The sequence below is a fragment of the Fistularia commersonii genome, chromosome 36 (assembly GCF_037954325.1).
Source record: "Fistularia commersonii isolate RoL2024-O1a breed Wild chromosome 36, RoL_Fcom_v1.0, whole genome shotgun sequence".
Lineage (NCBI taxonomy): Eukaryota > Metazoa > Chordata > Actinopteri > Syngnathiformes > Fistulariidae > Fistularia > Fistularia commersonii.
The window spans coordinates 6,831,794-6,890,829 of record NC_141319.1 but is presented as its reverse complement, the minus strand read 5'-3'; the positions used below and the strand labels follow the sequence as shown (position 1 = coordinate 6,890,829).

Sequence of the window (59,036 nt, the reverse complement as noted above, 5' to 3'; positions counted from 1 at the left end):
GTATTGAGCTCAATGGATCGAAAAGAATATCATTCATAAAAAGGTATATTTTTTGTTTTTTTTTTCCATGAGAGTTAAACATTTTTTATATATTTCAAAATAGTTTTTAAAGAAGTTAAAATCGGGGGGACATTTTTTGCATTCTTTGTTTTTGTGTATGAAGAACATTATACTTCCGGAACGCAGTTCGGCGCGTGGCCGGGCCTTGACCAATCAAAAGCGCGCAGAGGACGGCGTACGTCATGACGCAAGTGCGCGCGGGAACTTCAGTTCCCAAACATCCGTTCGTCGGGAAGCTAGAAGGTAAGACGCGACCGAAGGCGTTGTCAAGACACAAAATCGTCGGTATTTGGTTAGAAATGTTTTAAGTACGTGTCAGAGATAAAGATTATATGTTTTATGGAGTTCCTCCCTTGTCGCAGAGATGGTGTTAGCCGCAGGTTAATGTCCGTCAGAATGCGATGGTCGAAGGAGTAAGCTAGCTAGCTCGCTCGCAACTCCTGCTTCCCGGCATGGCTTCTTTAGCGCATTGATACTTAATATACATAAAATATATTTAATATAAACCCTTGCGAACAATTTATTGAGTCGTTATATGATGGATTCGACCGCAACTGACGACTTCAAACTTCACAACTGTTGGTAATTTACTGGCAACGTCTCAGTCGTGGTGCGTTCACGGACCGGAACGCAGTAACGGCCAAGACTTTTTCAAAGAAATATGACCATTTTAGCAATTAAATGTTTTCATTCTTATTTTTTTTCGCCTAACCTTACACCGATCACATTTGTGCTCTTAGATAAACGTTTTGTCGTAAATTCAGGGCGTGAATGTCTCTCAAATTACAGTAGGAGCGAATTCCAACATTGCACCGCCCGTTTAAAATTGTGCTAAATCAAGTAAAAATTAGAAATAAAGTTGGCTTGAGATCATGATTTGATGCCATAGATGTTAGAAAACATATTTTTAAATTTTTTTTTTTTTTTTAATTTTTTTTATTTTTGTTCCAGGCAGCTGAATTGCCGAACAGGCCGTCGAGGTAAATTTGGATTCAAAGATTCAAGACTTTTATTGTCATTAATGTCATCACAATAATGCAATGAAATTTAGAGATAGCAGCTCTTCTGTTCAGTGGAGGCAAAAACAGAAAAAAAATAATAAGAAGAAGAAGCAGGACATTGCACAATAGCAGCATCTCTGGGTTAGAGATATTAGACAGAAAAAAAATATTTAAAAAGATATCAATAGAAAAATATGTAGGAAGAAAACAGTAAAAAGTCAAAAGTGGATCAAAACTATGGACTGAACAAAAGTTTTGAAAAAAAATCAATAAAATGATATGCATACCAAGAATGCACCAAAAATTATAATAATTCATTGTTAGATCATTTATTTTTGCATGATGTGTCGAGCAACAATCCGCTCTTCTTCAGATGCTGAACAAATATATTCAACATGTTCCTCAAAATGTCATGCTAAAGTTCGATCTCTACTCTTATGTGAAATAATATCTGATAATTAATTATTATAAATTTGTGGGAGCAGTTTTGGCGTGCAGATTTTTTTCTAAACTTTTGTTCAGCTTTTATGAGATTTTCCAAACACACACACACCCTCCCAACGGTGTGTGTGTGTGTGTGTGTGTGTTCCCTGCCTTCCTCATCCTCTTTTTTCCCCCCTGGGTGTCAAACACAGATCATGGCAATGAGGAGCGAGGCCAGGGCGGAGGTGGAGGTGGAGGAGGAGGAGAACTTCGGGCCCCAGCCCCTGAGCAGACTGGAGGTCTGTATCCTGGTGAAAATTTCAATTTATTTTAATGCGGATTGTCAGTTTTTTGTAAGGGTGTGTTGAAGGGTGAGAAAGCGGAGGTTCAGGCCGGGACGAGTGAGTTCAGTGCCGATGCTTGGACGTCTCTGCCCGCAGCAATGTGGCGTCGGCGCCGGCGATATCAAGAAGCTGGAGGATGCGGGTTTCCACACCATCGAGGCGGTGGCCTACGCCCCCAAGAAGGAGCTGCTCGGCATCAAGGGCATCAGCGAGGCCAAAGCCGACAAGATCCTGGTGAGGACCTCTCTGCCGTTCGCTCGGAACACACAAGTATGGGGTTCCAGGTTGACGGACAGAAATGATGTGCCACGGATTAGGAGATTATTTCAGGTAACATTGTCCCAAAATGTGAGCTATTTGGCCGACCCAGCCTGCTCCGAGAGCTGGAAAATGTACCTTTTACCGTGGAGGGACGCGTCCTGGTCCCTCTCATGATCCCCGGCAGTCTGTGAACCGGCGACAGCGCCACCTACTGGCCACCCACGCTGTGGAAAAACAAAAGTAGCTCACTCTCTGTCAAGACTTTGAATCATCAAGAACGTTTTAGCGTTTTTAGAGACCAAGCATTCGTGTCCGTTTAAATCTTGAGGAAATGCGAGCTAACTCACCGCAGAGACAAAACAACGGACCTCCAATGTCTCCTCCCTCAGACGGAAGCCGCCAAGCTGGTGCCCATGGGCTTCACCACGGCGACCGAGTTCCACCAGCGGAGGGCTGAAATCATCCAGGTCTCCACGGGCTCCAAGGAGCTGGACAAGCTGCTGCAGGGTCGGTCCGGGTCGGTCCGGGTCGGTCCGGGGGGGTCCGGGTCGGTCCGGGGGGGTCCGCCGTCCGAGCGCCGCCGACGAAGGCGAATGCTAGCGGGGTGTTTCTGTGACGCTGCAGGCGGGATCGAGACGGGCTCCATCACAGAGATGTTCGGGGAGTTTCGGACGGGGAAGACTCAGCTCTGCCACACGCTGGCCGTCACCTGCCAGGTAAGAGATGTGTGAGAGTGTGTGTGTGTTGGTCAGATCTGAACGGGCGTGAGGTTTCACAACACACTCCGACTGTTAACCCCTCCGCTTCGGAGGAGGGACTGAACTCATCCCATAAGTCTGAGCGGTAAAACTTGACTCCGGAGTTGAATTCGTTCCGCGACTGAGCTCGTAGCTCAATGTCGCTCGTTCGTCAAATTAAATTTCCCCGTTTAAACGAACCGAAACGTTCCAGGGCCCGTTTGTTGCCTGTTGCCATAACGGGGTCCGACGCTCAGAAGTCAAGGCTCCACGGTATTGATAAACAATCACACGGTGGATTCTCTTTGTGGCTGACGGACTCCCCGCTCTTCATCCAGCCACCCTCTTCTGGATGAGCACCTTGTGACGTCACGTTCTCCCGTGTTGTCCTCTCACAGCTGCCCATCGACCAGGGGGGCGGGGAAGGCAAAGCCATGTACATCGACACGGAGGGGACCTTCAGGCCGGAGCGGCTGCTGGCTGTGGCTGAGAGGTGGGCGGATCGTCCGTCTTTGAATTCGCCCTTGGCTAAGCTCCGCCCCCTCTTTGTTCACCGTGGCTAAGTCCGACAAGCCGCCTGAGCCGTCACGCTTTCACCGCCTGTCATGGAAATCCGAGGGGATTACATCAAATTAGATTAAACATTAAATCTGACCTCGCAATCCAGACCCTGGCCACGTTAGCTCCGCTGGCTACCATCGCCGCTAATGCTAGCAGTAGCCAGAGAGACAAACGATAGCCCTCTAGCCACAGCGTCACGTTTCTTGACGGTTAAAGTCCCAATTCGCTCCGGAGGCGGCGTGTTGAAGTGTGTCTGCGTGTCACCAGGTACGGGCTGGTGGGCAGCGACGTCCTGGATAACGTGGCCTACGCCCGCGCCTTCAACACCGACCACCAGACGCAGCTGCTCTACCAGGCCTCCGCCATGATGGCCGAGTCCAGGTCGGTTTGCCAACCGGCGCGGCCGCACGGCTCCTTGTACCGTTTCTATTCTTGTTTAACGACTTCCCCTGCTCGTGTGTGTGTGTGTGTGTGTGTGTGTGTGTGTGTCAGGTACGCCCTCTTGATCGTGGACAGCGCCACCGCCCTCTACAGGACCGACTACTCCGGGCGAGGGGAGCTGTCGGCCCGGCAGGGACACTTGGGCCGCTTCCTGCGGATGCTGCTGCGCCTGGCGGACGAGGTGGCCGTCTTAACTCGGGTCGTTTCCTCTTCGCGTTGATGTGAAACTGATAATGCAGAACCTCCCCATCTCCCCCCCTGAACAGTTTGGCGTCGCCGTGGTGATCACCAACCAGGTCGTGGCGCAGGTGGACGGGGCGGCCATGTTTTCCGCAGATCCCAAGAAGCCGATCGGCGGCAACATCCTGGCTCACGCCTCCACCACGCGGTGAGTGATCGGGGGTCGGTCTTTGCGCCCGGGCCGCGTTTCTTCCTCCAGGGTTTGGTTTTAAGCGCCGACTCCATGCAGGCTCTACCTGAGGAAAGGCCGGGGAGAAACCCGGATCTGCAAGATCTACGACTCGCCCTGCCTCCCCGAGGCCGAGGCCATGTTCGCCATCAACGCCGACGGTGTCGGCGACGCCAAAGACTAAAGCGACGGCGGGCGGCGCTCCTGACGACCATCGCGGCCGCCGTCTTTTTCCCCCGGCCGCGGACCACCTGGGTGCGGTTTGCGGGTCCGACCCTCAGATCCACCGGTACACGGAGAAACTGACCGCGCTCACACCCGACCGCCCGATGAAGGTCTCATGCGGAGGAGATCTGGGACTGAACCAGAACCAGGGGACGGTCTTGGGTGAGCAGAACATCCCGGCGGCTCCGTGTCCCTCTGACTGTGGATTCATTTCAATCCTCGAAGCTCTTTTTCTCTTCCCGAATCCCCCGGGATTACGTTTTTCTCCTTCACTTAAAATGCCGTCGTCGGACTTTTGGAAGCCGAGAACATCCGGATCCTTCCAGGCGGACGGTCGTGATTTGCTTCGCCGTCGCTGGAAGGAGGGACCGCATCGTCTCCAGCTCCAACCAGAGAGAGATATGTATTAGTACTAGAATATTTGAATTGTTAGTAAAATAGATAACTCCCCTCCCCCTCCCCTCTTGAAGAGTTGACTAATCTGAACAGTCTTTTATTTTGGAGTGAAAGCCTTCAGAAGGAGCTTCTTTTGAAAAGATCCTCTGGTTTCCCGTCGCCATGTTTTGACCACGATCATGTCGCCCGGGTCGCCGCCGACCTCCACGTCTGCGTCCGAAGCTCGGAGCAACCCGGGTTCTCTCAGCTTCTTCTCACCACCCTTCACTTTTCTGTTGCGCCGTCTGGGAGTGTGAGACTTATTCATTAAATTTATTTTATTGTTAAGCAGATTGTGTGTGCGCTTTGAATCCTGAAGAGGTGTGTGTTTCGGAGCAGCCGGTCGGACTCGGAAACACGCACGGAGCCGATCGCAGAGCGGCGACCGGCCGTGACGGCGGTTTTCAAACGACCTTGAAGGCGCCGCGCTTTCTCAGAACCTGCAGACTCGGCGGGAATTCCGCCGGCAACCATCTTCAGGTTCCGCAGGGAAGGTGGAGGTCTGCAGGTCCGAGGTGGGAGGAAACCCTGAAGACAGCGGTGAGTCTACATCCACATTTGGCTTTTTGTAGGTTTCCTTCAATTCAAAAGAAAGTCAACAATGAAGGATTTTATCAGGTTTTAATGCATCTTGTCAAAGTCAACATTAAACTGCATCAATAGAATGATATCTTTGTCCATTAACATGAGCAATGACCAGTGAAATTAAACATTTATATATATTAAAAAATAATAATTTACGGTTACTGTCCTCCATGGATGCTGGACTTGAATATTTACACACACACAAAAAAAAACCCTGTAAATTCATAAAGTTAAAGAGCAGCAAAGGGGGGGGTGAAATCAAGTGTAACGGTTTCAGTGACACACAATAGAAAGATAAAATCCACCAAACTCTCAAAAGTCAACAAAAGTACAGATAGATGGGCTTCTGCGAGCTTCTGGGGCCGAACGTCCGTCCACGTCTGCTTTCAGACCAGGAACTGTCAGCTCACAGTGAAGGGCGACTGAGTGACTGGCGGCCTGAACGGCCAATCAGCAGAGAGTCAGAGGCTCCGGGAGGCGAGGAGGCGGAGCTCGGCCTCCAGATCGGCGTCCTCTTCGTCCTGGGAGGAAACAAAAGGGAGATTTTTAGATTTAAACACAAAAAGAACCCGGAGACGCTTTGTTTTCCTCTGAAGTCTCACGTCGTCGCTCGGCATCTTCAGCGCCAGCTCCGCCCAGTTGGTCGCCTCGGAGACGTTCCCCAGCTCCATGTGACACTGACACACACACACACACACACAGAGGTCAGAATGCAGGTGTGTGTTGGTTGTTTTAGTCAAGTCAGGATTGTATGATTCGCAGTAAATGCACGGCAAGATATTTTTTCACATTTCAGGAGGCAGGTCCTGAGGATGTCCACTTATGGCTTTGCTTTGGGAGCGTTCGCACCTTTGCGATGTAGAGTCTGACGGTCCTGGACGAGCCTCCGCTCAGCTCCTCCGCCTGGAGAGAAGACACACGTTTTTAAATCCCTTTTTTTTTTTTTTTTTTTTGTATCTGAGAGACGGTCGGCAGGAGCGAAGCTCTCCACCTTCAGGAAGTTGTCCAGGGCGTCGTGCAGCGTGGAGTTGGGTGGGGTCTGATAGAGAGCCGCCGCGGTCTTCTTCTCCAGCCAGTCCAGGGTGGCTACCTACACACACACACACACACACACACATTGATGTCCAAGTCATACATCCCATCATTTATCTTCTCCTTTGGGCTTTTCCCTTCAGCAGTCTCCATCTAACCCTATTCTGTGCATCCTCTCAGGACGTCTGTCCATCTTCTCTCCGGTCTTCCTCTAGACTTCCAATTCCAGCATCCGTCTTGAAAAATAATCACCCTTCCTCCTCCGTCCATGACCCAACCATCTCTGACCTTCTCTCCAAAACATCTCACATGTGGCGTCCCTCTTCTACACTCTAAGCTGTCTTGGAATCCTCCACCTTCTTGATGTGGCCTCACTGTTCTTGCTGCCACTGACCTTCATCCCTCCTTTCCAGAGCAAACCTCCACCTCTCTAGATGTTCCTCCACCTGTTCCCTGCTCTCACGACCGATGTACATCCCATCATTTGTACGCTCTGTATGGCGGTCGCCGTGGTCCTCACCTGGTAGCACCACCTGCCCAGCAGGTAGAAGCAGGTGGAGTCTCCGTCCTGGAGGGCGAGGGCTCGGTCCAGGTGCTCCTGCGGGGAGAGCGGAGGCACTTCCTGTCAAGGAGCCGGACGCGACCTTCTGAAATGGCAAGCCCCGCCCCCTTCAGGTACCTTCAGGACTTGGCTGCTCTTCACCTTGCCGTGGGTGCTGTCGTGCTGCGAGGACAGTCCTGACAGCAAGGCGAACCTGCGCACGGAGAGCACGGGTTAGTCCCGCGGCGGAGGGATACGGAGGCCGGCGATCCGCGGCGCCTCACCATTTGTGACACTCTGCGCTCAGGCCGTTCTTCCTCAAGGCGAGCTCCGCCTCCTCGCGACCTGAAGCACACACACAAACACACACACACACACACACGGAGACGTTTAGCCGAAGCTAAGCAGAAGAAGCAGAAACTCCTGGACGTTCGCCGCCGTCACCCTGCTGCGCCAGACTCCTCCTCTTCTGCCGGTCGTCCGTCGACTTGTACGCGTCGCTGAACGCCCGAGCCAGTCGCCATAGAAACTCCCTCCTGTCTCCGTACTGGGGAAACACCGGGAGTCAGTCGTCCCTCCTCGCCCTCGGTTGGAAACCCCGATAGCAAACAGCGAGTGTGTGTCGTCCTCACCTCTGCTCTGTTCTCCAGCAGCAGCTGCAGACCTTCTTCCTTCAGCTGGCCGTTCCCGTGGTGGAGGATGTCGCTCTGGGCCAGGAGCAGGGCCAGCTCCCCGCTGGGAACCTCCATCACCATCTCCGTCACCCCTCTTCCTCCCACCTCCGGCCTCCTGTCCTCCTCCTCCTCCTCCGCCTCCCCCTCGTCCTGGGAGTCGTCCTGGCGCAGGGTGAGGACGGTCGCGCAGCTCTTGTCCTCGTCCTCCTCCGACTCCTGCCCGGCTTCGCCCGCCGCCTCCCGCTCCCCCTCCTCGCGGTCGGTGTCGCGGTCGGTGTAGTCCGACTCGGCGTAGGCGGTGGAGTACCTGTTCGAGTTCCCCAACAGAAGGTCAGCGACCTCCGGGTGGCACAGATGATGCTAATTGATGATTCACTTCAGATGTCTGACCCACCCCCCCTCGCTGGTCTCCTCGAAGGTGCTGGCCGCGCCCTGGCTGGCGGTGAAGTAGACGGAGCTGGAGCAGGTGGAGTCCGTCCGCTCCCTGGGGGCAACGTGGCGCCGCCGACGCACACGCTGGCTGTCCTCCACGCCCTTCCTGATGGAGACAGGACACACACACACACAGGTTGGGGTGTGTGTGAAATATGTGGCTGGCAGAACCATGTAAAATATTGATATGAAATATGTGTGTGTTTCCTTCCGGCGGCATCTCACTTGACGTCCTGGATGATCTGCACGGCGATGTCCTTCAGCCCCCCCCTGAGCTCGGCCACCTCGGAGCGCAGCGAGTCCACGCAGCTCAGCACCTGGTCCAGCTGGTTCCGGAGTTCGCGCTGTTGCTCCGGCGACAGGCCCTGCACCGCCGCCTCCACCGCCGCCAGGGCCTGCTGCTGGGCCTCCACCTCTGCAGGAGCACAGAGGGCGTGAGACTGGATGTTATCAATGAATTGATGAACCGGTTTTCCATTTTGCATCCTAATTCATCGTGTTTAACGGTGTCTGAAATCCACTGCAGAGATGAATCGAATTATCTCTGCAATTCAATAGGTTAAAAAAAGCATGAAAATACGACATTTGCAGCACCAGCGTGGCAAGAATGGAAATGCAGATTTAATTTTACTGCCATGTAGTGGTGAGGAAATGGGAGCAGAATTCGAGTTATGCAATGCACGAAAACAAAAACCACTTTCACTTTCTGTTTCCTGCAACGTGAGAGGGAACCAGGCTCATTCCTGGAATCCCCTCGTTCTCTGGTTCCTGTGGAGATACGGAGAAAGGCCAGACATCTCCCAGCGGGATAAATAATCGATCGCGTTAATGATTTATTAACGAACAGCGGTGTCTTATTTATTCTAAAAAGCTGACGTTGAATACACCGTGACGTCACCCCCCAGCTACTGCGCCTGCGCAATGGGGGTTCGACCCACCTCGGTCCTCCGGCGTCTCCCGCGGCAGCGACGCTCCGTCGGGTCCGTCGAAGAGCCGCCGTGCGGGCCGGGCTTCCAGCGGCGGCCCGCGGGCTCTTCTCCGTGTCAGCTCCCGGTAGATGATGAGCGCGATCAAACCCAGACCGGCCGTGGCGCCGACGGCGAGCCCGATCAGCCCGCCGCGGCCGAGCGGCGCGCTCATGTCTCCGGCTGGGTGTGTGTGTGTCAACGCCGCCCGGCGGGCATCACCGGGCGGATGCTAGCGCGTTAGCACGATGCTACCTAGCTAACGAATCACACCGGATGGGAGCTTGCTGTTTTTGTCGTTGATTTAAAATCGTCAGTCCGTCCTCGCCGCGGTGTACCGGCCGTTGGTTCTCGGTGGGAGCTCCGGTCCGGTCACGGAAGGGCAGCTGTCAGGGATCCCCGGCGCCGCGGATGAAGGACGGGAGGCTCGGCAGCTTCACCGCCGCCGCCGCCGTCGTCATGGGGAGGGGAGGGGCGGGGCGACGAGCGCGTGGGCGCTGCGGCTTCCGGTGTTGGGTTTCAAAACAAACCTTTCTTTTTTTTTAGTTTTAAAAACCTTTAATGAATTTAAGTTTATTTAAGTTTTTTTAAGAATTTAAGTTTAAACAAGCAAGGCTAAATTTAATCGTACATTAATGACATTTGACAAGCATGAGGAAACATAAATCACAATCAGTTAACTATGAGAAAACGAGTAGATACGTTTGAGAAAACAAAAAAAGGAATCGCAATGGGGATACAATGGGTATTAAACGCAATGAATATCATTCATAAAACTGTATATATAGTTTTTTTTCCATAAGTTTCATTTTTTTTATATAATTCAAAAATCGTTTTTAAGGAAGGTTAAACCGTGGGTTTCAAAATAAAACGCGCGAGGCAGCTCGGGCGGCGACCATTGGTTGGCTGTTACCGTCATCTGCTGGTCGCGTGTGGTACAAAAAAAAGAATGCGGAAGTGAATTTTCTTTTGTAGTTTTTTTTAAAACATAAACAAACACCCCGTGCGGTTTTCTGTGCAAATATTTCAAAACCTCTATTTCCAAACACATTCAGATTTTTTAAAATATTTTAATGTGTCAATCAAAGAATTTGTTGAAAACACTTTCTATTCTAATCTTTTAATGTCAACACATGATAATCTGCTTTATTTTTATTTTTTCTAAATATCATCACTGCAGAATTGCTGGAGAGGTTTTCGTTGGAAACAAAGAAAACACTGTGTTTTCCCCTGAACAAACAGACCATTCTCTCAAAATGCAGAGAAGGCGCTGAAAAGGGGGGGAGGGATGATTCCGGGAACAGATAGAAGGATAAAAAGGAGACAATGTTTATTGAAGTGTTCTTTTTTAAAATGTTATTCTTTTCCTTACTGAGATAATCGGTGATATTTTAGATTTTTTTTTCTTGGGGAACCTCTGATGGTCTTGATCGGTCTTTAAGCAGGAAAATATTTCATCCTCATTTTAGATGTTAATTGTGTCAAGCTTGGCAAAAGTGTAATAAGTTGTTATTTAATATATAACTTGCTAGTTTTCTGTATGGAAACCAAACATCCACTCACTTTGCCTGTAACTCTAGCTTCGACCGCCAGGCGCCGTCATCGAACCGCCTGTGATGAAAGTCCTCCAAACCAACTTTTCTTTCTTCAAAAGATTTTCAAGTGTAAACCTCTGCATCGTCGAGAAGCACCTTAATCCCACCAATTCAGGTCTCCTCGTGTTTAGATGGGCTTTCTTGAGGTCTTTGAAAAGGTGTGCTGACAGTGGTAAAGCAAACGAACACACACTTTTGGAAATATTTACACCAGAAATGTGACACTGATCTGATTTCCTGGGGATCGTTTGAACCATTTTCTGTATTTTCTTAATCAAATAACAGAGAACTGCTCTTTCACATTTAGTCAGCTGAGCTATTTAAGGCCTTTTTTATGGGGGTGGGTCACATGTTTTCATTTATTTCAGAGGAGCTGTGGCTTATTTCTAGAATTGATTCTTGACTGTTGTGCTAAATGTACGTCGGCCAGGCGGCTAATTTCGTTTAATTCCTCTTTCAGCGAGTAGAATACACCAGGAACAGGTGTTCCCCTGGTTGTCCCCTGGACGCCCTGATCCCCACCACCACCGTGCCCCAGATTCAGCTGGGTGTGGCCTCCTGCAAGAGAAACCTGCCGCTCCATGTTCCCTCTAAGCGTTGCCAAGAAACTCTGTTCACAGCGGCAGTTCTCAGGCTGGCAGAACCATGTAAACACATATGAAGTTGAGATAGTATGTAACTGTGTGTGTGTGTGTGTGTGTTTGAATAAATATAGGTTATTGCCAGGTTCTCCTGCCATTGAATGAGTGGCCCCTGTGATTGACAGCTGACCCCTGGGTTAAGCCCCGCCTCCTGCACCCGGTTTATGAACTGGCCCCCTCCTCGCCTGACGCCCTGGAGACACATGAGTTTCCGTGACGACAGGAGGACAACCCATTTTACACTTTATGCATCTGCAATTTCATGCCGTTTACTCCCAAAAGGTACTCTAATTGTGCAGATCTTTCTTTTTTCTTGAAGCGAACGGTGGAGGATCATCTCCTGCACCTCGGGAGAATCACCTGGGTGAACCCGGGTTGAAAGTTAACTCGAGGCATGCCGACCGACCGGTCCGCCGTTTGAACGAAGCTCAGGAACCGCCGGAGGACACGAGCAGCTCGACCCCTGGGGCGCGGTCTACTTTTCTTTGTTTGCTTAAAACCGCACACCGGTTTCCTGCTCATGAAACAAAGGTGTGGAAAAAAAATCAGCACAACAAGAGTGCTCCAACATTAAAGATAGTTTATTTTACATGGAGTTAAGAAAATTTATTACGGCGTGACGTTTCGAGCAAAAATCCGCTCTTCTTCAGATGTTTACCAAATGATAACAATTTTTTTGAATCAGTTTTCTGCTCACTCACATGCACTTCCGAATCCTTACTGATCTATATTTTTATACTGGATTCTGTTACATTATTGTTTACGTCTCGGTCTGATGACCTGGACAGTAAGCCTTATTTTAATATAAATTTTATTTATTTTCTTCTTTCATTTCAAAGTATTCACACACTGACAAAGGATTCTGATGAACTGATAAATTTAAATTGATAAAATAATGATGATATAAATGATTGATTTTATTTTTATTCATTTAATTAAACGTTTGTTTTGTGTTAAGGTTCTTTTCACTTCCGGGGGTCACGCACGCGAGCTCCAGTTCGAGGCGGGTTCTAGTTCCGGTCCCGGTCCCGGTCCCGGTCCCGGTCCTGGTCCTGGCCCCGCCCCCGGGGTTTTCCCCGCCCCCTTCTCCCTCCCGGTGCTTATAAAGAAGCGAGCAGCGTCGCGGCCGCCGCAGGAGCGAGTCTGCCGCGCCATGGAGGAGGAGGGTCGTGAAGGACGATTTGGACCGACTGAGTCTGCGCAGGCCGGACGGAACCGGAACCGGAAATGAGTCGGGACGCGACAGGTAGGTGACAAAACTGCACCGCGTGCGCGTCTGGTTACCTGTGGAAACTTTTCTTTTCGTCCTTCCAAGCCTCGGAAGGGCTGGAGGGAAGTTCTTCTCCTCCTTCTTCTTCTTCTTCCTCTTCACCTTCTTGTTCTTCACCTCCATCACCCGCAGAGCTCAGGGAGTCTGCGCAGGAGCGCGCGCCCGCCCCCGCCCCGGCGTTGCCCGCGGGTCACGTGCTCAGCTCCGGAGCCGTCCTGTTCCCCGGTAACACGCGCGCACACCCGCACCCTAACTTCCGGCGAAGAACCGGAAGCGGAAGTCACTTTAATTAAGTCGTCTAATTGACAAGTTGCATTTATTGTTGTTGTGTTTTTTGTTTTGTTTTTTTTATCAATTCAAGATGAAGCATTTATTTATTATTTTTACATTTTTATTTATTTCATGTCCCCCCATCACACACACACACACACACACACACACACACACACACACACACGCCGTCCAGGTGCCTTCGACCAGCATGGCTGCCCTCTGGTTGTGTTCCCGGCGGACGCTCAGGCTCGTCTCCCCGAGGAGCTCAGCAAGGCCGAGGTGGTGGACTTCATCAGCTACTTCCTGTACCTGCACAGGTGTGTGTGTGTGTGTGAGAAGGATGTAACAGGTGTGTGTACATGAAGACATTACAGACTGACGTGTGCATAATTTAGATGCAATGGTGTGTGTGTGTGTGTGCAAGAGAGGAAAAGAGTGTTATTGGGTCCTGTGAGGACAATGTAACAGGCAGGTGTGTGTGAGTTGGAGAAAGCTTATGTAATGGGGTCGTGTGTGTGTGTGTGTGTGTGTGTGTGTGTGTGTGTGTGTGTGTGTGTGTGTGTGTGTGTGTGTGTGTGTGTGTGTGAAGAAAAGTATATGTAATGGGATTGTGTGTGTGGGCGGTGTAAGAGGAAAGTGTGTGTGTGAATGCGTGTGAAGACGATGTAACAGGCAGGTGTGTGTGTGTGTGTGTTCGTGAGAGGGTATTACAAGGGTCGGTGTGTATGTGTGAGAAATTTGTAACATTTGTGTGTGTGTGTGTAACGATATTACACGTGTGTGTGAAGAGTACGTAACTGGGCGGACGTGTGTGTGTGTGTCAGGATATAACAGGGGCTTGTGTGTGTGTTTCCAGGAAGAAGCAGGGGACGGAGGCCCTGGTTTCATTGGTTGCTGATCTCAGACAGGCTCCGCCCCAAACGGCGCGCTTTATCGGCGAGACTCTGGTCCAGCTGGAGGTACCTCCACCCACGTCCTGCAGAACCTGCTTCTTCTGCTTTTAGGGGTGGCTAAGGGACCCCCCTCTCTATCATTTGGTTTGGTCCATGTGCAGAACCCCCCCCCCCCCCACCTGGTGGAGATGGGTGGTGCTTCTGGTGCTCCAGGCAGTTTTTTATTATTATTTTTTAATTTTAATACCCAGCTCTGGCTGCACGCCTGTTGATGTTCTAGGCAGGAAATGAGAAGGGAGGCTGAAGGAGGCGACCCAGGTGACCTTCTGCGCCGGCGTCAGACCTGGACTTTTTTTTTTTCTCCATCGTCACCCTGGACAGATCATCGACCATCTGCGTTCCAGGATGGAAAACTTTCCCGCGGTGGTTTTCGGGGAAATGTGCAGATACGGGAGTTTTCTATAAACTGCAAAGCGTTCGCGCAAACTAGCCGCTAATCGCTAGCTGAGAAGCATCTGTGAGGCTGTTGGTGTTTCATTCGTGCAAACTAGCCGCTAATCGCTAGCTGAGAAGCATCTGTGAGGCTGTTGGTGTTTCATTCGTGCAAACTAGCCGCTAATCACTAGCTGAGAAGCATCTGTGAGGCTGTTGGTGTTTTAAATGTGGAGAAGAAAGAACGGAGGTGAAAGCGATCGTAGCATTCGCGTGCTGCGTATTTACAGTCCGGAAAGCTTTTATTTGGATGCGACAGGAGCGGATTCATCCATTTTATTTACATTTTTGTCTTGTTGTGAAAACACACACACTTATTGGTGTGTGTTTTTTTTTTTTTTTTTTTTTTTTTTTTTTAAGAATTCATTCCTTTTGAAGCTGAACAACTTAATTGAATTCCTGAAGTATTTCTGAGCGGGTTAATATTTATCCTCACGTGTTCACCGAGGTGTCTGCTCCCCATCCAGAAGAGCTGAAATGTAATTTGGACCCGGTGAAGAGAGCGCCACTTTCTTCCCAAACTCCTCCAAAGATTTGATTTGACAACCATCCGAAGCTCCTAATTGTCCTCCTCGGCCTCAAAGGGAGACCGGAGTTGCGCAACGTTTTGTTTTTAAACGTGGCTGCTTTGATTGGAGCACAATGTCATGTAGCATTCCTCAGCCGGTGTTTGGAGGGTGGAGGCGGTCACATGAATGGCTGGTCACATGCTTGGGTTTTTAATAGAACCTCTATGTAGCGCCGACGCTAGCTGTAAACCAGCCGGCTCACGCTAGGTTTAGCCTAGCTTGCGTTGTCTTCTGCATCCCTAGCGTAATGCCTGTAGTACAAACCTCTCTAGCTTTATGCTACGTAGCATACGTGCATCAAGCACCTTTTCATTTCCTTTTTTAATTCTTTCTGCCCCCCCATCTTTAGCTCCACATGAGAACCGTGCACTCTGTTTACATCATCCAGCCCCAGAAGAAGGAGGTTGCCAAGCTTCTGTTGAAGGTCCTGACCCCCTCCAAGTCCCACGTGGCGTCCTACAAGGTACGACGGCGCGTTTGTCTGAGTGTTTTCCTCCCGGGTTGTGGATCTCGATGTTTCCTCTCTTGTAGAAAGTGCTCCTGAAGGAAGCGTCCGAGCTCTGCAACTACATCGACCGCAGCCAGCTAACGGCGCCGCTGGGCGGCTACTTGCTCTACTGTCACCACAGCTGGGTCGCCTTTGTGAAGGTAAGCCACATTGTCATTAGCGGGCGTTAGCTGCTTAGGCTAGTGTGTGGCTGCTAATGCTAGTGGCTATTTCTGGGCGCCAGCAAGCTGGACAGCTAAGCTAACCTCTCCGGATTGCGATGTTACGAGCTAATGTGATCTAATATATTGTGATCTCCAGAGCGACACGCTGACCCTGACAGCTCGGCCTTAGCAACGGTAACTAAGGGAGGGCGGGGCTTAGCAAAGAGCTAACGCTCAGCTGTTAATCCCCAGCTGTTTAACAATTAATTTCAAAGAGGATTGAAGAAACTGATCAATGTAGTGACGAGTGACTGACAGACGCAGAGTTTTATACAAATATCCTGTTTTCAGAAAATAAATAATGACCTCACGCGTGTTTATTAATAAAGAAACAGCAGGTTAGAAGTAAACATGACTGTCCTGTGGAACTGGGATCTGAGGCCCAAAGTTGGATCGTGGTCTTATGATCAGTCATAAGCTGCAGAGTCATAACATCTGAGGTGTGTGTGTGCGAGGGTGTGTGTGTGTGTGTGTGTGTGTGTGTGTGTGTGTGCTTTTGTCGTCACAAGTTTCCTTATGTCGGCAGCAGAACATAAACACAGTGTTAGCCTGATGCAAATACGCGTCCCGCTAAATATGTAGCGCTTTTTTTTTTCCCCTTTGCTCCGACGAACGCGGCCTCCTTTTTCTTCTGCATCCATTCATGAGCGGCGGCCGGCGCCTTTTGTGCGTTGCCGTGGTGACGACGCCGTTAAAGGGCCGGCGTGATCCGCTGACCTTATTAGCAAATGAAAGGAGCGCCTCTTTTTCCATTCGATGATACACTCGGTGATGATCGAGTGGGGAATTTGGCACGGGTGTGTGTGTGTGTGTGTGTTGGCCTATAGCAGACCTGTGTTTGGACAATAGATGCACATCTAGGGCAAGTATGGGGGTCGAGCAACAGTAATGACAGGCCCGGCCTCCCCCTCAGGTGTGTGTGTGTGTGTGTGTGGTCACGCCTTGTATTGATTCCATGCTATTGAATCTCACCACTGTTTTTTTTTTTTTTAAATTTGGTCTGCATGCAAATGAAGCCCCTTGTGTGTGTGTGTGTGTGTTTGTGTGTGTGTGTGTGTGGATATCACAGGGGTTGGTGTATATGTGTGAGGAACTTGTAAAGTGTGTGTGTGAGGATATTACAGGGGCCGGTGTGTGTGTGTGGATATTACAGGGGCTGGTGTGTATGTCAAAGGAACTTGTAATGTGTGTGTGTGTGTGTGTGTGAGAGAGGATACCACAGGGGTTGGTGTTTATGTGTGAAGAACTTATAACATTTGTGTGTGTGTGTGTGTTGCATCTTTTTCTAACAGTTCTGGTCCTGCTTAGCGAGCTGCTGCTGCTGCAAGAACGATTCTCCTTGTCGCCTTCTGTTTGTGTGTGTGTGTTTGTTTCCACCCTAGAAGATGCTAGCTTAGCATCTGAGGAGGTCCTGAATGTAACATGCTTATGTGTGTGTGTGTGTGTGTGTGTGTGTGTGATGGCGCAGGAGATCGACGCCTTCGTCCAGGACTTCCTGTCGGTGGTCCAGAGGCTGCCGTCCTGCATCTCCACCCTGCAGGCTCTGTCCCGGCTGCCGCCGCCCTCCACTCTGGACAAGCTCATGAACTTCTGTGCCACCAACGAGGCCAAGTTCCTGCAGCTCAGGAGGTCAGAACATCTGCCGCGCCTCCACCGCCGCCTCGCTCTGTCCTCTCCTCTGATTGGCCGGGTCACCTTATACCCCGAGGATCAACCGCACCCTTTTGTTTTTAAACCAATGCATGAGAAGTTCCTCCGGCCGTGGAGGCCACGGCTCGTGATGAAGCTCTGCTCTGCTGGAGGCGTCTCTTTGACAGATCAGTATCTTCTCCCCGGATCTCCGAGCCGTAACTCTAGAAGGTTCTTTGTTTCGGGAACCGAACCCCGCCGAGCCAGACCTGAACCGGAAACACTGGTTATCCGTTTCCGCCGCCGCCGGCTGACCTTCTGGACGACCTTGCAGGGAGCTTGGCCTGGACGAGCTGCTCAGGCACTGCGAGAACGTGGTGGAGAAGCTGCGCCGCCCGGACTCGGACCCGTGCTACCAGGCCATGGCTGGGACGCCGCTCTTCACACACACCTCCTTCGACATGCTGCAGAACCACAGCAGGTACTTCTGTCGGCTTTGGCTCGTAATCCTGTGACGTTGCGATGATCCGCCTCGCTCAAGAACGAGCTCAACACTGGAGCTTTTGACAGCTGATGGCGTTAATACTTACGAGTGCTTGTACAGAATTAAATACTTATATTCGTCCAGTGATCGTGCACAGCCGGCTCGGTTTAATGCAGCGACCGTTGGCGGCCATGATGTGACATCTGGATGCACTTTGACTCATATGAAGGCTTCAAATAGGCCTTGTTGGAGCCAGAGAAGCTCATGGAGTTTACTCGCTAAGTTTACTGGTGACATTTCATTAAGAGGAGGGTGGTGGGGCTTGGTTTCATCGCACCTGATTGTCCGGAACGTGTTTGCACTCAAGAAGAGCGACTTCGCGGAAAAACCGGCACGACACCGTTGGCGTGTTGTGGTCATACCGCTGCCAGTTGCCCTAAAGACGCCATGCTAACGGTCCACAAGTGAGACGGCGCGAAGGTCGCAATGTTTGTGCAAGCTCGCTTTGCACCCAAGAAGAGTGACTTTGCAGAAAAAGTAATGCTACACCATTAGCGCGCCATGTTCATACCGCTACCAGTTGCCCTTAAGACAGCATGTTAATGGTCCACAAGTGAGAAGGTGCGAAGGTAGCAATTTTTGTACAAGCTCGCTTGGCACTCAAGAGGAGTGACTTTGCAGAAAAAAAAATGCTACACTGTTAGCGTGCTATGGTCCTACCGCTGCCAGTAGCCATACGGACGGCATGCTAATGGTCTACAAGTGAGAGGGTGTGGAGGCAATGATGTTTGGGCAAGTTCCGTTTGTACTCAAAAAGAGAGACTTTGTGGAAAAACCAACGCTCCGCTGTTAGCGTGCTATGGTCATGCCGCTGCCAGTAGACATACAGACAGCATGCTAGCGGTCTACAAGTTAGAGGGCATGAAGTTAACAACGTTTGCGCAAGCTTGGTTTGCACCCGAGAAGGGCGAATTTGCAGAAAAACCAAACCGTACACAGTTAGCACGCTGCAGTCATACCGCTGCCAGTTGCCATTCAGACGGCATGCTAACGGTCCGCAAGTGAGAGGGTGTGAAGGTAGCGACGTTTGCGCAAGCTCACTAAAATGCTGACCATTCTGTTTCGACAAATCAGAAAGCAAGTTTTGAAGTAGCTGGTCAGAAGCTGGTGCCCCTCCTGCGGGTGTAGTTGCAACCAGACATCTTCAGGTCCTAATGGGGCAACGCAGAAGAAAAATTGGAGCGGTGACTGTAAGCAAACTTTCGGCCTAATTTCAAGGTTTTAAGGCTCTTCTTTGTGGCGCAGGATTACCGCAGCGGTAGAGAAGGTGGAGCAGCTTTGGCACCAGGCCTTTTCCAAGGCCCGGCTGCAGCTGCAGGTGCTCCAGCTGCGGGAGGACGCGATGCAGGTGAGGAGGACAAACAGGCTTCTGGTCCTACAAGTCAATTGCTTACCCGCTGACGTACATCTTGTCTTCTGTTCGCAGATCACAGAGCAGATTGACGGCCTCTTCCAGAAGCAGCTACAGTCCTACAAAATAGAGATCGCCAGGGAGGCTGCGGAGGCGCTGAAGATGCAAGCGGAGTTCGAGGCCTGCGTTCATGGCCCTGCCATGGTACGGCATCTTCCGAACCTTGTGTCCCGGCCCACTTTCTTTGGACGAGTCATCGATTTGAGTGTCTCGCTGTTTCCGTTCCTGACCAGAGTTTCTGCTTTCCCTTCAGGTCCTGGTCAGCCATGCCGAAGACGTGGTCAGTGCCGCCTCCGAGATCCTGTCGCTAGACGGGCAGGCCAGGGAGCGCTGGGTCCTGGACTTGGAGAGGCTGAAGGAGAGACTCCACTCTGCTGTGCATCTCATCCTCCAGACCCTGAAGGCCACCTCAAACTACTATCACTACTACAACAAGGTGAACGGTCACTGCCTGGATTCCCATCATGTGCCCCATCTTCGTCCCTCCCACGATCCCAAAACAGTCAGAAGGTTCATTGAAGGCCCAGTGACTGACAGATGACCTTCCCCTTCCAGGCGCGCAACTGGTACGGCGCAGTTCTGTGTGAGAACTTCCTCCAGGAGCTCCTGTCGGGGGTCAGCAGGGACGAGGCTTCCAGGCGGCTCCAGAAGAGGCACTGGAAGACCCTCCCCGTGTGGAGGCAGAAGCTGTCCTCCTTCCTGAAGAAGCACCCCCCGCCGCACCTGGAGGAGCTGGTCCACCTGGCTCACCTGGCAAACGCCATCCCGGACGACGAGGTCCAGCAGGCAGATGTCCCAGCGGTGAGCTTGGCAGAACAACATCCCGATTCCACGAGTTTGAGATACTCTGGACTTGTTCGGACACAGAGTGTCAGTAGCAAACTTTTCTTCCTTCTTCAGGTGCGTGATCTTGAGGAAGCTTCTCATTTCTTCAAGCCCGGTTGCCGTGGCCGACCTGCAGCTGGCCCTGCAGTGGCAGTACGAACTTCTGCGAAGCAGCCACGTTGGCCCCCCACTAGCCGGCAGCATCGCTACCGTAGCGGACAAGGACACGGGGGCCGTTTCAGCTCCTGACCCCTCTAGATGTAGAGATGCCCAGGAGTTCCAGGCTGCATCTCCTGGGACGGTGTCAGCCGAGGGCAAACCCACCTCCGTCAGCTCCTTCGATTCCGGATTTGACGGCGTCGGGAGCAGTCCCTTGGAAGCGTGGGGAGGCAGGGACGGTGCAGCGGGGCCTCCAAGGTTAGTCGTGATGACCGACTCTGGAGTGAACCGGCCTGTCGTGCAGACCCTTTCGGGCGTTTCGGACTCTGAGGAACTCCTGGAGGACTTTGACCTGGGCTCTCTGGGAAATTCCTCCATGGCGAGTCTCCAGATAATCCCCAAGGTGACCGCGGATTCGCTCAACTTGGAGATAAAAGTTAAGCGAGCGTCTGCCAAGCCCAGTAACCCGTGGCTCAGCCTGCCGGTGGACGATCTGGAGAATTCCTACACGGTCACCATCACGCAGAACGCCACGCCGCCGGAGAGAGATCCTTTCGACGCCACCTCTCCCACGGCTCGCTCCCCCGGGTCCCGAGATCAGCCCACCCAGACGGAGTCTGCGGGCGGGGAGTCGCGTTCCCAGGCCGCCCTGGAGGATCTCGAGCTGAGCCCCATTTCCAAAGTCCTCTCCAGCACCATCACGGACCTAAAGGACCAGTCGGGCTGCGCCACAGAAGGGAATCCAACGCTGCTGTGGGACTCGTATGACCTACACGACCTCAACCAGGACTCCGTCGGCAGGTTGTCTTGCAAGTTTGCCGTACGTTTTCATAAATCTGACCCTGAAAAGGTGTTTGTGACGGTCGGTATGCTTCGCTTCCAGCGAGGCTGACGTGCCTTTGAAGGACTGGGAGGTGAGGGAGCAGGAGGAGCTCTTGGAGGTGGAGAAGATCCTGGACAAGGCTGGGGAAATCCTGGCGGTGAGAGCTCACTTTGCTTCAGAAAAACAAATCCAGGAGGTGCAAAGCCAGGAGAATACTCAGCATCCTGGCAGATGGTTCATTATTTTGTTTTGTGTTTACAGGAAGAAGAGAGTGTTCTGGCTCAGGAGGTGCTGCTGGACGCCCTGTTGAGGTCGGAGGTCAGACATGCCCAGTGGCCGGCTTGGGACAGTGAGGACCATCCAGAGGCGGTTTGTCACATGACTCTTGATGTTGATTCATTTACGGCTTTACGAGCCTCTCAGCTGTCATTGGACAACGGGCGGGGTTCACCCTGGACCAATCACAGGGTCACATATCGAGAACGTACATTTGAGGTCTTCAATGAACCTCCTGGAGGTTTTTGGACTGTGGGAGGAATGAATCTCAAGACAAGGGGAGAACATGGAGACTCCTGCTCGAGAAGGTACCAACAATTCGTGGGACTTACCCAGACAAGGATTGTCCGAGTCTACGGTCTCCTACCTGGTTCCCTCCAGGTTCTCAAACTTCCTCCTGCAGTCCAAAACTGGTCTGCAGGTTCACTGAAGACTCAGGTTTTCTGCAGATGTGAGCAAGAGGGTGAATGGTCAGACGTCCCCGTGATTGACAGCTGACCCGTCCAGGCTAAGCTCCGCCTCTAACGGCGGATTGGCTCCTCCCCCTGTGAACCCTCAGGAGAAGCGGTGTAGATGAAGGATGAGCAAATGCTGCACCTTTATCTGTCCAAAACTGATAGTTTCCTTATGAACTTCTTTTTCAAGATGTCCACCCACGAGTTGGCTGAAGCTGGCGTTCTTGTCCTGGACGACTCGACGGATGTAGATGGGCTCCACTCCTCTGCGCTCAGCGGCGCCCCCAACCTGCTGAGGGAGGTCCGTGTCCTGGACGAGCTGATCCTGGAGGAGAGCTTGAAGATCCAGGAGCTCAGATGCTCCCGGGACGATCCCCCGGAGAAAGAGTCGCCGAGCAGCGACCGGAGGGGGGCGTTCCGGGAACTGCTGGAGAAGGAGAAGCAGGAGGTGGAGAGGCTGGAGGAGACCTTGGACCAGGAGTCCGGGGTGGAGGGGGGAAGCAGAGCCAGAAAGGTTGTCAGATGTTCCATAATGAAGGTACGCCTGGACAGCGAGGAAGACCAGGCGCTCTGCGAGGAGCTCCTGGCAGCTCATTCCGACCAATTGCAGGCAGCACCAACATCTGCACTGGGTTCAAGTCCTGAGGTGGAGAGCACAGGGGACAGGACTGCATCCCCTGTGGAGGGTGGAGGTGATCTCTGCAGTGAGGAACCTTTTGAAGTCACCAGCAGGGACATACCTGGATCTTCTGGGAGCCTCCAAACCAGCCCAGGTGATAGGGACCCTCAACTCCAGCCATCACCTGAAGAAGTTCCCCTCCCTGCAAATGTCGATCCCCCAGACAACCGGAGCCAGAACTCCTCCGGAGGGTTGGATTCCAACCCGCCCCTGGTGGAAGATGGACCAGTTGCCCTCTATCTGACAGCGATAGAGCACAGCAATACCAACAATAATAATAGCGTGCTGCCAAAAAGGGGCGGAGCCTGGTTAGAACAATGTTCAATCAGCTGTGAAGAGAAGGAAGAGGTACCGCTTGTGGACGAGCCTCCACCAGAGGTGCCTCTGGAGTTCGACCCGGGAGGAACCGAGGAACAGGACACGGTGGAGGACGCCCTCATGATCTCGGAGGTCACGAGGGCGTCCCCAGGGTTCAAGCCGCCTGCCGACTCCCGAACCAGAGAGGTAAATATGCCGAGTCGCAGATCTGGCCTCCGTGGCTCGCCATGCTTGGATGCTAAACACCTCCTCCCGCAGGTGACCGACTTCCTGACCCCGCTGGTCCTGGACACGGGGTCCGGCTTGATGAAGGCCGGCTTCTCCGACCAGGACCTGCCCAGCGTCCTCTTCCCCACCGTCGTCGGGCGGCCGAAGTACGAGGTGAGCCGGGGCTCCGCCTCCCTCGCCGTGGGGCGTCCACTGACCCGTGTCCTCGTCGTTTTTTTTTTTTTATCTTCTTCCAGGAAGTCATGAACGGCGGCTTGGAACGGGAAACCTACGTCGGGCACGAGGCCCAGCACATGAGAGGGGTGCTGACCCTGACGCACCCCATGAGGAACGGGATCATCTGCAACTGGGACGACATGGAGAGGGTGAGACCTGAACCTTCAACCGTTATCCGCCGCCAGATGATCGGAGAACATGCGTGCGTGATGTCACCGATTCTCTTGAACGCAATGTACCCGCAGATATGGAGACATACCTTCCAGCAGTTGCGCGTGGACCCTGAGGACCACCCGGTCCTGCTGACGGAGGCGCCCATGAACCCCTCGCGGAACCGCCAGCGCGCGATGGAGGTCATGTTCGAGGGCTTCGCCGTCCCCTTCGCCTATGTGGCCATGCAGGCGGCGCTGGCGCTCTACGCCACCGGGCGAACCAGCGGTAACCGCCGCCGCCGCTTGCAAATCCATGGATTCTATTGGCTGTTGAGGCTGACTTTGGCTCCGCCCCCTTCCTTCCAGGGGTGGTGTTGGACTCCGGGGACGGCGTGAGCCACAGCGTGCCCGTGTTCGACGGTTACTGCCTTTCCCACGCCGTGCAGCGCTTCCCGCTGGCGGGCGGAGACGTCACGCTGCACCTGAGGCAGGTGAGTTACCATGGCAACAACGTCTGCATCAGCGCTAAGACGGTGGAACCGTGACTTTTGAGATACAAGACGTTTCTCGGTGTGTTTTTTTTGTTTTTGATCTGATTTTTAATGTTCTTGGGGACGCCAAAGTGGAGTTTAAAAACAATAGGAGCCGCCGCCGCTAACCAGAGCTAGCTAACCCAGAGAAAAACACACGTGTGTGTGTGTGTGTGTGTGTGTGTTAAAAACAGTAGGAGCCGCCGCTAACCAGAGCTAGCTAACCCAGAGGAAAAAAAAACGTGTGTGTGTGTGTGTGTGTGTGTGTGTGTGTGTGTGTGTGTGTGTGTGTGTGTGTGTGTGTGTGTGTGTGTGTGTGTGTGTGTGTGTGTGTGTGTGTGTGTGTGTGTGTGTGTGTGTGTGTGTGTGTGTGTGTGTGTGTGTGTGTGTGTGTGTGTGTGTGTGTGTGTGTGTGTGTGTGTGTGTGTGTGTGTGTGTGTGTGTGTGTGTGTGTTAAAAATAGTAGGAGCCGCCGCCGCTAACCAGAGCTAGCTAACCCAGAGAAAAACGTGTGTGTGCGCGCAGTATTGTTAGAGGTGGATTAGAAATTAAGAAAGTTTCTGTTTTTTTTTTTTTAATTAATTTGTGATTGGGAGAGGTGCTGGAGAAGTGTGTGTGTGTGTGTCGTGGACTCGGACGCGAAGAGATGTGTGAGATTGGGTGATGCAGAGCATCCCTCCATTCATAAATGGCGTTTAGACATCAAGTGTAGCAACATTTAGCATAGCATTAGAGCATTCAGTGCCTAGCCTGTAAGCTAAGGATGGAGCAACAAATGAGAAACTCCTCTGTGATCATCAAGGTAAACACACTGAATAAAACCAGCTTATTTCTCTGCATTCTCTTTTAATCATGTATATTATGTAATTTATTGATAAAATACACTTTTCTTATTTAAAAACACGTAACAAATGGGGTCGGCGCGGATTGATACAGTTTCGATTCATTTGACCGGTGAAGTGAATTAGAGGTTCCGCTGTATAAGCCCCGCCCCTGCGCGAAGCCCCGCCCCTGGGCGAAGCCCCGCCCCCTGACCTTTGCTCCCGCCGCAGCTCCTGCAGGAACAGGGCGTCCGCCTGCTCACCAGCGCCGAGCTGGAGATCGTGAGGGAGATGAAGGAGCGCTGCTGCCGCCTGGCTCTGCGGTTCGAGGACGAGCTGAGGGCGGCGAGCCAAGCGGAGATGGTTTACACCCTGCCGGACGGGAACACCGTGCACCTGGGATCAGAACGCTTCAGGTGTGTGTGTGTGTGTGTGTGTTGTTAGAGGTGGATAAGAAATTAAGAAATTTTCTGTATTTTTTTTTATTTTTAATTGATTTATGATTGGGGGAGGTGTTGAAGGTGTGTGTGTGTGTGTGCGCACGCAGCATTGTTAGAGGTGGATAAGAAATTGAGAAATTTTTGTTTTTTTTAATTTTGTGATTGGGAGAGGTGCAGAAGGTGTGTGTGTGTGTGCATGTGTGTTCGAGGTGGATAAGAAATTAGGATTTTTTTTTTTATTAATTAATTTATGATTGGGGGAGGTGTTGAAGGTGTGTGTGTGTGTGCGCACGCAGCATTGTTAGAGGTGGATAAGAAATTTTCGTTTTTTTTAATTAATTTGTGATTGGGAGAGGTGCAGAAGGTGTGTGTGTGTGCGTGTGTGTTAGAGGTGGATAAGAAATTAGGATTTTTTTTTTTATTCTTAATTAATTTATGATTTGGGAGGTGTTGAAGGTGTGTGTGTGTGTGTGTGTGCGCACGCAGCATTGTTAGAGGTGGATAAGAAATTAAGAAATTTTTTGTGTTTTTTTTTTTTTTTTTAATTTGTGATTGGGAGAGGTGCAGAAGGTGTGTGCGTGCGTGCGTGCGTGCGCGCAGTGTTGTCAGAGGTTGATAAGAAACTAAGAAATGTTCTGTTTTTTTTTTTTACGGTTTCTTCCACATTTGTAATTGGGCTTCATGCTGGATGTGAGTGTGTGTGTATGTGTGTGTGCAGTATTGTGAGAGGTGGTTTAAAGAAATTAAGAAATTTTCTGGGTTTTTTTTTTTTAATTAATTTATGATAGGGGGAGGTGCTGAAGGTGTGTGTGTGTGTGCGCAGTATTGCTAGAGGTGGATTAAAGAAATTAAGACATTTTCTGTATTTTAATCAATTTCTGATTGGGCTTCATGCTGGAGAGGCGTGTGTGTGCGTGTGTGCGTGTGTGCGTGTGTGCGTGTGCGTGTGTGTGTGCGTGTGCGTGTGCGTGTGCGTGTGCGTGTGCGTGTGCGTGTGTGTGTGTGTGTGTGTGTGTGTGTGTGTGTGCGCGCGCGCGCGCGCGCACTTGCATGCATCGGAGGAGGAATTAAAGATGGCCGCCTCCCTTGGTCACATGGTCACTTCAGCTGGTTCTTGTTGAAGATCCACAACGTCTGCTGGAGGATTTCCTGTCCATCTGACGTGCGGAGGGAAGGAAGGGGTTGTGAATCCCAACACACACACACACACACACACACACACACACACACACACACACACACACACACAGGCAGAGGGGTTTCCATCTACATTACATGGTAAATACTGTTAAACTATTACATAAGATGGGATTGGAGTGTGTGTGTGTGTTCACTTTGAAGCTATTGCACAATGTAATCTGATTACTCTGGAATGTTATTGTGTCAAGCGTCGACCGTGAAGGACGTTTTCACGGACTTCTGCGCCCCTTAACCTCCTTCCAGGGCGCCCGAGATCCTGTTCAGACCCGAGCTGATCGGTCGGGATCATTATGGGATGCACGAGAGCGTCTTCAAGTCGGTGCTCAAGTCCGATATCGACCTGCGGCGCGTCTTCCTGGAGAACATCGTGCTGTCAGGTAAGCGGCACGCCGCCGCCGCCGTCTGACCTTTAGAGTGGATAGGCTGCTCACAGAGCCCCCTAGTGGCCAACGCTGGAATTGCAGTTATTTTCCAAACTGCAATTCAGGGAATAATTTGCAATTAAAATGCAGGAATTGGGGGGAAAAGCTGTTTTTCAACGTTAAAGATATCATTCAGTGAAAGTATATTCAAGACAAGGGGGTCATTTTCACCGAGGGCCACATCAGCAAGAAGATTTCGACAAGAGCGCCTTTGCATAGATGTAATAAAAATTAGTTTGACTAGTTGCTCTGTTATTGTAGCTTTCACTTGCAGTGTTTTTGCATTTCGTGAACACGTTCTGCTGCTATCTTAGTTTGGCTTTTAGTTCTTCGACGATCGGAAGGCTAACTTTAGCATACTAGCGCCGTCACTTTGCAGTTAACATGATCAAAATGTAGTTAACTGTCAGTGGATGCATTTGACTTATTTATTTTTATATAAATAAGTCAATTTATTTATATAATTGATTTATTTTAAGATAATCATCAAGGCTACATGGAATAACATGGCGGTCCACACTTTGGCCCGCAGGCCTTGAGTTTGACAGGCTTTAGTGTGTGTGCTGCTCAGCGAGCCCCCTAGTGGCCAAGAATGGAAGTGCACCGTTCTTAACGGGAATAATTTTCAATTATTTTATCGAAACATTGTCACTTTATCTTTTTTCGCCCACTACCGCCACGTTGCATTGAGAAAACCATCATGCTGCTATTGTCCAGATACATCTGCTGCTACTCTCTCATGCTGTCAAATATCATGCACTTTATACCTTTTTGTTCTTTTTGTTGTGCATTTTAATTTGCAATCTATTGTTTTGTTCATGTCACGTCACCTTGGGATTGTGATAAACATCTTTTTCGATTCCTCTGCATGATTCCACCTGCGGAGAAATTGACACTAAAGCTGACTTGGACTTGAAATGCAAGAATTGGGCGAAAAGCTGTTTTCCAACATTGAATAAATATGGTTTGTGTGGAGAAAGTTTCCCTTTTTCCTGGAGATTTAAGACTTGCGTTTGTCTCTCCTGCAGGAGGGAACACTCTGCTCCCCGGCCTGCCTGACAGGCTGCAGGCCGAGCTCCGGGCGCTGGCGGCGGGCGACGCGGCGAGGAACGTCCGCGTCAGCAGCCCCAAGGACCGCGACTTCTCGGTGTGGAGCGGCGGGGCGGCGCTCGCCGGCCTCCACGGCTTGGACGCCGCCTGGATCGGCCAGGAGGAGTACGAGGAGTTTGGGCCGCAGATCGTCTTCAGGAAGTGCTTCTGAGCAGCAACTGTTTTAGCGCCGTTAGCTAATGTTAGCGGCTAACGGCGCTAAAACAAACATGGACGGTGGTTTCCGCCATGACCTTTTTTTATCACACACTCCTGTGGATCCTCACAAAAAGAAGACGTTCTTTCCAATTTTTTTCTCAAATCCGGAGATCCAGGAAGCAGATCGGTTCAAAAAGGAGCTTGGGGGGGATTTTTAATTTTTTTTTTTTTTTTTTTTTTTCTTCATACAGCGGGAATTAAAATTGAAGCTGGGCTTTAATTAATATCAGGGTGACCTTGAATATATATATAATATTTATACATATATATAAAGATGAAACTCCTGCGCGTATTTATGAGGTGAAGTAACTTGGTACGACCCGTGTTTCAGCTGTGATGCCTTCAGGGACGGTCGCCCCATTGGAGGGCCAGGTGGTCCCTTCTTGGCGGCCTGGTGAAGGTCTGGTCCAACGCTGGTGGCGGAGGAGTTTTGTACAGTTTCTTGAGTGCCGTGGGTGTTTTTTTGCGTATTTGTTTGCACGCCATCTTTTTCCCTTTTTTGTGTGTTTGTTTTTCTGGTTTCCAGGGGCGACGGGTATGTTGTCACATGACCCGACCCCTTACTTTTTAAAAAAAATCTTATTTCCCCGCCGTTCCTGCCACCCGTGAGCCGAACAGACCCGTCACTCGAACCCGCCGCCTCTGCTGGTCTGAACCGTGATATCTATGTCGTCTGTTTTTTTTATACAATAAATATTTTATTCCACATTTCAAAAGGCCAAAAGCATCTGCACGTTTTTAATTTTGCTTCCATTTAAAAGCTTGCATGGCGCCAGAAGGTCCCCGGTTGGATTCCCAGAGTGGGGAGGTCTTTGAGTGAGGTTCCTCAGGGTTCTCCTGGTTCCTCGCGCAGTCCAAACACATGCAGGAGCTTTAGTTGACACCCTGAATTGCCCCAAATGTGTGAGTGGTTGCATTTCTTTGAGGTGAAGCCTACCTTTTGACCAATCAGAGCTGGGATAGGGTCCCACCAATGAGCTGGTGAAAGGGCTCCACCTTCAGGCTTGAGTTAAAGTCCACCTCTTTTCCTTTGGGATTTTCCCTTGAGAGGTCGCCACAGAGAATCAACCTCCATCCAACCTTATTCTCTGGATCCTCCCAAGCTCAAAAGGGAGGAGTTGAGAAAGGCTTTTTGTGGCCATGGGGAGCTTCCAGGTCACTGGACAGTTAATGTGATCAGGGAGACGGGTAGGGGAGGACTTGGTGTGTCGTCTGAAGGAAGAGTAGATAAGGAGGACTTGTGGTGGAATGAGGAAGAGCAGGAGTATCAAGAGAAAGTTTAGCAAAGAAAAAGTGGGACTGAAGAGAACAGACAGGAGTACAGGGAGAGGCGGTGTATGGTAGAGGTAGCAAAGGCAAAACAGAATGTACATGACTTGTATGCTCGAGTGGACAGTAAGGAGGGAGAGTGTCAAACTCAAACACTACTTTCCAAAAACGTATGGAACAGATGGACAAGATGTCGGGGCGATTAAGGATAGAGGGAAATGAATTGACCGTTTCTTAGAAGGTGGAAAGAGTACTTTGAGGAGCAGATGAATGAGGAAGAAGAGGGAAGGGGAGAAGAGTGGACTATCATCCAGGGATTAGTGAAGTGAGGAAGGCAGTGAAGAGGATGAGTGGAAAGGCAGCCAGTCCTGACGATATACCTGTGAAGGTGTGGAAGTGTCCAGGAGATGCAACGGTAGAATTTCTGACTCGATTATTCAACAGGACCTCAGAGTGAGAAGATGCCTGAAGAATGGAGACAAAGTGTGATAGTGCCTATTTTCAAGAATAAAGGGGATGTGCAGAAGTGTGGGAACTATAGAGGGATAAAGTTGATGATTTCATGCCTAGAACGAGTACTACAGATGAAGTATTTGCTTTGTGAATGCCGATTGAGAAGTTCAGAGAAGGTCAGAGGGAGCTGCACTGTCTTTGTGGACCTACAAAAAGCATACAAGAGGGTGCAAAGAGAGGAACTCTGGTACTGCATTAGGAAGTCTGGAGTGGCAGCAGGATCAATAATTCACTGCATCACCTCGCACAGAAAGAACACCCTGTGTGTGTGTGTGTGTGTGTGTGTGTGTGTGTGTGTGTTTAACCTGGCTTCTCTCCCAAAAAAAAGTAAGCTGATCCATCCTGCTGGTGATCGGTTAAATCAGATAAATCACCTCGTGAAGGTGAAGACCACCCGTTGCCATGGAAACCCGCCAATCCGCGTCGCAGGCGCGCCCTCTCGCGGGCGCCGCTCCTCAATACAAGTGAACGGGGCGTTGCCGTGGCAACCGCCCCACAACGACAACAACATCATCCTGGAAAAATGTCCACCCGTGACGGAGCCACGACCGGTCGGGTCGTGCGTGACGTGATGCGGGAGTGTGCCGCGCGCGGGCGTGACGTCACGGAGCCCCTGGTCGCCTTCACGGTCGGTAAAGACACTTCCGGTTTGGTTTTTTTTCGGGGGGGGGGGGGAGCTCCTTCTGGACGGGTCTTGATTTAATTGGTGCATTTCGTGTTTGGTGTATTTTATCTTGAAATTTTTCATCTTCACAACATCTCAAACATCTACAGGAGAGCATTTTTGTTAATACCTCCCAGTTAGATTGTGTGTTTATATACCTTTCTATTGGAGTGACGTTTGCATGGAGCAGGAGGAGGAACATCTAGAGAGGTGGAGGTCGGACATGTCGTTAGACATTATATTACATTTGGCAGACGATTTTATCCAAAGTTACGTACAAAAAGTGCAATACAGTCACTGAAGATCCGAAGACCAGAAGTCAGAAGTGACCACTCAACCAACTAGCCGTCTCAGAACCACATGCATAAATCCTTTCTTTTTCTTTTTTTCAGGGAGGGTTGGGGGTTAAGTGCGATGAGCAGGGTAGTGCTTGGTGAAGAGGTATGTTTTCAGCTCAGAGCGAAAGATGGGCAGCGACTCCACTGTTCTGACCTTTTTCGGGAGTTGGTTCCACCCCTGAAGAGCCGAGACCGGTTGGATCGGCAGCCGGAGGCTCGGAGCGATGGGGTGGACGGTCGCCCAGAGGTGGCAGATCGGAGGGGACGGGTAGGGACATGTAGCTTAGTGGTAGGCGAGCGCCAGGGTCTGGAACTGGATCCGGGAGGCTACCGGGAGCCGGGGAAGGGACATAAGAAGGGGAGTTGTTTGGGAGAATTGGGGTCAGTTGAACACCAGGTGGGCTGCTGCTTTCTGAAGAAGCTCCAGAGGCCTGATGGTCACCACTGGGGCACCGGCAAGGAGGGAGTTGCAGTCGTCCAGATGAGAGATGACTAGAGCCCGGATGAGTATCTGCTCTTCCGTGAGGAACCTGCGGATCCTCCTGATGTTGTAGAGGAGGAATCTGCGAAGTTCACAGCAGTCGCAGCAGTTAGATGGAGGCGGGTGATTGGCTGTGGGTGAGACGGTTCACTCCAAAGTTCATTACCTTCCAGATGAAGGCTTTGCTCGACCTGGGTGCCGATCAGACCCCGACGCCTCAGGACCTGCAGACCACCAAAGAGGTGAGACAATCGGCAGCTTCACGCCTTTGTAAGACGTAAATTCCCAGTGGTTCATGAATTCTTGTCGTTCACTCGTCTCCCAGCTGTGCGTGGAGAAGCTGACGGCCGACTGCAGCCCCTCCTTGGACACCATCAGGATGCAGCTCTGCTTTGAGCAAAGCTCTGACTCCAGACGTTCGTCGCTAACCTTCGTAGATAGATCCGTTTTTGAAAAGCGGTTGCGTATTGATCCTTGGTCTCCTGGTGCAGGCGAGCTCCTGGTGGAGATCCGGCAGAAGCGAGAGTCCCAACTCCTCCCGGTCAGGAAGGAGATCACCGAAGGCCGGGCCGGAGCCAGGGAGGGGTTGGACGTCCTCTACAGGAACATTGTTACGTTCACCCTGCTGAGCTCCGGCCTGGGCTCGCCATGTGACAGCGACGTCCTGCACGAGGCCACAGGTAACAAGACAAGAAGCTCCTGGAAACAGGAAGTGCACCAGACAGCATCTTCTGGTGGACATTTTGATCCAAACCCCTTCTAACGCCCCTCGAAATTTGGTCCGATCACATTTTTAAAGCCTCCGGAAAGTAGACGGGCCAATCACGGAGACCCCTCGCAGTGGAAGGCTGACGTTGGCCTCTGCCGGCAACATTTGTAAGGTGGTAAGAGGCCACCAGGGTCACATGGGTGAATGGCGGCATGTCGTCGGCGAATCAGCACACGAAGCAAAGAAGAAGGTCACGCTTCAGGCCAGGACAATTCTGGAGCGTCCTGGAGTTGATCTTTCAGCGTTCTGCTAACTCTTCTGTCCGGTTCCAGCCGCCCTGCGGAGCATCTTCCCCCCGACGGCGGTGGGAACCTTCATGGTGCTGACGAAGACGGAGAAGGAGCAGCAACTCCGGGAGCTCGCCGAGATCGTGACAGGCGTCTGCCTTTACAACAAGGCCGACAAGAAGGGCGGGGAGGAACTCGGCCCCCCGGCGCTAGGTGTGCAGCATCTGCAATTCATTTTAAAAAGACCGATTCATCCACCGTATCCTTAAAAGTCCAGTCAGGGAAACGGAGTTCTGGTTCTGGTAGACTATCGTTCAGGAAGCCGAGCATGAGATGGAGCTTCTTGTCGATGTTCTCTTCCATCCTGCGTAGTTTCCTTTGGGGCAGGGGAAGTCTAGCTTTGGCTGTGTGATCTGTGTTACCGTGGCAACCACAGATTTTTGGTGATATTAGTCCCAAGTGACATAGGTTGCACAAGGATTTCTGTCTCTAGCCCTTGAAAAAGTTTACTCGATCCGTCTTTATTGGTTCTGCGAGTCCGTAAAAACCGGGTGGAAGTGACACGAGGTCCCTCTGGTCCTCCACAGCGCCAGGCGACCTGCCTGATGTTCTCCTCGTTGCCGAAGACCTAGAGGAGCATCTGAGTGCCTCCCGGAGGCTTGCATGGAAGTACACTGCTGTCCTGGAGAAGCTGGGCGCCGGCGCTGAAACCCGGCTACGAGACGCCCTCTACAACGTCCGGCAGCACGAAGCCTTCCTCCGAATCCTCCAGGTGAGCCGTCGGTGGGGATACATCGCAGCTCCGTCGAAACTGGTCTTTAAGATCCGATCCCCTCTTTCCTGATGTCCGACAAGGCCGATGCTGCCGTTTGTGCCCGGCGTGTCGGAAGCCTCCAGAACCAACTTTGGTCTCAGGTGAAGCAGCTGAGGGAGGCCGTGGGGAGCAGGACGGCTGTGCACGCCACCAGGGTTTTCGTAAGTGTGAAAGGAGGGCGCCTGAGATAACTGATGATGTTCCTGTTGTTCTAATCAACGTATGAGTTATCTGAGGTGGTGTTTGTGTCCCAGCCGGTCTTCAGAGCCGTGTCCAGGATGTGGTCGGAGCTCCTGGATGGGACGACCCAGCTGGGCGCCTTGCGGGACGCCGCCCTCTGCCTGCACCCCTTCCTGGCCTCCCAGGCACAACTCTTCCCCGAGGCCTGGTTGGACGGGCTTCTGGAGGGGCAGGAGGTCAAGACAGACTGGCAGAGGATCAGGGACTCTTCCGGTATCATCCACAAACTTCAGTCTGTGGCGTCGCCCCTGAATCCCCCCCTGAAGTTTTCTTTCCCCTGTTTCCTGCAGATCAGCGGGTGGATCCAGCAGAGATGGAGCTTCAGGAGTGGCTCCTCCCTGATGGGGAGGACGAGCTGGCTGGGCTGCAGTTGGAGTTTGATGGAGTGTGTGGACACACCCTGGTCCGTGGCGGCGGGCTCCTCCTTCCTGGTACGGATTTAACTTAAATGTTCTACAAGTGCCTTCAGGGTCCTTCAGGTCCTAGTGAACCATCTGGATGGAGGTGACCACAAGTTACCATGGGGACGTCAAGAGAACTCTTTTCTTCAAGGCTAAAGGAGAAGTTCCTCGGGTTCAATACATGTTCTCGTTTCCGTCGGCAGGGAACCCGTCGGTCGGAATCCTCAAACACCGGAGGAAGTTCTACGCCTTCAGCTCCAGAGATGCCGCCCTTGAGTTTGCCTCTTGTCCGGATGACTTCATTGCAGCGGTGGCGGAGAAGACTCGGTGCTCCCCGGAGCTGCTGCGCCTGCTCCGACTCCGGGTGCCTTCCGAGAGCTCACAGTTCGAGGTCTGTCTCCAAGACTCGGTCTTCTTCTTCTTCTTCTTTTGGCTTTTCCCTTCAGGTGTCGCCACAGCGAGTCAACTTCCTCCATCTAACCCTATTCTCTGGATCCTCCTCTCTCACACCAACTACCTTCATATCTTCTCTCACCACGTCCATAAATCTTCTCTCTGGTCTTCCTCCAGACCTCTTGCCTGGCAGCTCCAATTCCAGCATCCGTCTACCAATATATTCTCTATCCCTCCTCTGTCCATGACCCAACCATCTCAGTCTGGCTTCTCTGACCTTCTCTCCAAAACATCTAACATGTGCTGTTCCTCTGATAGACTCATTCCTGATCCTCTCCATCCTGGTCACTCCCAAAGAGAACCTCAACATCTTCATCTCTGCAACCTCTAGTTCTGCCTGCTGTCTTTTGGTCATTGGAACAGTTTCTAGTCCAAACATCATCGCTGGTCTCACCACTGTCTTGTACACCTTTCCTTTTATTCTGGCTGATGTTCTTCTATCTCTTGGTACCCCTGACACTTTTCTCCACCCATTCCAACCTGCTTGGACCGTCTCTTCACCTCTTCTCCACACTCTCCTACGCTCTGGACTGTTGACCCTAAGTACCTGAAATCCTCCAGCTTCTTGATCTCCACTCCCTGTAGCCTCACCGTTCCACCCGAGTTCCTCTCGTTCACACACAAATATTCTGTCTTGCTGCGACTAACTTTCATTCCTCTCCTTTCCAGAGCATACCTCCACCTCTCTAGATGTTCCTCCACCTGTTGTCTGCTCTCACTACAGATCACAATGTCATCCGCAAACATCATGGTCCATGGGGATTCCTGCCTAAAAGACTCGGTGCTGGTTTTTAATGTTCAACCGGAAATGAAGAGTCATCTTGTGGTTTCCGCAGCATCAGGGAGGCGGATTACCAGGGAAGTGCAGCAGCGGCACCCAGACCGACCTCCACCCCCTGGAGACCAACATCGTGAAGAACTACGAGTGGAACGAGTGGGAGATGCGTCGGCAAGCCATTAAATTGGTCAGATATTGAACCACAGCCGCTAACTCTGTTAGCACCAAAAGTGAGTCCTCAATGCACTTTCTGGATCTGTGTCTCCAAACCCCAGGCTAACCTTCGGACCAAAGCGACTCACTCGACCCAGACCAACCTGAGCCACATGAGACGGGAGAACGTCACCCAGACGTGGGTTCCCAAGGTCGCCGGCTGCCAGACCAAGAGGGAAGGCGAGAGCAACGTGCCGAGGCCTCGGGTCTTCCTTGCCGGTCTACGAGGACAGAAGGCCGGACGGGTGGTGAAAACCAACCTCACCAGATCTGTGGACGAATGAAGGGGACGCCGTCTGGAAGAATAAAAGATGGTATCTGAAGGCGGCAGCGTCACTGGAGTCCTTGCTTGTATCGTTCTGAGATTTGTCAAACGTTTCCTATGAGTGCTTCACAGTTTGGCCCCAGGAGGGCACTGCAGTCAAAGTAAATGTATCCTCGCTCTGCTGCTCCCTGGAGGGGGAAGTTTTGGCGACTATCTGCCCACCGGGTCGCGCCGTCAGGTGGAGTCAGACAAGTTTGAGTGTCCGATGGGAGGCGGGCTATTTTTGTCCTGGCCAGGCCTGAGTTTATCTTCTGGCCCGGCTGCTGCTGTAACCCGATAGCGAGGCTGCAAGGACGGCGGTCCAGGAAAGGAGCCGCCACGGAAACGGCCGAGGGAGGAAGTTGGGGAAAATGTGCGAGAAGCTGAAGGCGAGGGTTCTCCGCTGCCTGGACGAGGCCGAGGGGAAGCTGCGGCGCCTGAGCGAGGACATCTGGACCACCCCGGAGTTGGCATACCAGGAGAGGAAGGCCCACGACCTCCTGGTGGCGTTTTTCACCCAGGAAGGAGGCTGGCAGGTCGACAGCCACTTCAAACTGGAGACCGCCTTCCGGGCCAAGTGGTGCACGGAAGGTGGTGGCGCGCCAGGCGGGGTTAACGTTGCCTTCCTCTGCGAATACGACGCGTTGCCCGGGATCGGACACGCTTGCGGGCACAACCTGATCGCCGAGGTGGGGGCCGGTGCTGCCCTTGGGCTCAAAGCGGTGCTGGAGGCCGCGGACGCCATCCCGGTCCGGGTTCAGGTACGAGCAAAACCACACCTCCTCTCAATGAGTCGGAAAGTGTCAGGAGAGAACCTTCCATGAGCTAACAAGACCAGTTGCTGCCTCACGGAAAGGAGGTCCTCGGTCGGAGTCCCCCTTTCTCCATGCTCTTCCCGTGGGGTTCCTAAGGGTTCTCCAGGTTCCTCCCACAGTCCAAAAACGGTGTTTGTATGTCTCTAGATCAGTGTTTTTAAAATGTTTTTTGATGAAATAGAATGTAACTGCAGTCTCGGACTGTTTCTTTAACAGCGCCAGGAACGAGGATTTCTTCTCCAATGATTTTGCAGGCAGGTAGTGTTTGGATGTAGCCTTGAGTTCAGCAACTCGGTAGCGAGCTTTCAGAGCTTTCTCACTTGTCTTGGTAACTTTCATACGATTGTCTTGAGCTCACCTTTTTTACTTTCTTCTGATCACTACTCATACTTGGGCCTTCATCTGGCTCAGAATGTTCTAGAGGCTCCCGATTGAAATAAAACATTCATCTACGGTATCGCTGCTGCCGTCTGACTCGAAGCATCACTAACGGCTCAGAAGCAGGCAGATACAGATTCGTTCACCACCTTTCGCCTTCGGGTGGAATCATTTTTGGACCGATCAGGTAAAAGTGGGCATTTTTCCACAGTGATCTAGATGACACATGAGTGACAGAGTGAGTACTTGTATGCTTCATGGTCCAGACATGTGATTGCCAGGGTGAAAGTTGTATGTCTTGACTTGATGGTGACAAAATGATCGGTTGTATGTCTATATGTGGCCCTGTGATTGGTCCAGGGCGAACCCCCAGTGCCACCCAATGACAGCTGGGATAGACTCCAGTCACCCCACAACAGGGTAGGCGGTAGAGATAATGAATAAATAATGCTAACCGGACAAAATGGAGCTGTTTATTTCTAACCGTTGACATTGCAGACAGTGTCCAAGTCACCTTGTGGTCACTTTTGGTCAGTTTCTCAGGGTATTTGTCTCCTGAGTCCACCACCGGAGGACGCCACAGCACCGACTCCTGAACTGAACCGTGGAATCTCTTCGCCTCCGCAGGTGACGGTTCTGGGGACGCCGGCCGAGGAGGACGGTGGCGGCAAGGTGGACATGATAAGGGAGGGGGCGTTCGAAGGTGTGGATGTGGTGTTCATGGCCCACCCGTCCAAGGAGGACGCCGCTTACCTGCCTTGCGTGGCTGAGCACGAGTACGTCTGAATGCATCGCAAACATTTCCGGACGACTTTTACAACATTCACGTTCCCAAGAACTTCCCCGCCATTTTCTTTTTACCCGTTGCGAACCCAGAGCTAACTGTGCCGATCTGCTCACATGTTCCTGTTCTTTAAGTCCAACCGTAATCCGAATCATTAGCGACTTTTAACAACTGCTGGGAAAAGCCTCGATGGTTCGGACCTCGAGCCACTTCCTCTTACCAAGTCCCTTTTACTACGATTGTATCGCTATGACAACAATGCCTAGTTGTACAACTCCCTTACAATCAGACATCGTCACCGGAGGTAGCCTAACCTCCCCAATCCATCTGAACCTCTTCTGGTCACCGGCACCTCCTGCGATGATCCATTTTTTTCAGATGGTGAAGAGTGTGTGTGTGTGTGTGTGTGTGTGTCCAGTGTAACTGTGAAGTACCACGGCCGGGCGTCCCACGCCTCCGCCTACCCCTGGAGGGGTGTCAATGCCCTAGACGCGGCGGTGCTGTGCTACAACAACATGTCGGCGCTCCGCCAGCAGATGAAGCCGGATTGGAGGGTTCACGGTGAGCGGTGGTCCGCCATTGGTCCAAAAAAAAAAAAAAAAAAGGGGGCGGGACCCCCGATGCAATCTGGAATATCCTCGTGCAGGTATCATCAGACACGGCGGGGAGAAGCCCAACATCATCCCCGCTTACAGCGAGCTGGAGTTCTACCTGCGGACGCCGTCGCGCTCGGACCTCGGTCTCCTGAAGGACAAGGCCGAGTCCTGCTTCAGGGCCGCTGCCATGGCGACCGGATGTCAGGTAGGAATGGAGATTAGGGTTTTTCTCCCAGTTCTCCTGCTTGGGTACCCTCCTTGTTCTCTTGCATGGATTCTCCATGTTCCCGCATGGATTCTGTGCAGGTTCTCGCCATGTTCTCCTGGTTCCTGCCTGTGGTGTCTCCATGTTCCCCTTCCTGGGTTCCCTTCTTATTCTGTGGCATGGATTCCCCATGTTCTCCTGCTTGTGTTCTCTCCGTGTTCTCCTGACTGGGTTCTTGCCAGATTCTACATCTTCCTCCAGCAGTCCATCAGTCAGCAGCTTCATTTAAGACTGTAAATCAGAGTGAATGATGGGGTGAATGGTTGGATGTGATTGGCGGATGAGCCGGGTTAAACCCCGCCTCTCCCCTGGGTGAGCTGTGATTGGCTCCGTCCCCCAGGTGGAAGTGCAGTTCTCCAGGAACCAGTTTGATAACATCCTCCGCGTGGAGGCGTTGGAGAAACTCTATGAGGACAACGGCCACGCGCTCGGGATGGAGTTCACCACGGACGAAGATGTTCTCCGGAACGAGTCCGGTATGTCCAAGTACCGCTGGCAAGGAACTTCTTCATGTCGATCGGTACTTTGCAAGAAAGGAAAGAAGGCACCTTCTGTCTCCTTAGGTGGTTCCAAGTGAAGGATCTAATCCCTTCCTCCGATGTTCTCCAGGTTCAACTGACTTTGGCAACGTCACCCATGTTGTTCCAGGAATCCACCCGTACTTCTACATCGGCTCAAATGCTCTGAACCACACGCCCGAGTACAGGGAGGCTGCCGGTATGCTTTCACCTCCACACACACACACCTCCCCTGTGAGTGTGTGTTTACCTGTGTGTGTGTGTGTGTGTGTGTGTGTGTGTGTGTGTGTGTGTGTGTGTCGCAGGTGATGCCCGGGCGCAGGTCTTCACCTTGCGGGCGGCAAAGGCTCTGGCCTTGACAGCACTGGATGTGCTGCAGCGCCCGGAGCTGCTGGAGAAGGTGAAGCAGGAGTTCACCCGGTCCAAGCTGGAGGAGGACAGAAAGTGGGCGGAGCCTGTGGATACCGGAGTCCCCGCCCCCTCCTCCATTTAGGACACACCCCTCCCACGACGACAACTTCCTGCTTCTCTTACCTCCAATTCCAATCTTGGTAACACATCCCTTCATGTTAGCATGTTCGTTAGCATCAAAATAAATCAACACAAAACAGAGCTATCGTTTAGCCGTCCATCTTCCTCCTCCTCTTCTTCTTCTGCCTCCTCTTCCTCCATGGGATCTCCCTCACCTTTCACCTTGTGAGCTCTCCTCTGGGGAAGATGCTTGGTCTGAAGCGGGACGAGATCCTTGGAAGACGGCAGGATTCTTGGAAATATCGAGAATGGGGTCGACGAATGGGAGTCGGTCTTTATCTCCAGATGTGGAATAAGACACACACGTGTGTGTGTGTGTGTGTGTGTGTGTGTGTGTGTGTGTGTGTGTGTGTGTGTGTGTGTGTGTGTGTGTGTGTGTGTGTCCAGTGTTTGCACCCCCCATGAGACATCAGGCTTTAAGCTCCTCTGGTTTCCTGTCTGAACTGTGACGTCATGGCGGCAGATGTCTCACGGCGGCGTTGCGTAAGATGAACATAACATGGGCGGCTGTCAATCACTCCAGACGTGTGTGCGTCGCCATGACAACTGCAAACAAATGACCAATGCATCATGTTTAAAACAATAAATGATGATCAAATTCAGGAAATCCCTAAAAATAGGAACACAACTACAGATTCACTCATGGACTACATTTGTTTTGAGTGGAGGGAGGGGGAGAAGAGCGAGAGCCAATCACAGCGAGAGGCGGGGTTTAAACCCGGAAATAGTACCTGTCAATCATGAACACCTCCAACCGTCAACTGATTCGATGAACCTGCTGACTTTTTTTTTTTTTGGTCTGCGGGACCTGGAGAGAATCCGTAATGTGAAGATCCAACGCAACGAGAACCAGGTAGGAGAACATGGACAGATGCAAAGAATCTACATGTCAATAGTTTGAAGACACTCCTGCAGTGAGGCTTCTTGAACATTTCCCTCCAGTTTATACTTGATACTATGCTATGCTAGGCTATACTTTACCATACAACAAACATCATTGTGAGGTGCTCCGGCCTTGGAGGGCTTTAGTTATGTTGCCACCTGGAGCGTTGTTGTTTGGTATGAAGGTGCAAGAAGGTGACCAGAGGCGTTCTGTTCTGCGTTGCTATCAGGGGACATTTAGTGTCCTATGAAACTCCTGTGTGTTCGATGACTCTTGGAGGAGGCTGGGTGACAGACTCCATGCAGGCCCTCCCACTTCTCACCTCAGATCATGTTAACCCTCTACTGCATCTCCACTGACATTGTAAAGCTCAGAGGCAGCTTGTACTTGATTTGAAACCTCACATCCATCTGGAAGCCCTCTAGGTGTGTCCGTCTCTTCTATGTAGGCTCCTTTGCAGAGGGTGCTGTTCCTGAAGACCCCAACCAGGGGTTGACGACCAGCTGTCCCAGCTGTTGTCAGGTGGTTATGGAAGTGGGCAGGATGGAGAATGTTACCAGCAGGTCTCGCAGAGCACAGGTTCTCGTCCGGAACTTTGGTCAGAGGCAGGTGCTGCAGGACTGAAGGGCCCTCCCTGAAGGACCCGGACGGAAGGAGCCTCCCTGCATTTGAGGGGAGCTTTCAAATTTTTAGTTCACCTACTCTACTTTGGGCTGTTGGTTCACCCTAGTCTACTTTGGGCCGTTGGTTCACCCGAGTCTACTTTGGGCTGTTGGTTCACCCTTGTCTACTTTGGGCTGTTGGATCACCCTAGTCTACTTTGGGCTGTTGGTTCACCCTAGTCTACTTTGGGCTGTTGGTTCACCCTAGTCTACTTTGGGCTGTTGGTTCACCCTGGTCTACTTTGGGCCGTTGGTTCACCCTAGTCTACTTTGGGCCGTTGGATCACCCTGGTCTACTTTGGGCCGTTGGTTCACCCTAGTCTACTTTGGGCTGTTGGTTCACCCTACTCTACTTTGGGCTGTTGGTTCACCCTAGTCTACTTTGGGCTGTTGGTTCACCCTAGTCTACTTTGGGCCGTTGGTTCACCCTAGTCTACTTTGGGCCGTTGGATCACCCTGGTCTACTTTGGGCCGTTGGTTCACCCTGGTCTACTTTGGGCTGTTGGTTCACCCTGGTCTACTTTGGGCTGTTGGTTCACCCTGGTCAACTGTGGGCTGTTGGTTCACCCTAGTCTACTTTGGGCCGTTGGTTCACCCTAGTCTACTTTGGGCCGTTGGTTCACCCTAGTCTACTTTGGGCCGTTGGATCACCCTGGTCTACTTTGGGCTGTTGGTTCACCCTGGTCTACTTTGGGCTGTTGGTTCACCCTAGTCTACTTTGGGCTGTTGGTTCACCCTAGTCTACTTTAGGCTGTTGGTTCACCCTAGTCTACTTTGGGCTGTTGGTGGACCCTTGTCTATTTTGGACCGTTAGTTTACCCTGTGTACTCCAGATTACTTTCCTGCGCTGATTATGGACGATTAGTTTATCCAGTCTATTTTAGACTGTTAGTGTACCTAGTATATACCTCGTATATTCATTATTAGTCTACCGAGTCCATTTTGGATGATTAATTTAAGATAATATTTTATAATGATACAGCAGCCGAGGGCAAGAGCCTGTGGATACCTGAGTAACAAAAATACATTAAAAGGACAGAGACAGTAGATTAAAAAACAAACAATAAATAAAGGCATTAAATAGGACAAACAACAATAAATAAAAAGATAAAAGGGATTAAAAAAACAAAACAAAACTTCTAAAAACAAGAATGGGAGCAAAGTTTACCTTGTCATTACTGTAGAAAATAAAATTCAATATAATAGAAACAATTAAATAAACTAATAAAATATATAAAAGTGACAGAAGACGATCATCAATAAATGGATCAATTGAATCATAAAAAAGTTATATTGAAACAAATATAAATATAAAAATACATTTATTAACACCTTTTGAAAATGAAATACAACAGCTTCCTCTTCTCCTTTGGGCTTTTCTCTTCTGGAGTCTCCACAGTGAGTCAACCTCCATCTAACCCTATTCTCTGGATCCTCCTCTCTCACACCAACTACCTTCATATCTTTTCTCACTACATCCATAAATCTTCTCTTTGGTCTTCCTCCAGACCTCTTGCCTGGCAGCTCCAATTCCAGCATCCGTCTACCAATATATTCTCTATCCCTTCTCTGTCCATGACCCAACCATCTCTGACCTTCTCTCCAAAACATCTAACATGTGCTGTTCCTCTGATAGACTCATTCCTGATCCTCTCCATCCTGGTCACTCCCAAAGAGAACCTCAACATCTTCATCTCTGCAGCCTCTAGTTCTGCCTGCTGTCTTTTGGTCATTGGAACAGTTTCTAGTCCAAACATCATGGCTGGTCTCACCACTGTCTTGTACACCTTTCCTTTTATTCTGGCCGATAGTCTTCTATCACATAGTACCGCTGACACTTTTCTCCACCCATTCCAACCTGCTTGGACTCGTCTCTTCACCTCTTCTCCACACTCTCCTACGCTCTGGATTGTTGACCCCAAGTACCTGAAATCCTCCAGCTTCTTGATCTCCACTCCCTGTAGCCTCACCGCTCCACCCGAGTTCCTCTCATTCACACACAAATATTCTGTTTTGCTGTGACTACAGATCACAATGTCATCTGTAAACATCATGGTCCATGGGGATTCCTGTCTAACCTCATCTGTCAGCCTGTCCATCACCATTGCAAACAAGAAGGGGCTCAGAGCTGATCCCTGTTAAGTCCCAACTCCACCTTGAACTTCTCTGTTACCCCTACAGCACATCGTACCACTGTCTCACAGCGAGCATACATGTCCTGCACCAGTCTAACATACTTCTCTGCCACTCCAGACTTCCTCATACAATACCAGAGCTCCTCTCTTGGCACCCTGTCATACGCTTTCATAATTATTAATGATTTTTAGTCAAACTTTTGGTATTATTCAAGTGAGTAAAATCCAACTTACTAATTTAAATGTTCATTTCATGTTGAATCTAGACAATAGAAGAACAAAAACCCTGTGAATTTTCAACAACCCAGAGGAGAGTGGATGGATCTAAGAAGAAAAAACATACTTAAATTAAATTCTTTAATAAACCAGTGTGGAGGAGAAGGTTACAGTAGAAAAACCCCTTAACTGAAATAAAGGAGGACGACGGGGTGAATACTCAGTTGAAATTCTGGAAGTGTCGCTGACTGGATGTATCCTTTAAAAAAAAAAACAAGCGGTTTTTGTTTTGGTGAAAGTTCCTGAGTAGAGAAGCAGACATTTGTCACAGTAGTTCAGCTTATGGAAGAAGGAGTTTAAACGGCATCCGGTCTAAAACGTGCCAGAAAGTTCCAAGAAGTTTCCCATGAAAAATGGAGCACTTCTTATTTGTTGGTTGAGGTTAAAAAGAGACATGTATGCTCGGTGTGGATGGAGCAAGTTTCGCCATGGAGAAAAATACAACAAAAGACACGGAGAAGTGAGAAGACAAAACTGAGGCATAGAGTTGTCTTTTCTTCATGAATATCTGGTTGTTCATGTATTTTTGAAAGGAACAGTTCATTACATATAAAGATAATTATTAACTCCAGCTTTATGTGCCCTGTAAACCCTTAAGGGTTAAGTATCCTTAACATTGCTGTGGAACAAAACACTGAGAATAACCGAGTATTCATGTTTATGTCCGACACACACGCACACAGAATCTGACACGTGTGTGTGTGTGTGTGTGTGTGTGTGTTTGTGTGTGTGTGCGCTCTGCAGCTAAGCTAGCATGCGCCCTTAGCAGTACGGGGGGGCGTCAACAAATTGAAGTCCAGATGAGAGTTTAAATCTACTGTTAGAATTCAATTTAAACATCATCATACATTTATTTATGGAGACTTAAATATAAATAAATGTTTTTTTTTGGTCACTGATGTGTGTGTGTGTGTGTGTGTGTGTGTGGGTGTGTATAACCGTGTTTGTGTGTATGCATGTGTGTGTACGTGTGTATAAAAGCGTGTGTGTGAGTAAAAATGCATGTTTATGCGTGTGTGTGTGTGTGTGTGTGTGTGTGTGTGTGTGTGTGTGTGTGTATGTAAATGCGTGTGTCAGCGTAAAAATGGATGTTTATTTGTGTGTGCATATGTGTGTTTGTGTGTATAAGAGTGTGTGTGTGTGTGTGTGTGTGTGTGTGCGCGTGCGTGTGCGTATATAAATGTGTGTGTGTATGCGCGTATAAATACATTTGTATGCGCGTGCGTGTGTGTGTGGGTATAAGAGTCTATGTGTGTGCCTGTGTGTGCACAAGTGCATGTGTGTGTGTGTATAAATGCGTGTGTCTGCGTAAAAATGGATGTTTATTCGTGTGTGTGTGTATGTATGTATGTATGTATGTATGTATGTATGTATGTATGTATAAATGTGCGTGTGTGCGTACAAATACATTCTTATGCGCGCGTGTGTGTGGGTATAAGAGTGTATGTGTGTGTGTGTACAAGTGCATGTGTGTGCGTGTCTGTAAATGCTTGTGTGTGTGTGTGTGTGTGTGTGTGTGTGTGTGTGTGTGTTTGTGTGTGAGGGGTCTTATACAAACTGAATGGACCCCAAACAAAATCTCTGGTTCCACATTGGATTTATCCTTTTTCAGGAGAACCCGGGGGTTCCATGTGTGACCCCCCCTCCCCCCAAGATGGCCGCCGGCTCAGATCCAAGATGGCCGCCGGCTCAGATCCAAGATGGCCGCCGGCTCAGATCCAAGATGGCCGCCTCCTGGCCGACGGTCAGATCGAGCGCTGGTTGTTCTTCGGTTTCATCCGGACGTGTTTTTAATCGAGATCCAGAATCTGAGGTATAGAGGTGTGGTAAACTCCATGGGGCAGTGGGGTGTCAGGGTGGGTTGGGGGTCAGAATGTGACCCCATCTGGTTAGTCAATGTTCAGGGTCTCACCTGGGGGAGGGTCTACACCGCACACCTGTCTTTGGAAGGTCCACCTTGAATCTTCAGTGCTCCCATCCACCAGCAGGGGACAGACTTTCCCACCGACTCCAGTATTTGGACCCGACCCACCCCGACCCTGAGGCCGTCCCCTAGCTGTAAATGGACCAGTAGATGATGTTGAAGAGGATGTAGGACCCCGGGAAGAGGAGGCGGGAGTACTTGTCAATGATGTGCGTGTCGATCCAGACGTTGCTGTAGGCGCCGGAGCTGACGTGACCGGTCACCGGGTCGCTTTCCATCGCCAGCTGCACCAACAGCCGTTCCCGCTTCAGCCCGTTCTCCTCGGGCAGGCCGTAGTTCCCCGTGGTGTTGACGTCCACCTCGCTGTAGCTGGTGGACATCATGCCGGGGTGGGCCAGGCCGCAAGTGCATGGCAGCTGAGAGTGGACAGAGGAACTCGGGTTTAGGATTTGGGGCCGGAGGGGTGAGCCCTGGAGATAAGTTCCCTCAAACTACATTTGTTCTGCATCCCAAAAGCTCCTTCCGCCTTTGTGCTTCTTCAATTCAATTTGATTCTACCTTCCTTTCCTTGTCAGCGCTCTCAGTGCCCCCTCCGATACATCCCCTTCTAGGCTACGTTCTCCTGACCCAGTGTTCCCTCAAACCCTACTTTCCAAAACTGCTACGCTGCCTTAACTATGTTCCTTTCACTCTGTCCTCTCTGTTTGACAATAGGGTACAAGTCCCTTGTACCCCATTGTCAAACTTCTTGTCTCGGCATTGGAACTTGAATTTCGTCACTTGAAGATGTTTTACTCCTCATCCGAGAGGCTTCTTCAGTTCTGAGCTGAAGAAGACAAGAATATTTTAACAATAATCCCCCATGACCTGGATGACTGAGAACCTCCACAGTCATGTCCCTTGTACCCCACTTTCCTTCAAGTCAGTGATCCCTGACCACTATGTTCAATTGACAGTGAATACTTTTGAGTCTTCAATGAACCTACTGACTGTTTTTGGACTATGACAGGAAGACCTAGAAGCTGGCGAGAAGTCTTGGAGATGTAAGAAGACCCCTGAGACCACACACAGAAAGAGCCTGGTCGTTGACACTCACCCTCTCCCTGAGCTTCCTCTCCTTGCGCTCCTGCAGCGTGGACAGGTAGTTGACGGCGGCGTACTCTATGACGGACAGGAAGACGAAGACGAAGCTGACCCAGAGGTAGATGTCCACAGCCTTGATGTAGGACACCCGTGGCATGGAGGCGTTGACCCCGGTGATGATGGTGGACATGGTCAGCACCGTGGTGATCCCTGAGGGAGGCCACAGGAGCAGACGGAAGTGCACAAATGCCGTTATTGGTTCCCATCTCACCTTTTACACATCATTTTTGTCTTTTCAAAAAAGTTTGATTTTTTTAAAGATTACGGTAAGATCTTTTGGTTTCCGCAGAAGTTTTAATTCAAAACTGGCTCATGGGAACAGCTGTTTTCTGGAGTTGGTAGAACACATCAGAAGGTCAGACGTGCATTTCTATGGCACTAATTGTGTGATTTCACATGCTTCTCCAGTCTGTACCTGGAGTTCTACAACCTCAAGCTGTAATGTCCAATGCTAGACCCTTGACCGAAAAAAAATACAGGTCTGAGGAACCAAAGCTTCGAACATTGGCCTGTTTCTGCTGTGAAACCCTCTCAAACCGAGCCTCCATCCCCGCCACTTCTTTTTTTCATACCTGCTGCTTCTTTCTACCAAGAACATCCAGAACACCTGCTCCCATTGGTACCAACAAATTCCAGTGCAGGAACAGCTCCCTGCAGCACGTGTTAGCTTCTGAGTGCGCCCTTACCAAGCGGCACCCTGGCGGGGACGGCCCTGCGGTCGATCCAGAAGGACACCCAGGACAGCATGACCATCAGCGTGGCGGGGAAGTAGGTCTGCAGCAGGAAGAAGAAGATGTGGCGTCGCAGGGTGAAGTTGATGTAGAGGCGGTTGTACCAGCCTGCGGACGGGAAAGAAGGTCAAACTCGAGTTGTCGCAGCAAAGGAAGCCCCCTTGAAGCAGGACATACCCGTGCTGCTGTAGAACGCCAGCTTGGTGGTGGTTTGGAACTCCTCGATGACGAACTGGGAGAGGGAGATTCTATCGTCGGTGTTGAGCGAGCGGTTCCCTTTCTTCCAGTACAGCATCAGGTCGTCGTCGGTGTAGGCGTCTGGGACCATGGAGAACGTCACAGTCAGTGCAACAAAGGTAAAAAATTTGGGCACTGTATTAAAGAGCTCTTAATATAATTCCCTTAAGACTATTTTCTCGTTACTGTACGTTTTGTTCTATTGGTGTTCACTTCGAAATATATTCCCTCGACTAAATGTTCCCAAATATCTACTTTTCTATTTACCCAGCACAGATGCCCTCAGTTCCCTTCGTCCCTTCCCTCCAGTTGTCCCTTTACTCAAACCTTCTTTCGTATTGTTAATGTTCCCTAAAATCTACCTCTGGTTATCACTCTCGGCTCCCCATGTTTCCATCACCTTCCCTAAAAACGACCTCACAGCTCCATGTTTGCTCAACCCTGATTGACCTCTTAAGTTTGGTACCCACAGAAATGTGTTTCCACAATGCTGCATCGACCTTTAACCCGAAGGTCAACTGAATATTGATAATAACGGCTGAGTTATCAATCATCTTTCAGGGCATGTTATGACTGGCTGGCAGAGAGGAGGAGGTCCTGGTGACTTACAGCTCTCGATCTCCAAGGAGCAGGTCTGGGTGTCCAGGGGGAAGCGGCTGAGGTCCATGCTGCACATGGATGTTACCGTCACCCTGGGGAACCGAGACGGAAACAAGGGGTCACGCAAGGAACAAAGGGCGACCAGCAGCTGCAGCAGCAGCATGCTAAAGGAACCTGGTTCTGGATCCGATTCTGCATATCAGACAAACTAGGAATCTGAGGTCACAGATCACGGAGTTGGACATTCAAGAACTGATCCATAGTCTTCCAGTCACCATTGGCCTTATTGGAGAACCCAAGGAGAAGATGGAGACCCCACATAGATGTGGAAACCTACTTGCTCTTCAGCAAAAATAACCCTCTAAACAAGAACACTTGTATGTTTGTCCATAAGCAGAACTTCAGCACACACACTCTGCAGGTCCGGGGTCTCAACGGGGATCTGGTTTTCCGGCACTGTGATGCTAAAATGAAAATCCATAATCCAGCTCACAGAACAAGAGAAGGCATCTTTATTCGCCAATCTGCCTAAATCTAGAAAATCTCCAACCAGCGCAGATTAACAGGACATGTGACCCTGTGATGTCACCAGCCCACTCTTCCCGCGACAGGGCCGCCACTGGCCATGTGAGACTTACCATTAAGACCAAAGGGCCGATGAATTCTGGCCTGCCAAAGGCGGCATCAGTGGATGAGGCAGGCGCCAGCGGCGACCCCTTGCCAATGCAAGTTACAAAATCGGCCTCTGCGCCGCGTGTCAGCTTGCCAAAATGACAAGGTCATGCTCGGCGGTATTAGCGGTCCTAATTGGCGGCGCGTTATCCCCTTTAAACAGGCGACGTGCGCGTTGACAGATGGCTCCCTGACCACCCACTGACATCATAACCTGGCCCAGTGGAAGCAGCTCAAAGATGCACGACGGAAACATGGTGACGCATCAGGAAACTGCAGCTGGATGGGATTAAAAGGGTGAGAGCTTGGGTATGCTTTGTCTCTCCAGGGTTGATGTTGGTCCCACCCTGTGGGCCGGCCAGTGTGTGTGAATGTGTGTGGGGTGTATTTTGTCCTATGGTTACAAACAATCCAGAAACCAACAATCCATCTTTTGCGCTAAGGAAGTTGGCATTTTTTCACAATCATGAGGGGACACCGACACCCCAACTTTCTGAAAAGTTGCTGATTTCAGTACCGTTCACTACCCACATGTGGTTTTGTCAGAGCTGCATTGAGGTTCTCTTTGGCAGTGACGAGGATGGATAGGATCGGGGATGAGTCCATCGGAGGGGCGACATTTGTTAGACGTTCTGAACGTAGACTGAGATGGTTGGGTCATGGGCAGAGGAGGGACAGTGAATATATCAGAAGCTGGAATTGGAGGTCTAGAGGAAGACCAAAGAGAAGATTTATGGAAGGAGTGAAAGAGGGCATGGAGTTAGTTGTGCGAGAGAAGAGGATCCAGGGTGACCCCTGAGGGTAGCAGAAAGGAACAAGAAGGAGGTGCCAGAAGAAGGACGAGTGTCCTCTTCGGGTCAGGGATCAGATCGTACCCCAAATGGAGGAGTTGAATGAAGTATCTCGGGGTTTTGTTCTCGCCTGAGGAAAGCATGGAGCAGGAGTTGTGAGGCAGAGTCTGCATTGGTCTGTCTTGGTAAAGAAAGAGCCATAAAACAAAGCTCTCCGTTTTACTTTCCCATCGTCAGCTCTGACCATGAGCTTTGGGTAGTGCCCGAAAGAATCAGATCATGGAAGCAAGTGCACAACATGAGTTTCCTCCACAGGCTTTCCCTTCAAGATTGGATGTGAGGCGCTTGTTCATCCAGTAGGGGCTCGGAGTAGCATCCAGAAGGAGCCAGGTGAGATGGCTTTGGCATCTAGTCAAGGTGCCTTCTGGCACCTCCCTGGCAAGGTGGTCTTGGTATGTCTCACCAGGTGGAGACCCACTGGGCTCTCCCGACATACTGGATGGGCGAGGTTTCTGGGAACGCCACCAAGATTCACAACTTTGACCAAGTGGTTGGGGAGAGGGGTGTCTGGGCCCCACCAAGGCCAAGAGGCAGAACTTTCTGACTCGTATGCAGAGAGGACAGGCTGTGTGACGGCGTGATGGCAACAAACAAAGACAATGTTAACATGGGTCATTATTTGTGAATGGGTTTTATGATTTCACTAAGCTTTGGACTAATTACAGTGACACCGCCTGCATCCCTGTGTGCATGTGTCCTTGCGTAGCACAGATGGCAGCTGCTGTTGTTGTTGATGTGAACAGTCAGTTGCGCTCGGCGTGTCCTAAAAACAAAACCCATTTCCATTATTAGACCAGTGAACACCAGATGGTCGAGATTTTTTTGTTGGTTTTTCATTGGTTCATTGTCATACAGCCTCATTCACACCCGCAGAGGGTCTTCAAGGAACCTGTGGATTTGGTAGCCCGGAGCGAACCCAAGTTTGCAGACTCTGGACGGACAGGTCGGTCCCTTGAGTGCAACATGCAACTCCCGATATCCCTTTCTTGCTTGCAGTTAATCCACTAACAGGTAGAACCTTCACTTGTTGACTTCTGTTGTGGCCATATTTGGAAACCCAACCAGGTTTGGAACAGTGACCCAACAAGCAGCCCACTTTGATTTGGGGGATCACCCCTGGACTGGAGCTTCATGGTTCCGTACCTCAGGCTGTAGAGGACTTTCCCGTCCGGGTAGACCCGGAGCATGACATTGTCGGTGGTGGTGTCGTGGGTGAAGGACTTCTTGGAGTGCACGAAGAACATGTCGGGTACCCAGATCTTCTTCACCAGGCGGCTGTCGAACGTCATGCTCTGGTTGTGGTTGCTTCTGAAGGAGAGGCGCTCGTCCTTCCAGTAGTGCCTCAGATACAAGGTCATTGTGAAGTCCTTTGAGAAGAAGACAGGGATTTGTTAGTATACAGGCAAGGTGACATAAAAAGTCTCCGATTTTGATCCCGACCCACCATGTCAACCTCCGATATCGCATCCAGACTTTCCACCTGAACGTCAACGCCGACTGGGACCGCCGGCCCTGGAAAGGCAGATGCATTAGTGGACTTGGACAGTGGAGTCGACTGGATTACCAAATGAATGCAGAAGCGGCAGGAGCGCCTCTTCCTGCAAACATCTGGATTAAAGGTTTCCAACGGGAGGTCATGGCTCCTTTTAATGCGCGCCGTTGGGCTTCGAACAATGCTTTCCGTTTCCTCTCGCCTCTTAACGGCAGCTGGCCGTGGGGTTTCCTAAAAATGGCGCAGGGCCAGAGGATTCTAATGCTAATTGACAGCGGGGAGTGCACTTGTTTTTGTTTGCTGTCCTCAGCAGGACAGCTGGGATCGGTGCTTTTTGTTTCTACTTCCCGCGGAGGGGATTCTGTTTTGGCTGTTAATTTGGCTGAAGCTAATGTTAGCTGCAGGCTAATGGATTTAAAAACCAGAATACAAAGTCGTTATTTGGCTCTGATCCTGATGGCTGCTGTGTCACAGAGTACAGTTTTTTCACCATCCTGCCGAAAAGATGTTGTGCTTTGAGCTTCTTTTAAATAAGAGTGGATGAAGTCACGTTCTGAAATAAAACGCGAGCACGACGTGCGCAGAAACCGCGACAAACTAATAAAATACATCAAATGTATGCTACATACTTCAGTCTGTCACTGTAGCTTCTAGAAGCTATCTTTTCTCACACGCACTGCTAGTAGTTAGCCTTTTAAACATGTACTGTGAGCAGCTAGCATTTTAAGCATGCATCACTAGAGGGCATCCTTTCTTGCATACACCGCTAGCAAATAGCTTTTTAAATATGTAATCATGGTAGCTGACCTTTCTCCCACGTGCTGCTATTAGCTCGTCTTTTAAACACGTACCTAAGTTAGCCTTTTGAACATGTACGGCTAGCTGACTTCGCTATAATGTACTGCTAGCAGTTAGCCCTTAAACTGGTACTGCTGGTAGTTAACGTTTCTCGAACATACTGGTTAGCAGTTAGCTTGAGGAGCTATTTTTCCCTGTTGAGCCAAATCCAAGTAACCTCAAAGTTCTACCTTGATTTCAACTCGTGCTTGACTTAAAATTGCATTTTAATTGAATTCAAAACGAACCGATCCAGGGCAGCTGGTAGCCGAGAACAGGGCTTTCCAGGAACAACGTCGGGGTTCGAGGCGATATCCAGGAATGTATAGGGATAATAAGAGGTGTGATAATTTTAAAAGCATGTAGATTCAGGCTTTAAGTCCTGGCTAATGCGCGGCCAGATTAAGACGGAAGTTATCGAAACCTAAAGCTACAGATTGTGTCCTGGTAATTAATCACCAGCCCCCTCGGCAGTATGGCTCAGTCATAATCCCAATCTGTTATGTCATCTCTCCATCCTGTTGCCACCAATCTCAGGGAGAGTGCGTGGGCGGGAGGGGGCGGGACACGTATGTTTAGGTTTTACGTAAAGCCGATAGGAATGCTTCGCGCGATTAATAACTTGTCTGGACATCGAATTAAAAATCACAGCGTCTCCGTACCGCCGAATCCAGGCCGCATGGTGAAGTCATGGTCGTCTATCCTCAGAAGGTGCTCCGACTTGGTGCCCCAGGCTTTGGTGATGTCCGGACTCCGTTTGTAGATGGGGCTGGTCCAGGAAAGAGAAGGTAACGTGCTGGTTGGTAGGCAGCGCTATTGGCTCATGCACCCCCCCCCAAAAAAAATCACATGGGGTCCACTTCCTGTTTTCTCGCGTTAGCAACATGAAAACCTGAAATAACTTTTGGTAAATACTCACATATCTTATAAAATTGCGCAGAACAAAGGCAAAAGAAGTTTGGTGTGAGTCATTTATCATCATGCTAAAGTTAGCATGCTCTAAAACTGTCTACAACACTAATGCTCCTCTGTTAGTCATGAGGCTAATTATCTAACTAGCTGATTTCTTCAGAGGAACAAGGTCCATATCCTTGGATAGCAAGGAGGCTAATTATGTAACTAGCCAATTTTCCCAGATGAAGAGCCATCAGCTTCACGGTTAGCCATGATGTTAATTATCTGACTAGCCAATTTCTCAAGAAGATCAACCCTGTAGTCTTCTGTTAGCCATCAGACCAATTAACCAGCGAATATCTCAAGAGGAACAGAGTTTCACCCCTCATTTGATCATGAGGCTAACAGTACTCAACTCCTTTGTTAGCTACGGGGCTAATGATCTGACTAGCCAATTTCCAAATAAGTCTTCCACTTCTGCGAGCCATAAGGCAAATAATCTGACTTGCCTAATTTCCCCAAGAAGAACCCTATGCTTCTCTGTGAGCAATGGGGATAATTATCTAACTGGCCATTTTCTGAAGAAGAGCCTTCAGCTCCACTGTTAGCCATCAGGCTAATTATGCAACAAGCCAATTTCTACAGAAATCTTTTCTTCTCTATTAGTGATTAAACTAAGTTTTTTTGGCCAAGAATAAAAAAAAGAATATACTCCCCTGTTAGCCACGAGGCTGATCAACTAACTAGCAGATTTCTCCAGAGGAACAATATTCAGTTTCTTAGCTAGCCATGTGGCTAATTATCTAAGTCGCCACCTTCCCAAGAAAGAGAACCCTCTGTTTCTCAGCCTGACCTGAGGCCAGATATCTAGCTAATTGGCATCTGTAGAAGAAAACCAACTCAAGACAATGTGGTTGCATGTCCAACCTCTACTGCTCTATCTCATACGTCAATCATCTAGTGAATGGAACAAAAACTTGGCTCCAGAACCCTGACTCTAGCTCCTACCATAACGTGAACCGAACTCTCCAACCGAAAATTGGACAAGCTTGGGAGCAGTGCCGTTGGAAAGCCCACCCAGGACAATGTGGGGGGTGGTCCAATTTCCATTGCTACTGTAAACCCTTTTGTGGATTGCGACTTTGGTGATGCCGTGATGACCATGACCTTTTTTTTTCCCATCCTTCAAGACTAGTGTACATCATCTAGTTAATGAAGCACAAACTTGGCACCGGTACCAGTGGAAAGCTCACATTACCCAGAGCCCTAACTCCAGCTTTAGCCTGAACGCTAAAAAAAACCTTACCCTAACCTAACTTGGTCATGAGGCTAACCTGCCAATTTCCCCTCTGATCCTCTGTAGGCCACCAGGCCGATTATCTAAATTGCCAATTTCCCAAAAAGCATAACCTTTCGCTCCTCTGTTAGCCATTAGGCCGAGTATTGAGCTAGCAAATAACCCAAGAAGAAGAAGAACTCACCTCTCAACCATTAGCAATGAGGCTAACTATCTAACTAGCCAGTTTCTCCAGAGGAAGAACCCGCTGCTTCTCTATTAGCCATGAGTCTAAGTATCTAACAAGCCAATTTCACAATTAGAAGAGCCCTCCGCTCCTCTGTTAGCCATCAGGCTAATTTCTAACTCCCCAATTTCCCCGGATGAGCCCTCCTGTCCTCTGTTAAGTATCTAACCAGCTGCTTTCCCCCAGAGAATAGATACCTCATTTTGCAAAACATAAGTGCAAACAATTGTTCTTGCAAATTGTGGCAGCTGATCGTTGCCTCCCGGCAGCTCCTTTGCGGCCTGGCGTCGCATCGCACCAGCTGCTCTGAGGCACAGCGGCTTGTTTACAGTTCCTCAGACTAGAGTTGGCAAATAAATCACATGAACTTCCTAATTCAGAGGGATAAGAATGGATTATATTGGGCTTAGTAAAATACACAGAAGCCATCCGTCGCTCTCCACGTACAACAAAACAACAGCTCGATTAAAACGTTCGCCCGGCGCCTCTAAGTCCAGTAATACCGTTTTCATCTCCACCGCTAGACCCTCCCACACGGCCTCGATTTCCTGGGAACCGGAGAAAAGGAAGTCCAAACAGGGTCTTACCTGCCCGTCTTGCGACCGGAAGCTTCCAAGAGGGGGATTTCTCTTTTCGACCTACGAGAGATGAAAACAAAAATTTAGCGAAACATAATGTTTGTTTTTGTGTCTCGGTGCGGAGCTGGGTTTGTTGGCAAGGCTGTCTATCAAGTCTGAAAGGTAGCCTACAAGTACAAGGTGTTGTCTCTGAGCATACATGTCTTACAGGGGTACTGGAGTTCAGGTTAAAATGAGGAAATAGGGTGCGAGTGGTTGAAAGGTGTCCCCTCCTCAGGGGGGCGGGCATGGCCTTCGTTGGATAAGAAGTTGTTCGAGGTGTTCGAGGCCTTCCCACTAAGGGGACTCGGGGTACAACACCAGATGCACAAGACGCCCCGACTGGGTTCCCCAAAGGTGAACTGGGAGCACGCCTTGGAGGATGAAGACACAGCCAACATTCACGGTAAGATCTCCTTAAGATCATACGAGGATGACGCTCAGCTGTCCAGATTTGCGTTGACCGAGGCAGATGTTGTAAATCGTGACCCTTTCCATGTAGAGAAGGTCGGAACCACACTCTTTAAGCCCAACATGCCCCTCTACACCAGGGAACTGAATGCTTTCTTAGCAGCTCAACATGATCCCTTCCTAATCAAGTTTATCATTGATCATGTCCTTTTCAGAAGTGTGTGTGTGTGTGATCCTGGTCCAATAGTTCCACTTACATAACGATCACAAAGCTAATCAATGAAACTGTACCGTCACTGAATTGCGAGTCGATCGGACCAGAAATCGTCCAATGAACAAACGACCGATGACTCCAGTGGTCATCGATGTCCAAGGTTCTGGAGGCTCCATGTTCTCCACAGGTTCTCCATCTTCCTCCCAAGTGGTACCAAGCGGACCAGCAGGTCGGCTACAGCGATCGGATGTTAGCTTCATTAGCATCCAACTTCATTTAATATCGATATTAAAAGAAGAAGGTTGGTCTCTTCTTCGTCGGCGGCCCGGCTTTCAGGTCGTGTTTAGCAAACCGCTCTGTCACGCTCCGCTGTGCGCGATCCCCGCCTTTTTTAAAACTTATTTGCGCCTTTCCCATCTCCCATCCCACGCCGACCCAAGGTAAAATCTCTTACTCTGATTACGTAACCTGTAATCCCACCGTGCGTTAATGTACTTCCCGAAATAACGCTAATGTCGTAGCCTTCTGGGTGAAGGGGCGCCGGCGGCCAACAGGTCGACGCACCCCGAGAAAACTCATTTTTAAATTCCGCTAACTCCATCAGATGGAGTGCATCCATTCGCTCATTGATTGTCCACTTTGCTGGCGTGTGTGTGTGTGTGTGTGTGATGGAAATGCGAGTACACCGCCTACCCGGCGCCAGTCGGTCGATTAACGGGGTCACATGAAGAGACATCCAAATTATACAGTCCAAAATTAAATGGAGCCATGGGCTCGGCGTGAAACCTCGCCAGGAACGGGATGTTAAACACACATCATCTGCAGCAATTGTCAAACTCAAGGTCCGCGGGCCAAACGTGGCCCACGAGAACGTCTTAAAAGGTCCGATTTTCTGAAAATAAATAAGTCAAAAGCGTGTATTGACCATAAACTACACAGGTAGCTAAGTATGCTAAAGTTATGCTAAAAAAGTTATGCTAAGTTTGCTAGAAAACTACGATGGCAGCAGAATGTCTTCACGAAACACTGCAGCAGTGAAAGCTAGCATGTAACATTTTGGATTTGAATGAGTAATAAAATCAGTTTAACATTAAGGAGTAGTTACATTTATTTTAAATTTAGCTACGTTAAAACTGTTACTGTTACATGCTGATGTGGTTCTGTGAAAAATGGGCTTATTAATCTACAAGTGTAAACCTTTCTTTTTGAGAAACTCCAGAGTTAGCATTAGCCTAGCCCCTAGTTATGGCTCACTCCGCAGGAGGACATCCCATCCCAGATTTCCGCCATCGTTATTTCGTGTTAAAGCTGTTATTGTATAATTTGACTTGTTAGCATGTGAAGTTAGTGCTGCTGGAATGCTAGCGTTGGTCCAGGAAGTGTCACCAGATAGCTGTGTTGGGATTCTGCGCCGTATAAACAACATCCGACTTGATTTTTGTTTGTCCAAAAGTCACGTTAAAATGAAAAAAAAAAAAAGGGGTGGTACGGTAAGACGAGCTAACGACATTTAGCATGTTTTGGAAAACATCCACCACGGCAAGCGTTAGCGTGTCATAGGGGTTGCTCCCCTGCCGTGCGGTTTTAGCGGTGACCCAGTTTCAGATTCCAGCTTCAGTACTCTTTTGTTCCATCCAAATCTGGATTGACCCCGAAAATGGAGTAAAAATAGCGAGCAGCGCCCCTAGTGGTGGGGAGGTGTACTGCAGCCCTTAACCAGTATAACACATCTGGATGTTTACTTAAACCCAAAAAAAAAAAAAAAAAAATGCGAATTACATTTTGAAAAGAAAGAAAAAGAAATGTGAGAAAATTGATTAAAAGTAAAACTAGAAATTTCCGCAGATTAATACGAGCACTTGAACGCATCACAACCTGCACGGATGCTTCTCAGCTCCACTGACCTGTGGAGCAGCTGCGCCGTGCGCGTCTCCCCCGCCGCGCGCACCACGCACACCAGCAGGCCGAGCAGCGCGGCGTCCGTGTGCATGGCGTCCGAGTTCGAGTCCGGGTCCTGGTCCGGGTCCAGGTCCGAGTCCCGCATCCAGCCTGCTCGGCGGTGCAGCCCACGGCGGGAGCGTCCCTCCCAGGCTCGGCCCCGCGCCGCACTGGATCCACGCACCGAGGCAGAGCCGTCTAATCCCGCGGGAGGGGGAGGGTGTGTGTGTGTGTGTGTGTGTGTGTGTGTGTGTGTGTGTGTGTGTGTGTGTGTGTGTGTGTGTGTGTGTGTGTGTGTGTGTGTGTGTGTGTGTGTGCTTCAATCCTGCAGGAGGTCAGATGGATTCATCTGTCATCCACCTCCAGGTGGAGGCTGAAGGTCACTCTCTTTGAACTCCACCATAATAATAATTATTGTTATTCAGAATAGAAATGGCGGCCTTCTCTCAATTACAAAAATGTAGGAGGAATGATGTAACCGTCGGGTAATCCAGGGTAGGACTAGATAGACTCTTCATCTCACACACACACCTGGACGCTGGGCTGAGGTTGCACCAGCATGGAGAGTCTGCAGGAACATTTTGGCTATAAAACATAATTAAAGTCTTGAACTAATTAAGACTTGATTAACTTTTTTTTTTTTTTTTTTTTATGATTTTTTTTTTTTTTTGCATGGCTTTTTATTCACTATTTTTTCAATATAATTTATTTTAATTATGTATTAATTCAATTAATATATATTAGATGAATTAAGTTATATTCATTTTCTCAAATCGCTGAATTTCTTGCCATATTTCTGTTCATCCATTGCTTCCTTCCTATGCATATGCTAGATAACAACAAAAAAATGCATGTGTGTGTGTATATATATGTATATCTTCATATATATATATATTTACACACATGCATAACTATATCTATATTTATATACATGTTTGTCTGTGAGTATACATGTACACACAAACACACATATTTTTACATGAATATGTGTAGTGTATGTATGTATGTATGTATGTATATATACATACATATATATATATACACAAAACATATGTAAAAATATGTGTGTTTGTGTGTACATGTATACTGTACATGTATATATATATATACTGCTCAAAAAAATAAAGGGAACACTTGAACAACACAATGTAACTCCAAGTCAATCCCACTTGTGTGAAATCATAGTGTCCACTCAGGAAGCAACACAGATTCATTTGGACTTGTTTTAAGGACATTACATCAAAGTTGGATCAGCCTGGAGTTTGTTTTTACACTTTAATTTGGAGTGTGATTCCTAATCCAGACCTCCATGGGTTGATACAATTTATTTCCATTGATCATATTTGTGTGATTTTATTGTCAGCACATTCAACTGTGTAAAGAGCAAAGTATTTCATAAGAATATTTCATTCATTTAGATCTAGGATGTGTTTTTTAAGTGTTCCCTTTATTTTTTTGAGCAATGTATATATATATATATAAATTGTGTACTGTAGTGTCAGGGGTGCACAGGTCAGTGCCTTTCTGAGGCGGTCCAAGCAAAGAGTTGCATCTGAAAGGTCTTTCGTTTAAAACGTACGCCAAAAACCAAATATGCGAGTCAAAGCTGTGACTTCCATACCAGAAGGGTGGAGGTGTC

The 59,036-nt window shown here is 49.9% G+C and overlaps 6 protein-coding genes across 8 annotated transcripts; 4 read left to right on the top strand and 2 right to left on the bottom strand.

The window, feature by feature from the left end:
- The first annotated feature begins 289 nt into the window (after window positions 1-289).
- On the top strand, window positions 290-5,185 carry rad51 (RAD51 recombinase). 2 transcript variants are annotated; one of them, XM_086143357.1, is made up of 11 exons: window positions 290-303; window positions 1,012-1,040; window positions 1,697-1,783; window positions 1,925-2,062; window positions 2,479-2,596; window positions 2,714-2,805; window positions 3,225-3,319; window positions 3,655-3,768; window positions 3,880-4,009; window positions 4,095-4,216; window positions 4,298-5,185. In XM_086143357.1, the coding sequence occupies exons 3-11, from the start codon at window positions 1,700-1,702 to the stop codon at window positions 4,419-4,421; spliced, it is 1,017 nt and encodes a 338-aa protein (XP_085999483.1). In that variant the 5' UTR covers window positions 290-303; window positions 1,012-1,040; window positions 1,697-1,699; the 3' UTR covers window positions 4,422-5,185. The 2 variants fall into 2 exon arrangements, with proteins under 2 accessions (XP_085999483.1, XP_085999482.1); XM_086143356.1 differs by lacking the exons at window positions 290-303; window positions 1,012-1,040 and having other exon boundaries at window positions 1,122-1,783.
- A 319-nt stretch (window positions 5,186-5,504) lies between these two features.
- rmdn3 (regulator of microtubule dynamics 3) lies at window positions 5,505-9,590 on the bottom strand. The gene is made up of 12 exons (XM_086143298.1): window positions 9,100-9,590; window positions 8,387-8,576; window positions 8,124-8,267; window positions 7,688-8,036; window positions 7,500-7,602; window positions 7,340-7,400; window positions 7,194-7,269; window positions 7,035-7,112; window positions 6,474-6,572; window positions 6,332-6,385; window positions 6,085-6,159; window positions 5,505-6,003 (listed from the first exon to the last, which is right to left on the bottom strand). The coding sequence occupies exons 1-12, from the start codon at window positions 9,299-9,301 to the stop codon at window positions 5,944-5,946; spliced, it is 1,491 nt and encodes a 496-aa protein (XP_085999424.1). The 5' UTR covers window positions 9,302-9,590; the 3' UTR covers window positions 5,505-5,943.
- A 10,352-nt stretch (window positions 9,591-19,942) lies between these two features.
- Window positions 19,943-29,716, top strand: LOC147213438 (uncharacterized). The gene is made up of 12 exons (XM_086143069.1): window positions 19,943-19,955; window positions 20,055-20,939; window positions 21,022-21,118; window positions 21,223-21,330; window positions 21,883-22,875; window positions 22,948-23,070; window positions 23,154-23,282; window positions 23,379-23,571; window positions 23,652-23,776; window positions 24,868-25,052; window positions 26,520-26,653; window positions 27,727-29,716. Exons 1-12 carry the CDS (start codon window positions 19,945-19,947, stop codon window positions 27,957-27,959), a joined length of 3,216 nt encoding a protein of 1,071 aa, XP_085999195.1. The 5' UTR covers window positions 19,943-19,944; the 3' UTR covers window positions 27,960-29,716.
- Window positions 29,717-30,297: 581 nt separating this feature from the next.
- On the top strand, window positions 30,298-35,489 carry cfap206 (cilia and flagella associated protein 206). Of its 2 annotated transcripts, XM_086143312.1 has the most exons (12): window positions 30,298-30,416; window positions 31,445-31,513; window positions 31,597-31,687; window positions 31,763-31,951; window positions 32,313-32,480; window positions 32,855-33,039; window positions 33,123-33,242; window positions 33,336-33,534; window positions 33,612-33,752; window positions 33,926-34,113; window positions 35,012-35,140; window positions 35,229-35,489. In XM_086143312.1, exons 1-12 carry the CDS (start codon window positions 30,312-30,314, stop codon window positions 35,448-35,450), a joined length of 1,806 nt encoding a protein of 601 aa, XP_085999438.1. In that variant the 5' UTR covers window positions 30,298-30,311; the 3' UTR covers window positions 35,451-35,489. The 2 variants fall into 2 exon arrangements, with proteins under 2 accessions (XP_085999438.1, XP_085999437.1); XM_086143311.1 differs by having other exon boundaries at window positions 31,597-31,951.
- Window positions 35,490-35,717: 228 nt separating this feature from the next.
- Window positions 35,718-39,435, top strand: LOC147213436 (xaa-Arg dipeptidase-like). The gene is made up of 7 exons (XM_086143058.1): window positions 35,718-36,231; window positions 37,291-37,439; window positions 37,866-38,008; window positions 38,094-38,248; window positions 38,649-38,784; window positions 38,918-39,025; window positions 39,132-39,435. Exons 1-7 carry the CDS (start codon window positions 35,842-35,844, stop codon window positions 39,317-39,319), a joined length of 1,269 nt encoding a protein of 422 aa, XP_085999184.1. The 5' UTR covers window positions 35,718-35,841; the 3' UTR covers window positions 39,320-39,435.
- Window positions 39,436-44,999: 5,564 nt separating this feature from the next.
- Window positions 45,000-57,542, bottom strand: LOC147213435 (gamma-aminobutyric acid receptor subunit rho-1-like). The gene is made up of 10 exons (XM_086143142.1): window positions 57,364-57,542; window positions 54,805-54,855; window positions 52,463-52,569; window positions 50,916-50,983; window positions 50,615-50,838; window positions 47,958-48,040; window positions 47,289-47,429; window positions 47,067-47,219; window positions 46,334-46,530; window positions 45,000-45,653 (listed from the first exon to the last, which is right to left on the bottom strand). Exons 1-10 carry the CDS (start codon window positions 57,501-57,503, stop codon window positions 45,366-45,368), a joined length of 1,452 nt encoding a protein of 483 aa, XP_085999268.1. The 5' UTR covers window positions 57,504-57,542; the 3' UTR covers window positions 45,000-45,365.
- Between the last annotated feature and the right edge of the window lie 1,494 nt (window positions 57,543-59,036).

Coding starts and splice junctions, on each gene's coding strand:
- rad51 (XM_086143356.1), top strand. CDS start 1,589: ATGAGATTTTCCAAACACACACACACCCTCCCAACGGTGTGTGTGTGT. Junction 3,320..3,654: donor CTGCTGGCTGTGGCTGAGAG/GTGGGCGGATCG, acceptor GCGTGTCACCAG/GTACGGGCTGGTGGGCAGCG. Junction 4,010..4,094: donor TGCTGCGCCTGGCGGACGAG/GTGGCCGTCTTA, acceptor CCCCCTGAACAG/TTTGGCGTCGCCGTGGTGAT.
- rmdn3 (XM_086143298.1), bottom strand. CDS start 9,301: ATGAGCGCGCCGCTCGGCCGCGGCGGGCTGATCGGGCTCGCCGTCGGC. Junction 8,577..9,099: donor GGAGACGCCGGAGGACCGAG/GTGGGTCGAACC, acceptor GTGCTCCTGCAG/AGGTGGAGGCCCAGCAGCAG. Junction 7,270..7,339: donor AGCGCAGAGTGTCACAAATG/GTGAGGCGCCGC, acceptor CTCCGTGCGCAG/GTTCGCCTTGCTGTCAGGAC.
- LOC147213438 (XM_086143069.1), top strand. Junction 22,876..22,947: donor CCGACTCCCGAACCAGAGAG/GTAAATATGCCG, acceptor CTCCTCCCGCAG/GTGACCGACTTCCTGACCCC. Junction 23,777..24,867: donor TCACGCTGCACCTGAGGCAG/GTGAGTTACCAT, acceptor CTCCCGCCGCAG/CTCCTGCAGGAACAGGGCGT.
- cfap206 (XM_086143311.1), top strand. CDS start 30,312: ATGTCCACCCGTGACGGAGCCACGACCGGTCGGGTCGTGCGTGACGTG. Junction 32,481..32,854: donor ACTCGGCCCCCCGGCGCTAG/GTGTGCAGCATC, acceptor GGTCCTCCACAG/CGCCAGGCGACCTGCCTGAT. Junction 33,753..33,925: donor CGGCGGGCTCCTCCTTCCTG/GTACGGATTTAA, acceptor TTCCGTCGGCAG/GGAACCCGTCGGTCGGAATC.
- LOC147213436 (XM_086143058.1), top strand. CDS start 35,842: ATGTGCGAGAAGCTGAAGGCGAGGGTTCTCCGCTGCCTGGACGAGGCC. Junction 38,009..38,093: donor GCCGGATTGGAGGGTTCACG/GTGAGCGGTGGT, acceptor ATCCTCGTGCAG/GTATCATCAGACACGGCGGG. Junction 38,249..38,648: donor CCATGGCGACCGGATGTCAG/GTAGGAATGGAG, acceptor TCCGTCCCCCAG/GTGGAAGTGCAGTTCTCCAG.
- LOC147213435 (XM_086143142.1), bottom strand. CDS start 57,503: ATGCGGGACTCGGACCTGGACCCGGACCAGGACCCGGACTCGAACTCG. Junction 52,570..54,804: donor TCCGGTCGCAAGACGGGCAG/GTAAGACCCTGT, acceptor TTCCTGGACCAG/CCCCATCTACAAACGGAGTC. Junction 45,654..46,333: donor AGAGGAAGCTCAGGGAGAGG/GTGAGTGTCAAC, acceptor GTCCACTCTCAG/CTGCCATGCACTTGCGGCCT.